The following is a 71,103-nucleotide window of genomic DNA, read 5'->3' as shown; positions in this document are numbered from 1 at the left end:
ACCAAAATGTGTGGTTTAGAGTTTCCTTTCCAGCAGTAAATGTAACTTCCAATACTCCAAAGCAGGATTAATGCAATGTATTCCAGCTGATTGCCCAGGTAATTGACCTTGACCTGTGTGGGAACACAATTAGACCACAAGTCTACACACCACTGAGAGTGTAAGAAGACAGGGAAGTGATCTACACCACTCACAGCTTCTAAGTGGACAGAAAAATAATCTTGGCCAGTGAACCCTCCACTAATTCACTATATGAACATACATTAATCAATTTCTTATATGACATTAAGGCACCATTATTTTAGCCATATATCCTAACTAGAGTGTCATATTGTAGACATGCAAATATACTTGAATACTTCATCCATATTCCCCTTCCTTATCTATTATCTAACCCTCTTTGTAAATCCCTCTGATTTTTATTTATTTTTTGCTCTGTTCCAACCAGTGTTCTCCTTTTAAAATAGAGCAGTAGCTGATCAGAAATGCTGCATGGTGCTCAAAGATGACATGTTTTATTAGCAGGATGGAAAATAACCATCAGCCTCCAGACAGAATGCTGGTAAAATGTTACAGAAGGTCTGTGCATCAATCAGCCGCTTTGGCAGGCAGCTGATTTTTGGTTCTGAAAATCGAAACAGTGAAAATGGGCAGTCAGCTTTACAATACAGTCGTGGCCAACAGTTTAAAGAAGTAATCTGCCTCTTACTCATGATCTATTTGTCACAATGTGGTGATGACCAAAGTGCACGCCACAAACCTGCAGCTAATACCAAACCCAGCAGGGTCTTTCCCTTTAGTGGCTGCAGCATGTAAGTATGTGATCCTTGCCAGAGTCGGACAGATGTGAACACCGCTGGCTGAGCTGACCAGAGTTGAATCACAGGTCAGCTGCATCAGACAACAACAAATAAAGGATACTGTAAACTACCCAAGCATGGTAGATCTGCTTGGAATTATTTCACAGATTCCCTGCTGAGATCTATCCGGTCCCTAAAGTGTCACAGCAGTGCCAGTGACGAGTGTTGGTTAAATGCCTGGAAGCATACAGTAGCTCTGCTGGATCCCTTCCCTCTGATTCTTTTCTGCTGAAGCTGCCATACACTGTGTTTTCATGTTCTTTCCTCCTGCCTCATGATGAAGAAAATATTCAGGGAAATAAGGAAAGAATGAATGCTCTTGTTTTGAAAAGAAAAAGTTGTTCAAGCCCTTCCATCTGATGAGGCATAATTGCAAAACAACAAAAGCGAAAGCATCAACAGTGCTGTGCCGCAGCAAACTGAAGGCAGGAAAAATCTGTTTAAATGTGCTCTCAGAAAAAATCTACTTTCAAGTTTTCAAATTAGCCCTGTAACCATTTCTTTCTGTGCGAGCAGTGAATGTGCTTGTATTTGATGGCATCGTCAAATGTGCTGGAAAGTAAGCTGTCAAATTCCTAAAAACTCAAAAATTGGAACCATCATTATCGCAATTTCTGCTAATTTCATTCACTTAACAGCCAACATCACTCATTTGCAAGTTGGGGATTCAATTTGTTCTACATATTTAGCAGAATCAAACATCGTGCAGTCGCATGGCAGATTTTTTTTAACCTTTCCTCAACACGTGCTTCATCTTCCTGCTGCGTAAAATGTCTGGTGAGTCCTGTGCAAAATAAATCCTTCTACTGCTAGGCCAGACCATGATGAATCCCTGTTAAATTTTATTCAGTATGCTATTTTTCCATGCTGCAGTTTTTTTATGTAGTCTCTATTGGGTGCATGGCATTCCTACTGAGAATCCATTTCAAAAGGGCACAAGTTCATGTCGAGTAATCTCACTTTTTAATAATACGATAATTATTGGGATGATTCCACTTGTGTATCTAAACCCAGACAAACACCCTGGATGAATGATATTTATGCTGGAACTGACCCCGGCACAGTGATTCTTATCTCTTTATTTAAGATATCTTTCATGACATCAGCAGATCATTCAAACTAATTTCTCCCTAGTTATTAAGTGCAATGCAACTGCAATTTACTTAAGCAGTTGTTAATACTGCGTTTAAGAGCCCATTCATTTCTGTTTATTTTCACTGTCAGGGCTCAATTTATGAGCCTTCCAATAGCTTATGACTGGGACTGATAGGTGTACACCTCTCAGTGGTGCTCAGTAATTTCCCATTAAATCAAACAGGCTCTTTATTTATGCTATCATATGCATGATCATGCCTAACCACTCAAGCTGTCTTACACTGCAATGCTGTAAATTGCAGTAATATACCACCAGAGGCTTGTCAATTATTTATATATAAGTGTATGCTTTCTCCGTGCCCCACTATAGGAAGAAAACAGTGGCAGAAAGCTGTCATGAGCAGAAATCCAGTGAGTCACAACTCAGAGAATTCATTTTTCTTTTTCTTTTTTTTGAGGTTAAGAACAAGTTGACACCACACATCAAATACTACAAACTTGGAATATCCTCCACTTCACCTCTGCAATATGGAGTTGTACACATTCCCTCTGAAGCCCTGCTTCTGGTTTGAAGTGCTGACACCTGAAGTAGGCTGACGTGTCCTCACCACTCACTGCTCTTATCGGGGACACACAGGCAGCTTCCTCACAGAGCAGACTGGACCAGCGCTGCCACTTTTAACCTGCTTCCTCAGACTAGCGCTGAGGTGTTTTCATATGCCTCACAGTGATTCAAAATGAATTAGTCCTCTCTGTGTACTACATGACCGTACCGGTACTGTGAGTTGCAGTGACAGGAGAGGATTCTGCGATTAGGGAGAAGAAGCTACCTGCAACCCATTTGCCCACTGGCAAGCATTAAGTTTATAACAAGCATGTTGACAGCACATTTTCGTCTTTGGTTAGATTGTTTGGCAGGTGGTGGTATCAAATCTCTTCACCATGATGCCTCAGTTTGCTCTCTAGCAAAGTGCAGTGTGGCTTGTTAGGAGTCAGAATGTGATGCAAACTAAGTGCAAGAAACAATCACACAAGATTTTATGGCTTTAAGGTGAGGAATATTGGCACCAGAAAGCGAGGAGTCACCCATGCTTGGAAAGCAGAGTATAACAAAATGAAATGACAGAAAAGCACAGTCTGCACTGATGCTCAATTTCAATAGCTCTTAACTAGAATGAACACCAGAGAAAGTAGGAGTACAATCTATCATGCTTGGCTTAAACATCAGGGACTGGAAATCAAAATGTGAAAATCTCTAACCTGGTGGGATGAAAAATTACAAAAACCAGAACACCTTTCCACAAAGGCTCAGACAAGAGAAAACAAACTGCGGTGATGGCCTCCGTTGAATGCAACTGGAGCTCTGAACAATGGCTGGTTTCCTGCCAAAGTGCATAGTGAGTTGACAAACCCACCACCACCTACTGGTTCATAGCTGGTGGTAATTTCTAGCCCAGTTAATGATATAAGAGGAAGTGTTCTGATCATAAAACTCTTGCATCAGCAGCAGCAGATCTGCATTATTTAGCTTTTGAGGATACATATTCTGGTCCACCAAGTTCAAGTTACTGTTCATTTGATGAATGTAAAACTCGAAGGAATTCACAATCTAGATGTTTCATAAAACCTTTAAAAAAAGACTGTGAATACACATCATTAAAAACATATTTTTCCTAAAGTAGCAAATCCGTATTTAAGGGGATATTCAGAGTTGCCGGTGCTGAATTCTGTCATTTAGCACTGGCATTATGACAAACTTGTTGACGATGCCAAGTAGGTCATTGTTAAAGCCAATCTGTGTCAAATAGCATTTGCTATTTATTTTTAGCACATGTTTAATGTGACTACCAGATGGTTCCTGCACACAGCAGCGTACAATGACTTAGAGGTGTAACCGAGTTACTCACAGGGAAGTGGAAAAAACTGAAAATCTGTATTGTCCTAAATCATTAAACCAGATCTATCTGGTACTCAAAACAAACACTAATTGACATTTGCAAATATCACCTTGACCCAGGTCAGCTTCAGCACAATATTACAGGTTATTATTTCTATTAGCTATTTGCCAAGTGAGATTTTCCCTCGTCTTTCCAGGCTCTGCATTATTCATAGTGGTTCTTCTGAAATCAGAGAGATTAAACAGATTAAAATAAATCTATTATCACTATAATTTGATGTTTGCTCACAGGCATTGATGACCATGTTGTTGTTGACAAGAGGATTCACTGGCACAGTGCTGCTGAGTCATACATTCACAGGTGGCAGCACACTGCCATCATCTGGCCGGTGGAAAATACATCCAAACACTGCCAGCAATCGAGTACAACCACTCAGTTTGTTGGAAGAAACATTTCTATTCTGGATTTAAATTAAGCAGAGATGTTTCAAAATGTTTTAAAATGTATGTTAAAATGTAATAACTAAAAAGCCAATTTCAATAACAAATAATTGTTTTATATATATTTGAAACAAGGGTCTAGTCAGAAGGGTTAGGGTTAGGGATAGTTTTAGTGAGTTGTTTTTAATTTTGCACTAAGTAGTTGTTCAGCTTATTATTTAAACAAGTGTGCATAGTCAAACTGCCCTGAGCAAATTCTAACTCAAATAATATTGGTTAAGAAGTGTCATGTTCCTGAGACAGTCACTATTTTAGTTGAGATGAGTGATTCATGTGAGGAACAATACACTGCTCTGCACATACATGGACAGTAAAGACACAACAAACACAGACAAGAACAAAAAAAGGGAAAAAATGAAATGGCAACAATAATACATTGCTAAAAATGTTTCATGGATGTCTCCCAAAACTGTGTCTGGCTGTTTTCCATTCTTTATCAAACCTCCTGCTATCTAGTTTTCAGTATTCTGAGATGCAGGTTTCAGTGATATACCTCTGTTGTTGGTAGCTTAATGGATTAATGTGGTAAATTCTAGCTGATTAACAGAGACAGTGGTGGTTGTGGCAAAACTTGCTCTCACCAGGAACTTCTTTGACATGTTTCTGTCAGCTGACGAGATTTTCCTGGAAGTTTCCAAAAGCTGGCTGTGATGCCTTGCAGTCTGAGACATGGCTAATTTTGGACCTCTATACTGTTTTAACAGGATACTGAATATCTTGGCATACTGTCCAGAATGTTTTTTCTTGTTTGTGATGCTTTTAAAATCCTTGTTGCTTTGTTAAATGAATTCATTAACAAGTTGAATTGAGATGAACTGCTAAATTATTTCATGACAAAAGTAAATATTTTCATCTCTGTAGTAAATCCATACTTTCTGTTTTTAAGTCATTAGTGATTTTATATGTATACTCTTACAGTATTATGTTCCGAAATGGTTAAAGCATGTCTATATTCAACAGCACCATTTGTTTATCTTAGCATCAGGATACCATGCGAGGTCGGCTGATACGATTTTTCAGTCAACAAACAAAAACACAAGCATGTAATAACAGTTAAAATATTCTTAATCTCTTTTCCAGTTTCTTGTTTTTTTTATTGAAAATGATCTCAGTTACGGCTGAATGTTTTCACAGCAGGCACGTCTGTACAACATTCCTGTCTGCATCAGTGAGCCTGTGATACAGCAGAGCGCATTTACATTTTGCATGAAAAAAACATGCTAAACTCCCAAACAGTATATAGAGTATTAGCCTCACTATGACCAGCTACAATATCGACATGCTGTTTGAGTGAGAATGCATCAGTAATAATAACCCAAACTGGGTTACTGACATGCTTAAGAACAACTCAGAGGTATGAAAATATGTCAAATTTCCCTCACCATCTTGGCTACAATAGGTAGCATAATGCTGTATAAATGATAATCCATCAGCAATAACAAACTCATAATAGAACGTGATGCTATAAACTTATTTAGTAATATAATACTCTGCCTATCAAGTCGGCTACTTTTACTTTTGGTACTTTTAGTGGGCTACAGTTTATGTACTTTTTAATGTTTAATGTTTGGACTTTTACTTGTGAATGGATTTACTATTTGTAACTTATAATTAACTAAGTAAAAGATCAGAGTACTGGTGTTTCTATCACAGTGGATTTATACTGGTTTTATTTAGTTTTCTAGCTGAGTTTGAGTCACCAGTGATCCTCTGTTGCTGCTGAGGATCTGAGCGTGTTACCGTGATGAAACAGCCGCCTGTGTTGTTGTGGTCAGCGTGAGTCTGTCCAATGAGGAGAGGAGGGGGCGTTCCCGTCAGCTTCAGTCTTCACTGGTGTGCAAACCACAACTAACAGCGACGTGCCACAAATGGCAAACGTGTCAGAATAGAGCACACACCAGGTAAGACGTTAGCCAACAGAAACATAATGTGTAGCTTAGTTTAGCTTCGGTAGTGTTTAATGGTCCTGGGGACGGTCGGATTATTTTACAGATCGACTGTTGATTGGTGCGATGTGTTAATTCAATGTCAGAATTACGTGACGACGTGAAATAATGTTTTGCTCGTTGTGTTTGAATAATAATTTAGAGCCCAAACATCGCTTTTCGGCGGATTTGAACGCGTTAGAAGCGTGTTCCTCCGGCCGGTACGTTTTGTTCTTGGCTGAGGCTCTTCACCGCAGTATGGCGGCCTGGTTTGTGTGCACAGTGCAACGTTATGTAGACGCACCGCACATCGTGGACGCGATCTGTCTGTGGCACCTCGTTATCTTCATGCTGTGGTCTCCTGGTTCCGTGCGAACACAATGTACCGTTAGCATTAATGAACAACAGCAGCTGTGGCCTAAGGACCAGCGGTTGACACGGTTATTCTCACCGACATTCACTGTGGTACATTTTGGGACAGACCTACTTTACAACAGAGGTGGAAAGTAACGCAGTAAAAGTACTGTACTTAAGTACTATTTTGAGTTAATGGTATGTCGCTACTTTATACTTCTATTCCACTACATGTATCTGACAGCACTGGTTACTAATTACATTGCAGATTAAAATTTTACATACAAAACATGCTTGTTGAACTAATAAAACGTAACAATGCAGCATTTTGTTTTATAAATTCATCATGTTGTGCATAAAATATGTTTAACAACCCAACAGCACATAAAATAGTTCAAGTGATATCTGCTTTGACCACTGCCACAGTAAAATGCTAATTCCACATCATTACTAATAATCCAATATATATGAATATAATAGTTATGCATTGTGAGTTCTTCCAATTTTGATACTTTCAGTAAATTTTGATGATAATAGGTGCATTCTTGTGCTTCAGTAATATGTAATAGCAATGCAGGACTTTTACTTGAAATGAAGTATTTTCTCAGAGTGGTATTGCAACTTTTACAGAAATAAAGGGTCTGAATACTTCCTGCACCACTGATGAACTCTGAGTGTGTTTATATGCATACTGGTAACCTGGTTATGATCTGGTTCTTAGAAACCTGGATAAAAACTTGGCCTGGTTTTGAGAAACCTGGATATACTATCTGTAGTACTCCGATAGAAACCAGGATACTGCAGCATGTCAGCATCTTATCCAGGTTTCTGAACCATCTCATAGTGGCTGAGATGGTGATGAGTCAAGACACACCTGCAGGCAGACGATCTGAAACCTGGATACTGGATATGAATAACCAGGTTTTTCATGTTGCTCATAAACGCTATATCCTGAACATAGGCACATGTAAACATACTCTATGATAAATTTTCGGATACACCAACTTTACAGTTCACAGTGATGCAGTACATTATAAGGTGGAAGATTTCAGACCAGTAATTTACAGTAAGTAAAAGTAGCAATACCACACTAAAACTACTGCCTCTGAAATGTACTGTATTAGAGGTATAAAGTAGCATAATATGGAAATACTCAAGTCAGTTACATAACTTAGTACCTCAAAGCTTATACCTGTGTGGAAGTGGTTGGTTACTTTCTTTACTATAAGTGATTTAATTACCACAAATCAGGAGGCTGCTAAAAGCTGACTTTTAAGATGTATGTCACCACAGAAAATATCTGTTTGCCGTCTTGTAGGCTAACACAAATTGTAAAAAAAAAACACACTAAGATGATTGTCCTACAACAATTGTTTCAAATAGGCATGGCTGGCTCTCTTTTTCTCATCTTCTTTTTACCCAATATTGCTGTTACTCCCCAGATGAATATAGACATACAGAAGGGTCCCTTAGACCCTTGTACTTAGTAAAGACTTCAGAAGATTTATGAGTATTATAGTGATGCCAGAAATGTGGTCATCAACTTCCAGTATTCACTAATGACTTACAGCTCATTCTTCAGAAAACGACAATCAGTTTCTTAATTAGTTAAGGCCTTAATGACCAAGAAGTTGCCTAACTGACAAGGCAGCAGCCCTAGAGAACATGCTGAATAATATAAAGTGATGGTGTACAGTCCTTAAAGGAACTACAGTCATACTATGATCATTGTGGAGGGGTGCTAAACAAGTATTAGGACAAGGCTGCAAACTACTACAGCTTGGAGAATGTTTAAAATTAGATATTGGTGATAGTATAGAGAACGGAAAAAAACACATTAATCATATGTCACAGTCTAGTCTTACTTTAAGTCCCAGCAGAATTATGTGTGCAGTATTACAAGAGATTTTTCATCACGGACAGAGGACCAGTGGAAGTTTGCTGTCCTGGGAAATGTTTGCTGGAGTCCGTCCAGGTCCAATTTCACATTCAAGCGGCTCTGTGGCATGTGGTTAGTCAGCACATGCTGCTGCACCTACGTATGGCAGTTCCCTCTCCTCATGCTATCTTTTGTGTTGTGTACAGACGGCTACAGCTATGGGCAAGTCCCAGTCACACTTGGCCAAGCACAAAGACGAGAGTCAGGATGCGCTGACGGCTGATGGCGAATACAGAGACAGTCAGACAGAGGAGGATGGGAAGAATGGAGACGTATCTCAGTTCCCCTACGTGGAGTTCACTGGACGGGACAGCGTCACGTGTCCCACGTGTCAGGGCACCGGCAGAATCCCACGAGGTAAAATTTTCTAGATAAAGGCAGTCATTACTCAATAACTGTTATCATTACAAATTGTACGTCTGCATGAAGAGCACTGCACTTAAAGGTGGGGTGAGCCATTCTGGAGAACCACTGTTGATATCTGAAAGGTACCCCTCCCTTCAGTGCTCCGTCAGAAGCTACACCTTTCGTACACTCTTCTGACCTTCCCTTCTTTGGCTGTTTCTCAGCCATGTCTCCTTTTTCAGGATGCCAGCCCTCTTGTTTGTTTCCCATGTACAATGTCAGACACAAAGACTGGACAGCTATCAGACTGTGAGATATTCGCTTCAACAAAGTCTGTTGGATTTGAATGGCTGACCCCACCTTTAAAGCCCTTTAAGACATAGTTTCAAATCAAACTATTTCTCAATGGCATTATATATCCATGACTAAATAAGCAACAGTCAGTCCAAGTTCAGTAAAACATCCTTAGGTATTATTAATCAAGAGTTGACAGTCAGCCCTACTTGAAGTTAAGTTGTAGATTAAGAATTCATGCATATTGCAATGAAGATGACTGAAGGTTTCTACAGGTTCAAGCATTCAAATACGTCTGGCTCACATATACCCCGAAGGAACCTGAAGCTTATATAAATCAGATCCAGAATGCCATAGCATACATTTCCAAATAAATACTACTTCAGTCTGAATATAAATACAAGTTCAAGGTATGTCTACAACAAAGTTCATAGATCACAGATGTTGCAAATATATCATACAAGAAAAATCAAGAGAAAGACGAAATAAATAAATTATGTTGCCTTCTTTCCAAGCCTTAGAGACTGAGTTAGCCAATTTAAATACAACACAATTAAAAATCAATTTTCAGTGATCTCTACACCAGAATATTTCAGGGCTCTGTCAAGATGTTTAATGAAACACTGATGCTTGTAAATGCTTGCAGTTTGTATAATATAGAATGGGCCACACTTGTCACTTTTTACAGATCACACTGCTCAGACAAACTATTTTCTTCCTGCTGCTGTACCAGTGTTACAAACCAGAAATCTGTTAAACTTGTGAACTAATTAAGCAATGCATAACATTATACACCATTACTTATTGAGTTGTTTGACGGTTAAGAAAAAGCGAACTATTTTGAGTGGGAAAAAGTCAACTGAGATACTCTTTTCAGGAGTTGTACCACAGTGCTGCTTAGCGTAAATCTTCCTGCATAGTCCTTACTCAATCCTCAACAGTAAAATGACACATCTTTACTTTCTCTTTGAATTATTCAACAGGCCAAGAGAATCAGCTTGTGGCTCTGATTCCATACAGCGACCAAAGGCTCAGGCCAAGCAGGACGTAAGTCTGCCATGAGTCAGTGCCCTTTTTAAAGATTAACTGCCTGATGATAAGCTGTCTGCATGATGAAACTCAACCAACACGCACTAGCATGATAGACTTTAAAGTCATCAGCTGGTTTCAGGGTCTCACTTCTCTTTTATTTCTCCTCCAGAAAGCTGTATGTCACGATATCAGTGGCACTGTGCCTGCTGCTGTCTGGCCTCGCTGTTTTCTTCCTGTTCCCTCGCTCTATCGATGTCTCCTATGTAGGAGTGAAGTCTGCCTACGTCTCCTATGACCTGGACAAACGAATCGTCTATCTCAACATTACAGTAAGATCACTGCTGTTTTTGGCTGCAGTAAAAAGTCTCAAAAAAAGCTCTGTACAATACAGGTAAAATAACAAACACCAAAGATACAAATTCAGCAACTAGCTGGTGAATGCTGCTGAGCATTTAGCAGCTGAACACCACATATTTCAATCAGGGGTGGATGGAGACCTGACTGAATATTAGACTTACCTCTGCCAGGTTTCCACTGCCCCAAAGTTGCCAAAAAAACTGCAGGTAGTGATTAAATGTTTCTTTCTTTTATCAGAATCTCACACCTTTTATCCTCCTCCATCCAGAGCACTCTGAACATCACAAATAATAACTACTATGCCATATCCGTGACCAACATCACAGCCCAAGTACAGTTCTCCAAGACGGTGATAGGCAAGACCAAGTTCAACAACAGCTCAGTGATCATACCACTGGATGAACGGCAGGTAGGGTGAATACACTTTACTGTACACGCACAAAGAAAAGCAACAATCAAAGAACTCCAAATAGTTACGTATTCATAAGACAAGAATGAAAAGAAAGAAGAAAATCACTGAAATTCTGATGCACTTCAGTTATGACTGCAACTTGCACATCCTGCACAACAGCATGGTCACACCTGTAGTCACATTACCGAGGAACCTTGTCTAACTCATAGTCTTATAATATTACAAAACCTTCTACCACTGCTCACTATTGGACACTTATCAAACAGATTTAGGACAAAGCTGTATATTATTTTTTCTTGTAATTAGTATAAATGTGTCTAATAGTTTTTCTCCTCAAATGCTTTATTGCAGATTGACTACACAGTTCCCACCACCATCGCTGATGAGATGAGTTATATGTTGTAAGTATCAGCTAGTAGTCAGACATATGTTCTGTTTATTGGATAATTTTAAATCACTCCTTTTTTTTTTTTTACAGTGACTACTGCACCTTGCCAACCATTAAAGTTCACAATATAGTGGTCATGATGCAGTAAGTATGTCTTCATGTACAATATTTTAAACACATTTCTTGATTTACATCCCAACATTATAATTTTCTTGATATATAAATATACTGCATGTGATATACTGTCATTATTTATTGTGATTTTTATCCTTTCATGCATCAACATAAATCTCAATTACTCTCTCCTCCACACTCACAGTTTCACCCAGACTTACTTAGAAGCTGCCCAGAAACAACACAGCCTTCTGCTGTTGGGTAGTGCTCAGAGCATTCAGGGATACATGGGCCTTTGGGTGCCTTGCTCCTTACACATGAACACAGGCCTTCACACAGAATGTAAATTCAGCAAAGCAAATATTTTTTGAGACAGTATACTTAATCCTCTGTGGTCAAAGCCAAATAGCAGCTTTCTAGTCAAGTAGCATTAAAGTGAATCCGAGTGAAAATGGGTAAGAAAAGAAGCAGCTAATGACATAAAGCCTATTCTTGCAAGTCACTGGTTTAATATCTAGAATATAAGGCTCTGAAGGCTGATTGTGAGTGTCTGTTGCAGGCTTCAGTTTGATGCACTTAACAATAGCTGAATGCATCAAAAGGGTGCAAAAAGGTCTGAGTCTGTGTCTAGACATTTTGGAAGGATGAGGCGAGAAAATGGAAAACAGGACAATTATAAATAGAATTGAAAAATGGCATAAACAAAAGTATTTTTGTTGAATGATTAATCATTGGTCAGTGAAAATGCATTCTTGTCATAAATGTTCTTGGGATCTACTCATTTAGATTTAAGTCAGCCAAAATGTTCTGCCCCAGGCAAATATTATAATCTACTGAAACTGAAATCTAAACATATTCAAGACAGGGTAGTTTCTCATCTGCTGTCCCAACCAGACTTTCCACACCATTGTAGAATTCAGGACGGACAGCTGTGGGTGTCTTACTTTGTCTGACGCGGTGGTTGACTCTGTGGCTATTTTTCAGGGTGACGGTGACAACGTCATACTTCGGCCACACGGAGCAGGTCTCCCAGGAGATGTACCAGTATGTGGACTGTGGGGGTAACACCACCTCCCTGCATGGGCATATGCAGGTTTACCAATAAGGCAACCACAAGAGCCCAGGCAGCACATATTGTTCTCATAGAGATAACTGGGCTGGCTGTAGGAAATCTTTCCCTCAGTCACAAGGGAATAATGGACAGGGACATAACTTCTCTTAATTAGTCATATGGCTCATCCATTCTTACAATTCCCAAGCACTTTCTTCCTTTAGCAGGTCAAATGTACTGTTTAGAAGAGTTATTTTGGCTGGTTACTTGTCAAACAGGCTGGTAAAAGCAGACAATCTTACCTGCCACAGCCAGAATTTTGCAAGACTTGCCTCCAGGTTTGTAGTCATTTTTCACCCTGGTGCCAACAAAGTATACAGATATATTTTAATATCCACATCATTGATATGCATTCCAATCATGTTTACAATTAACAACAACAATTAAATTACTGGAAGCAGCAGTTTCAGGTTTGATTCATTTTACCCCACTCCTGATCTACCGATATGAATAAGAATATTGTATGAGTGCAACAGGAATGATGCGACTACTACTTCCCCCTAACATTATATACCACTTTTAATGGAAAATACTACAACTAAAAGTGCGAGAATAGTTTGACACAATGAAAACCACTGTGCCGTTCCTTACCACTTCTTTCTGTCCTCTTTTCATTCCTTCCTGCAACAGCCTCTTTATTTTTATTTCATAAAAATATGATTCTTGATATTGTATGGTGGTGATGTTTTAGCTCATGTCGTTTTTTTCTTTTGGCTTTTGGCTTATTTTCAGCTTGAGTAGAAGTCTTCTCTTATGTTTATCTACGATTAAACTGAGTGATTTAAAAGCAAATGTGACTACTATGAAGACTGTTACAGTGTATAGCAAGTTACAAAATAACTTTGTAAAAGGGATATTTTTAGTTTCATAGCAAATGCGGGAGAATTACAGTGGGCTATAAAATATAGAAAAGTGTAAAATATGTACTTTCCTTCTGGCTTGCTTTAAAACATGTTATATCAAGAATAATTGCTGGTGTGGGAGCAGCTTTCTTAACTTTAATGAGGTTGTCCTATTTTTGTGGGCTGTGGTGTCATTTGCATTAATGTGTTTGCTATTTTAATCCACTTTGCATCTATAACTTGTGTCATGAGTTGACTGTTATTCTTGAGTTTTGAAATTATGACTTCCTATTGTCACTTTTTATTGTTTGGTATCATTTCAACCCTTCTTGATACCTGATGACAGTGTTGATGTGAATATTCTCTGTTACTGACTCTAGCAGTGTTGTGTTTTTCATGCATGAAGCTGAAAATAAAATCATGACTCATTTTGAAATTCTTTTTCCCAATTTCTTGGGTGTCTCTGTACACGCTGGGCGGTGCTGAGTGTTCTGCTTCACAACAGTATCACACACCTCTGCTGAAGATCCTCAAACTGTAACTTCACTGCTTTTAATTACAGAATTTATTATTTATAAGATGCAACCATATATCTGAACACCATCGCTACTACAGTGTTTTTTATTGTGATAAAAAACATGACATCTATCAGTTTTCACCAGTTGGTGCCAAATGATCCAGAACTGAAATAATAGTTCAGTCTCAATCACAACAAATCTTTAAACTTTTGTTTACATTACTAATCATTATTTATGTAGGGTAGTAAAATGTGAGCACCAGTTCTGATAGTTCTGTAGGACTGCAACTAACAGTTATTTCCATTATCAATTAAATTAGACAGCCACAGTTTCCCAAATCCTTCTTAACCCCTTATAAACGTTAATTCCTAAGACCAACAGTCCAAAACGCAGATATTCAATTGATGATGACAGAAGACCAAAGTATTCATATTTGAGATGTCGACTTCACAGCATTTTTGTTTAAAAAATATAACAGTTAATCAATCGTCAAAAAAGTTACCAATTAATTTTCTGATCCATTGATCGAATGATAGTTTGGGTCTAGTTTATTGTCTCGACATGCCACAACATATATTCATACATTGTATACACCCATCATATGTAATAGGGAAGCCAGTAGAATAGCAGAAGAAACTGAAAACACATGTAAGGCAGACTGAACCAACAAGATACTGACAATCCTGCCATCCTGCCAACCTCACCAGTAGTGGGGCTAAACTGTAACTTTGTCCCGAAGGTCTCTCAAGAGGAATCACAAAACCAAAATCAGTTTACATCTTTTGGAAGTGTAAATGTGATTACCAAATTTCATGCCAATCTGATTAGACTAGAACTAACTACTTTTCGAAATGTATTGTGTACAAATTTTCTATTTTTATAGTCAAATCACTTAAATCATACCGACAGAGTGCCATCACCTTGAACGCTGCCCAGGGGGACGTTTTCACTGAACAGTGGTAAAGACAAAAGGGACATGGAAACAATGACAATGTCGCCAATTATTGTCCAGATAGGCTGCTCTGTACGAACCTGTTGAATGAAAGGACGGACCAACTGAGAGGTCCCACCACTAGAGGGCATAAAAGTTTGTTAAAGCAACAATCCACTTCTGTGGTAGAAGTGAGTACAGCACTACCTGAGGCTATGTAGGGTACTGCAAATACCCATAAAGGAACAAATAACTAGTAAATAAACCTTAATCACTAAATCTCTTTGATCTGACTTTAATATTTTCCATATAAAAAGTATCCAGATTAAACTTTAATATTTTAATTGCATCCCAAATTCGTTTCTTTCTTTTTTTTGCCCAATGCTTTCAATAATAGACCTTTCTGGTTGTATTGTATGTCAATGTGTTACTCAGTACAGACTCTCATATACTCCTTGCTGGAGCTACAGTAGAAGCAGAAGTTGTCTCCAGTGTATAATGGTATGTTCACATCTGTTGCACTCATTTAAACACCAGTTCACTTCCTCTTTGAGATCCATGTCAGTGGTTTGGACCAGAGCTTCACTGGAACACGTGGCAAAAATAAATAAATTACACACGTACACAACGAGAAAGTATCATCAGTTTTCCCTTTGTCTAAGCATGCACTGCGAGCTGACAGTGTATTCATTTTCTGTATGAAGGACAGGTTTTAAATTGAATTTCAGACAGTATATTAGTAAGAAAAGTATATCCTTGTTTCATCAAGGATATACTTTTAGCAGCATATGTATTTGTAGATATTTTCAGTTAAGTATATTTTTTAACTTTATCTTTTACTGAGCTGCTGTCTTATAGATTCATGTTCAACTGCAAAATAAATATTCTGCCTCGGTACATATCTGTCACAGCTCCAAGTTTAAGAGATTCTGGCACAACGTGTTTGCTTATTCTATAAAACTGAATATTGGCTGATGTAAAATTAACACATTTCTCTTACTCTGAAATATCAGCATTTGCCTTGAAAATGTAAGCATTTTCATTTATATACATATTTATGTTTTTATATCATTTATATTATCTTGTGTCTTCTGTTTTTTCCACTACATAACAGGAATTAAGCCAGCCTACTGTTAACCATTGCCAACAATAAGAGGATCAAGTACAGTATATTAATGAATATATCACAATGTGTTATTACTGCACAAAGTAAACAGTCAAATTACTCTGTGACTAGATATTGTACTACTTCAGCTTCACCACCCAGTCTAAAGTCCACCATTTGTTTAGATCTAAACTGAAGTCACATAGACAATCTCAGGAGGCCAAACTGTCTGAAAAATGAGACTCACCAAGACTTTCAAAGCTTGTCTCTCAGCCAAGGCTGCACAATGTTCAACAAGCTAGCTGTTGAATCGGTGTTTGCTGTTTAGGTCAGTCCACAAATGAAGTGTTTGATTTTGCAGCTGCTTATCCAGAGTGACTTACAATGAACAAGCAGCAGGGATGATTGAATCTCTTGCTTATGGACCAGTGACTTTATAATCAAACTGTTATTCTGACTACTATGCAAACCAGTAGGCAGCATACAGGACTTTGTGTCATTGTCAGTTCTTACATGCGAAGAAGGCCACTGGCTTTTTATGGAAAAACAGCAAAAGTCACATTTTTTTTGTAGCAAAAACAATTTGAATCATATGGAAAGGTACTTATCTGTTAGGTTTCACTGTACAGAGGCCCAGACAGCCACATTTGATTTGGTTGTGTTGTTGCCATTACAGCAGACCTTCCCCTCATCCTGCAGTTCATATAGGCCAAGCACTTCCTCTCACCAGGTATAAAAGGAAATGGCTTTTCCACATGTGCTCTACATGAACCCATTTTAGAAAAGGTCTTGCTTTCTGAAAATGAGCTAGTCGACTCTACACCAAATGTTTTCTTTCTGCCTCTGACACTCAGCTGGATGAAGTCTCCCTACAGATGTCCACTGGAGCTGAACAACATGATGACTGTTCATATTTACACAATGAAGATTAAAATCTTTTGTCAATCAGACAGGAAATCAATTTGGTGCTTATCGGAGGTTACTCAGTGAGCTTTACTGAAAGCTTGTATGTTTAACTCTGTAACAAACTGTCCAGTTTTACCATTGAATATCTTCAAGGCTGTTAAAACCCTCTTATTCCATTGTCTCAACAGAATCATATAAATATCCTGTTCCATCTCTTCTTTGAGGCTACTCTATGTTAGAGCTGTGGCGATTAATCTATTCATTGACAGCTATTAAATTGAATGCTAACAATTCTGATTAGTGAGTAAATGGTTTGAGTATTTTCTTAATAAAAAGTCAAAATTCTCTCATTCAGGTTTTTAAGATGTTTTTTCTGGTTTTACATGACAGTAAACTGAATATCTTTGGGTTCAAGGATGTAATTTTGGGCATTGGGAAACAGCGATGGACATTTTTAACCACTTTCTGACATTCTGTACACCAAACAACATTAAGGGTGAAAATAATCATTAGCTGCAGCTGCTGTACATGACGGAAATAATAAACAGGATCATTCATGGTTCTTACTGTTGGGAGATATTGGGATCTCCAGCAGAGTTTAAAATAAAGTTCTGTAACTTTTAACAGTGTTTGTCTGCACAGTATGTTTGTAGTGAATGACCCAATGAGGCTAGCAGGTTTTAACAGGACAACCTGCTTGTTGTCGTCACAGGGTCAAAAATGCTAGTTTAGCTAACATTGCTTCATGTTTTGAAGCGATGGCATATTAGCAAGAGCTCGTCATTTACACTAGCTAACATTACTCAAATGCTGTTTAACACTCATTTAAGTACCGTTTCGTTTTGAAGTATATTTTAAATAGTTTGCTAGTTAGCTAGTCAACGCTCCTAGTCTGTACTAAGAGAAAAAAACGGTAGTAGCGTATTAACGTTAAGTTAACGTAACGCTAGCTAGCTAGCTAGCTAGCTAAAAGCTAAAGTTACCGTTGAGCTTCGACAAAACTCCTCAGAGAAAAGTTTTTGACCAATATGTTTTATGTCGAATTTACCTCCAACAAGTGTTGTGCATATGTGGCCACGTCCAAAACTTACGACACGACCAGATGCTCCAAATGAGCCAGCCCCCACAGCAGGACACTCTGCCCGCCCCGCCCCGCCTGCCTCTCCCCGCCACTAACCTGGTTGTAGTTTCACGCGGGGACGACGTGGAGAAGTCTCGGTGCTCGTAAGGGGCTTTCAGCTCCATCTCCGTCCACCGGCTGTCTGTTGCATCCTCTCCCCAGTTGAGAGACAGAACAACACGGAACATGAGTTTTGCGGGTCTCGGTTCGACGGTGCTTTTCGCCTCCTTGGCGGTTCTTGTCAGCGTTAGCGCCGCGCGCTCGGACGCGCCCCGGGGAGTCGCGGTCGGGTTCGTTTTTGACCCCAAAGCGAAGTGCGAACCTCCGTGCGAACACGCAGGAATCTGCATCCGCAACAACACATGCTTCTGCTCCAAGGGCTATGAAGGAGAGACCTGCCAGTATGGTGATGTTACAAACCTTTTATTTTTTCCTTTTTAAATGCCTTCAATGTGTAGAGCTGAGTTATATTCTCTGTTTGAATAGTAGAACATTCAATAGAACAGTTTAATACAGTACATATGTATTCCTCCTACTGTAGAAGAACCACTGCTTATAGAGATTTTTAGACAAACTTACATCAGTTCAATGCAGAATTATGAAGTAGAAAGATTTCTGTAAGTATAAACAGAGCATCTTGATTTTAAGATATAAAAAGGTCATTTCCCAAACACTAGAAATGAGCACAGCATATTTCTCACCAGCTATGAACTTTTTGCAATATCTAAGAGGAAAGATGAGCAAAACTTTGCATCAGAGTAAAGTCAAAACCTGTGTGTGTCTTGTGTGAATGCAGCCAACTGTTATCCCAAATGTAAGAATGGAGGAGCGTGTCTTCGCCCTGGAAAATGCAGATGTCCACCTGGATTTGGAGGAAGATATTGTCACAAAGGTAGGCGGGTTTTACTGCAGTGACTCGAAAATGACTTAACCTGGTTGGTCCAGCAGTTGTTGATGGAGGTGTGTGGTTTGGGACCCTGGAAGACTCTAAGAGCTGTCCACTTTTTATGAATGGAAACCAGTCTTCCATGCATTTAATCTGAATCTGTCCCATAGTAACTGTATACATCCCGTATTTTCCTTCTTCCATGTCATACAGTAGAAGTTGTATTCATACACTCCAACACACAGCTGTCCCTCTTTTACCAGACATGCACCAGATTCCTTCTGGGCTCCAGTCTGAGAGCAGCTCGATTTTAGCCAGGAACAAAACTGTAGAAGTAAGCATGCAGTAAAAATGTCTCCAGTGGCTCAGCCTTTATGTGCTGTCATGAGCCTCAAGGTTAGATTATCCGTAACAGGGCTGTAGCTACCATTTAGGAAACTAAATTCATGTCCTTCCTGTGAATTTGGGGATTTTATGTTAACAGTCAAATCGAGGTCTCCTTGAGTAGGAATCATGACAGAGTTTCTAGTTGTAAAACCAGTGCAGCTGAAAACGCTTGAGGACAGAACAGAACAGGTAAAACTATCAGCGCCGACAGCTGTGTGATCTGTGTCTGTCTTTTGGCAGTGACGTGCGATGGGGGATGTTGGAACGGAGGGGAATGCACCGCCGTCAACGGAGTGGCCAAGTGTATCTGCCCCTCCAGCTGGACCGGCTCGAAATGCCAAGAGGGTCTGTTTATGGCCGTATCTAATTACTCTATTAACACCACAGGTCAAAGTCACCAAATGGAGCCGGTGTCTCAGCTGGAGCTCTTCATCAGCAGTAACCCACTACGACACTCAAAGTGCTGTTTCCGGTCCACATTGCTGGCATGGTGGGAAGGAGCATCCAGCAGACCCCCGCAGCACTTCATCTAACTTAGTGGCTCTGAGTCACATTTAAATATACAGCTTGTGAATGATGATTGAGAAATTCTTGGCAGTAAATTGCATTTTAAGTTGAGCTTAGCAAAGCAACCCTCTCCTTTTCATCCTCTGAAGAATCAAGGCCGTACAGAGGCGGTTGTGTTTTGTGAAGTTTAGCCTTGCTAATATAAATATCAACGCTGTACGTAGCGTTGTTTAGCTATATGGCTCATTCGCTGGCTTGTTGACCTCTCAAGATCACAGAAAGCACTTTGATTTACCTAATAAAAATAGAAAGAAATGGTTGGACAAGAAGATCGTAACCAATTATGTCTGTAATTTATGCTAAAATAAAGCTGCTGCTAGCAGCTGGTTAGCATAGCTTAGCAGAAAGACTGGAAACAAGGAACGACTACCTGCTCTGTCCAGTGGTAACAAACTCTGCCCACCAGCTCCTCGAAAGCATAAAAGCAAAAATTTGGGGTTTGTTTATTCACTTTCTTGCCAAGTTAACTTTCTGATGTCTGTACACTAAATATGAAGCTACAGCTGGTTAGCTTAGCATAAAAATTGGAAGCACAACCCATTTGTCAAACCATAACTTGCGATCTTTGCGCTTGCTTTTTCTACAAATTAAACAAGATACATAACCTGTTAAAAAGTGAGCTTTAGAGGTGATGGTAGGTGGTTTTTGTTAACCTTAAGAAAGAGCCTGGCTGTTTCCTCTCATTTCCAGTCTTAAGGCTAAGATAAGCTAATCTGCTGCTGACTGTAGCTTCACATGTAGTGTACAGGTATAAGAGGGGTATTGATCTTCTTACCTATCTCACTGCAATTAAGTAAATAAGATTTTTTGTTATAATTATTATTTATGAAAATGATTCACCTGCAGCTAAAGCTCATATCTGCATCCTGTTTGTTCTCCGTGCAGCGATCTGTCCGCAAGGCTGCAGGAACGGGGGCGTCTGCGTGGCTCCAGGAATCTGCAGCTGTCCGGAGGGATGGCTGGGTGGCGCCTGCCATACTGGTGAGTGAAGACCAAGCACTCTCATATGCATCAATGCACTTTACAAGCACGGCTTCTTTTGTCTCTCTTCTTCCTCTCCCGATCCTTCAAATTCTGTTCAGTTTTGGTTGAGCGTTCGCTGGATCCGTGTTAACTGACACCTCTCTGAGGTTTCAGTCTGTCAAACAGCAGAATGACATAAATCACATGCGTGCGTCTGCCAGGGGAAGGTTTTCAGCTCAGCATTTTTCCAGATGTGATAAAACTCAGACATGGAAACACTTTCTGGGGGATTTACAGTCATTGACTTCTTTCTCAGGTTTTAAACACAATTAACTGCTTTTGTTGTTGTTTCTTTTGTCTGTTTTTTTCTCGGCTGTAGCTGTGTGCACTCAGCCCTGCTTGAATGGAGGGAAGTGTATTTCTCCCAACAAATGCCGCTGTCGCCCCCCTTTCTCTGGCCCTCGCTGCGAGGAGAGGAAAAACCCCCACTAGCGTGACCCTGCGGGGGTCAGAGGTCAATGAGGCCCAATAGCGGGCTTGATGCTGATGAAGACCATTTTTTAGCTTTGGTTATTGGTAGTTTTTACATTTTTACCATGTGAAATGTAGTTTTTTTTTAAAGAAACATTGCACCTGTTGAATGTTCTCATTTGATTGTATAAACATGCGATGTACTGTACTGTAATTTGTGTCATTAAATGAATAAAAGAGTGAAATGTGTGATTATGAAAGCTCCTTTAACAAATCAGAAGCATATAAATAGTACATTTTCTTTATTTTGTCACATGTAACTTGTACCACAGTGTTATCTGGTCTTGACAGAGATTTTGTGTAGAAACAAACCCTATATGAACTCCAACAGGTGGTCATTACTTTAAGACAAATGTTGAGAATCAGGGCCAATAAAACAGTTGAAAGCAATAAAGAAAAACAAACAAATGCAATTTCTGTAAAATCACAACATATTCATATGACTGTCTTCAAGTTACTGATGCATACCATCTAAATTACGCATAAGTAATAAAGTATACTTGTATTTATTTTTCTCATAATGAAGAAACAAACAGTGCACATCAGTGTGAAGTTTAATCAGGCTATAATTCGGCTAAATTATGAAAGGCCTAAAACTAAAAGCTTGCTGCAGCTGATGAACGAATCATCATTCAAACCGATTCGTCCTTTCCTACTCCTCATCCTTACATTCACATATCTGAATAAAGTCTCTGTCTGCGCTGCTGATGCATTTAACAGGTGTGTGTCACTCGGAGCCTTGAGGTAGTAATACGCAGGGACGCAGAGACAAGTGCAACACATCACGTCCTGCTGTTAGCCTTCAAATGTGCACAGAGCCACATATTCAAGCACATATCCACCAACACACACACACGCACACACACACGCACACACACAATAACTCAGGCTGCTCTCTTCTTGCTTTGTGCATTTTGTAGCTTCTTTCATCCTCATTTCCATCATGCTTGTGATGCCTGTAAAGGTGCAAACATAAATTCAGTATGTCACATATTGCTTTTTTCATGATATAGGTGCTGGATACTTTTTGTACATATCACAGTCATCATGTGTGCAATTTGTAGCATGGAGAGCCAAATTAGTACCTCACGTATTAGCGTTCAAATTGAGTTACTAATACATGAGAGGTACAAACAGCGGGAATACAGCTTTAACCCCGCAGTCATTAGAGCTGCTTAGTACTTTTCCCGCTGAGCTACAAAGAGACACGTACTGTGTATGAAGTGTAACTCTAATGCTGACCTTTATTGCGCAGGTGAGGCCCTTGTAGCCTTTCCGACAGTAACAATAGTCAGGAAGGACACACCTTCCTCCGTTCAAGCACCGCTGCCTACAGACCGCTGAGGAGGGAATCAACATTCTTTAACATAGTACAGCCTGATAAAATACATTAATCCTGATGACAAACTATGAAATATACTCTACAGAATATATTACTGCATTGTTTTATCTCGGATAAACTCACGTGTTTGACACTGGAGACCTTCCCAGCCCGTGGGACAGTGGCAGGTGTTTGGTCCCAAACACTCGCCGCCATTTTTACACTTTTGCAGACAGACAGCTACAGCGAGAACAGAGAAGGAGGCGTGAACACAGTCTACAGCAGCTCGCAGTAAAATCTGTCACACTGCAACCACAGGTCTTTATAACATAAAGTTATAGAAGTATAGATGCTTGTTGGGAAAAACAAAAAATAAAATACTGCATAAATTATTGTTTTAAAAATTGAAACACGGGACACACTGATTTTGTTTGCAAATGAATGTGTAGAAATGATGAACACCACTTTGGAAATAAGAGAGGAGAAAGAAGAAAAAAAAAAAACGTGTCTATTTCCAGTCTAACATGGTGAGAAAATTCAAGCTTGACTTGACAGCTTTTAAAGTGTTGGAGCCTGAAGTGCTTCATTTCTCAGAAACACTGCAGTGATACCAGTGAGGATTGAATCTTCTTAGTTTCTTCCTGGGATGATGAAAGTAAAAATATCTTCACTGCAGTTCTCACCTGCTGTGGTGCAGAACAAAGTCCTGTGTTTTACCCATAATGTCAAGTTGAAACAGCGTTTGTAGAGTGACCACAGGACTAACTTTGCCCTAAACTGAGGCTCTCAGACAACACTTGTTTCCATGCTGGGCATGACCAGTGTCCTGGCTACCACTCAAATGCATTACTTTATAGTGGTAGGGGCTTTGGGAATTGATCGGCAGTGGTCCAATTAAAAAAAAAAAACATGTGGGAGCTGTGGGAAACTGTAATAAGCATTTCATTTTTCTCTATTTTTTTACATTTCATAGACAAATTGATTAATAAATTGTCTTATATTCTTAGTCTTATAACCATACTGTGGGATTTCTAAGCAGCGGGAAAGAAAGGAAGATCTGCCTGGAAAGCTGAATTTATGGCAAAGAAAAGTGATGCATTTCCTGTTGAAACAGGATGTTCGGGTGTGATGCACCACTCAAAAGTACTTTTCCTTGTTTTGCATGAATTAAAAGTAACGTGACTTTGATGTAAAACTACAAGGAAATGAACTAGAAGTTGCACCTTCAGGTTGTACATTCATATCTGTCCAAACTCATGTAATATATGTAGTAAAGATTTTGAAGGGATTTAATAAAAAAAGTATTCAGTGCATCGTTTGCGTGAAATCGAAGTTATCACTATATTGACATATATTATTCACAAAGATTAACAATCAGCACAGTTTCAAGGTGGACACACAAGATTAGTGTCACGTTGCGTCGTGTGTGGTCACAGTGACCTTTGACTACCAAAGTTATCAGTTCTTCCTTGAGTCCTAGCGAATATTTAAGCCAAATGTGAAGAAACATCCTCCATCCTGAGAGATCTTGTTCATGTGATGGTACATACAGATGGACGGAAACCCCAAAAAACATCATGCCAGTAATAAAATACAGAAGGAAAAACTGGAAGTTTTGCCAGGTATTGATACTTTGATAAATATGTGTGTGTTATGGCAACAGCAGCAAACAGGGCGGAAATGTCATTTTTCCACTTCTTGTCATTTAAGAGGATTTCTTACAGCAACCATATTCAGTGTTAAACTGTTAATTGGATATTTGTTGTGAATTAGCTGCAGACCTTCAATGTTTCGTGATCATAAAGTATGTTTCCGCTAACCTTCCTGAGCTAACCCTAAGAGAGGAGAAGACTGCAGGTTAAACACGTGATTCCAAAGCCCACTCACTGTAAGCATTTATATCTGTATTTATTGTGAATGATTAAAACATGGGGCCACTCACGTATGCTGCACCTCTTCCCTCTCCATCCTGATGCACAGGAGCATGTGTTGGGTCCCACACACTTGCCTTTGTTCATGCAGGTTGGCTCACATACACCTGGAGCACATTTGTTCAATTAACACATTTGTTCCACCATATTTTGAACAGTCAGTGGCAAACATGCAGTCAGTGCTTTTACTTACTCTTTTGACACCTTTTTCCTGTGTAGCCTTCAGGGCAGGAGCACACGTTGTTCCTCATACACTGACCTCCATTCTTACAAGGAGGACTGCATACGGCTGAAAGTCACATTAATATTAAGCACTGTGCACATTGCTAACAGACATGTGAATCCGATTTGTGAACACTAGATTGACATAACCTCCAGCCTCTTGTGCATTATTACGTTTGCACAGAAAGGTGAAAAAGCATCTCCTCTCCTCCTTCTCCTACACTGTAAACTGTTGTATTCAATAGTGAGAAAGCACCTTAGCGAGTTATATGCTTCTGACCCTGAACTGTTTGCACAGAGGAGAAGAGATGTATGTAGGAATCAGTGAATAATAAACATATTATTACTGAAAATAAATCTTCAGCACTGCAGCTGCCACTCAAATCGTTTTAAAAGACAAGTCCGCTGATATCTTTGTATTAAAAGACAGTTTTCATTTTTTAAATCTGGGATTTTCATACCAGTATGAGACACTCACCATAAAACTCTTAATTGAAACCTGGACTATAGAAATTGCAGTCTGGTGACCTACATTTAAAAACTGTTCAGTGAAGCTTTGGAAAATGTGATGCTCCTAAATGGGAAATGAATTAAACAGAGCCAGTATCAGGTCAGTATCAGCAAACCAGTACATCTTTAACCCTGATTGTGTCTGCACTGAAGAGCCTCATCGTGTAAGTGACCACCTCAAACATCCTTCTTTGCAGTCTCTCATAGCTGAAACAGAAACAGGATTGTGTACAATCCCTCTCGCGGTCGAACAGCAGCGCAGTCTTACCGATCTGACACTGAGAGCCGTAGAAGCCGCTGGGACAGGCACAGATGTTGGGCTTAATGCAGGTTCCTCCATTCAGACAGACTGGGTTACACAGAGCTGTGGAAGACACAAGGAGCCTCGTTTACATGAAATATCTGTGTTTCAAGCCTTCTCTTCGATCTACAGTATATGGCAGAGAAAGACCTCTATATGTTTTGCTGTGAACTGTGTTGTCATGCCAACAGCGCCAGCTTAAGTCCTGAGATCCAATCACGAGCATCTAGCAATGTACTGTATTTAGTACGAGATCTGTGTGACGTGTGAGGAAAGCATTTCAGCAGAAGCACTTTGCAGCTGCAGTGTGAATGCACGCTTAATTACAGGTGATGTGTTTTACCTGAGTTACATGTTGGTCCGTACCAGCCAGGCTTGCATTCACAGACATCAGGAGAAACACATTCTCCCCCATTTTCACAGTGCCTGTTACACACCACTGAAACGATAAATGCCAGAAACAGAAACTTGAACTTCACGAAGAGAAAAATCAAAGCAAACATCACAGCATCATGATCATGATCTCTGAAACTGTTTCCTCATATCAGACAACTTGTTACTCTCTGATTTCAGTTAACTGAACTTAGTGCGGATTCAGAAGTCTGAACCAGGGTAACTGAAACAGTGCAGCTGCTTTGTATACAAAATGAAACAGTGACTGAGGTTTAGCATGTTCTTGAGGTTGTTCACATCCATAGTGGGTTAACAGTGCAGGACGCACGAGGCATTTCAGCTGCGTTGTTGATTTTTAAGTACTTCAGCTCTATTTTATTCTGTCTTTTGCATGTAACTGCAGGGTCTGTGTGCTGGGCTCTGTTGGTTTAATCTCTAATAAAAGCTAAAGTTCACCTGTTGCATGGAAACACGTAGCACCTAACACACAGCCACAACACTTTGTGCAGATTAAACAAATAAAACGTAGCATGTTAATTAGTGAGTTTTAGAGGTCTTGGCTGGGTCTCAACCAGGCTAGCAGTTTCCCCCAGATTCCAGTCCTTATGCTAAGCTAAGATAATCAGCTGCTGGTTGTAGCTTCAGATTTTGTCATACAGACATGAGAGTGGTGTCGATCATCTACTTTAACTCTCAGCAGAAAGTGAATTAGCGTATTTCCAAAAATGTTGATACTCCTTTAAAATGAGCACCTTATTTTGTAGTCATTGTGAGTCCATACGACAACTATGTGTCACTGTCCTCCTATTTACAGGCAGACTGCCACTTTAACACAGATTGTAAACACATCACAACATGTTTCACCCGTGTGAAGTACTCTAGTAGAATCTCACTGATTTCACATCTGGGTCCCACGTAGCCGTAGGGGCAGGTACACAGGTTTCTGGCCAGGCAGGTGCCTCCATGTTGACAAGGCGGCTCGCAGCTCGCTACACACAGACAGGGTTGTAAAGAACACAAGCACACTCATCAGTATTCTGTGAGCAGCGTGTGTGTGTGTGTGTGAGCGTGTTCGACAGGTGTGAATATGAGCTCAGGTTACCTTCCTCACAGGTGGGCCCACTGTAGCCTGCAGGACATTCACACACATTGGGTTTCACACACTTCCCCTGGTTCTTGCAGTCAGGTCGACAAACAGCTGTGTGGGAAGAAAAATTCGACTCTGAGATAAATGAGCCGAATCCTCAGAGATGGTTTAACAGTAATGTGTCACGACAGCGTGCCGAGTGCTGCAAGGTTTCCTGTGTTCAAACCGTGTGAGCTGCAGAGGTTCAGGTTCAGTTCAAGAGTGACACTATTTAATGACGGGATAACTTGTTTCCAGCTCAAAAATAAACAAGTCACGCTGGATCAAAATGCTTTCTTTCTCACCGATGTGACAGCTGTACCCGGTGTAGCCTTCCTTACAGGTGCAGGTGTTTGGCAGCGTGCACTCCATGTTCCTCCCACACTGATACCTGCACACAGCTGAAATTAAATCACAAGTTTACATACAGAAATCCTCCTATTATGGGTAGACCTGCTACTCCAAAGCACACAGAAGTTAAAGCTGAAACAGTCAGTTACTTCTTTAAGTAATTTATCCTGCACTAAAAAAACTTTGGGTTTTTAACTGATGGTCAAACTAAAAGGAGCAGATAAAGAGAATAATTTTGGGCTTGAACTTGATGAATGGGTCTTCGTCACTATTCTCTCACATTTCAAAGCTACACTGAGTAACGTTTGCTCAACAAGAGCCAAAGTGACTACAGGTGAAAATTATGAGAAAATGGTAATCTACATTGCTGCTGTGGCTCAGGACTAAAGTTAGTGAACAGACTTAGTAATGGCATGATTTCACAGCATGGTGCAGTTCAGCTCGACTCAACACAACTGTTTTAGTTTTTCACTGTCAGAAGTTGAGGACAGCACCTGGTATTTTTTGCTATCACCTCTGTCGAGTTTCCAAGCGAGCTACTAAACAGTGGAGGAAAAGCACTGCAAACATCCTGAACACCAACCGCAAAAGATGACGTGGTCAACTGACAGAGTGCAGGCGTTCCTCTGGTTCTCAAAAGGAAAAAACACCTCTACTGTTCCTGTGTGTTTGTGTCGTGTTGTGTTCGCTATGATATCAAGAGAAATTCCCGGTACCAAAAGCTTGTTGAGTTGAGTCGAGCTGAGCCGAGCCGAGCCGAGCCAAGCCGTACTATGCAGTGGAAACACTGCGCACTTTGCACAGCAGTCTTTATCTAAAGGTAACATTAACATAAGCCACCATCAGCTATTGGTCATACCAGTAAAACCAATGTTTCAATCTTTCATTAATTGTTCATTAATAGTTGATGAATTGAGAAAAATAATAAATAAACTGAAAACAGTAGAGATGTCTGTGAGGTAAAACTGCCAACAATGCACTAAAGATCACCAAACACAGGAATGACCATCAGATGTGCCTGTTTGACTTATTTCAATGCTAAAGACACAATATCAATATTTATGATCCATTTTATTTTCTTAAAACTATGCTTTGAAAATTGAAACTGCCTATTATTATTGTTATTATCATCATCATCATTGTTATTATTATTATTATTATTATTATCATCATCATCAATACTTTCACAGAGTTGGTGGTTGGGAAGTTTTGGTGAATGTCTGCCAGTCAACAGTCGGCACATGTACCTTTACACGCGACTCCATCTCCAGTGTACCCGTACGGGCAGCGTCCACACCTGAACCCGGTGATGGTGGGCTCACAGGGAACACCGGCGAAGCAGGGAGAGTCAGCACAGGTCACATGGTGAGATGGTGACCCCCATTTGACCCTGGTGGTGAGGTCGGGTTGAAGCTCCACCCCGCTGGGTGGAGGTCTGTGGACAGCAGGAGCGAACACTCTGGTGGCGGTTTGATTCTGTGGCGCTGCTGTGGTCTTTCTGTCAGTGGAGGAAACTCTCCTGATACTGGAGATGGTGTCTTCTGGTCTCGTCCTCCTGTTAGGGGGTCGTCTGGGTGAGGTGGAAGACGATGAAGAGGAGGAGGTGGGCGTAATTTCCTTGCTGGAATTTGATTTGATGATGTTAATATGACCATCTGCTCCGCCGGCGACTGTCCCCTGACCTGTAAAACACTGAAAGTTAGAGGATATGACTTAAAAAACTAACACAAATATAGCCTTGCTTTGTCAGCATTAAAACACACAAACATAATAAAATCCTGAGTTAAACAATTTTTAATAATAATCATATGACACAGCATGTGTAAACAATGAACTAGAGCTTTGATTTAGTTTAAATTTCTCTTACTTTCATATAAAAAAGTAATAAAACTACTTAACAAAAAAGTACAATCAAACAAAGAAACATTGGAGACATCAGGGAGGCAAACATGGCCGCTCGTTTCAAACAAAACAATAACCAATAACCATACTCTGTTCTTCTCATATCATTTACATAAACTCATATAATCCCACTGTTGCATTTTTAATGCTAATTAGATTTAAATGTCATTAATCTAATCACATTTTATTACATTATTATCCTGTGTTGCACTTAGTTTATTTTTTTTCTTATTTGTTTTTTATTACTGAATTTTCACTCAGTTCATTGCATCAACTTGGCGATAAAGAAAATGATTATCTAATGATTCCTGCTGTTTAGCTCTGATGACAACATTCATCATAAAAACAGCAGATAATACATAAACAAAAAAGTAAAAAACACCAATAGTGATAATAAGAACTTTTAGAATTTAATTTATAATTTTTACTGTTGAAATACAGTTTTCATGAAATGTCACTGTGAATATAAAACTATTTTATGTAGGGGCACAGTCAGCTCTTTACAAACCAAATCTACAAAGCACACGTCATGGTCACCAGCGTCCTGTGGCCAGGATCAGAACTGAAAGACGTTTCGCTCGCACCTGTTGTTGTGCACGTTCGGCCGTTTCCATGAAGACCAGGAGGACAGGGTCCACAGACGAAGCCCACTGAGACGTGGATGCTCTCAAAGCACTGGACCCCCGGGTGACACGGCCGCCTGGAGCACGGCGACGGGCCTGAGGGTTTGGGCCTCAAGGAAACCTGCGGTACCCTCGCTGGTGTGGTCACTGCTTCTTGGACCGGAGAGTCGTCGTCACCTTGGAAACAAACAGCATGAAAACAACCTTCAACTGGATCCTAAACAGTTTCTTATTTACGTAAGAATGCTTGAATCCCAGAGAAACAACTAGACGGATGTAAAGCTTTAGAAATTAGAGGATAAGGCTGAAAGGTGAATGAAAGGTGCCTAAGAAGGATGAAAGTATTAGATTAGCATTATTTAAAGGATAAGTCTGTTGATATTATGTTTTTTTCTTATTATCAACAATTTACATGAAAAGTCTGAGTCCAAAATCTGATATGTCTTCTTCCTCAGTGCCACAGAGCTCCAAAAACCATTAAAAACACATCAGTAAGCCTCACTGTTACTCTGGGTCACATGTTCCTTCATTACCATGAACACACACTGAAGTTTATTTTAGCTTAATTTCATTTAACCTTTATTTAAAACAGGGAGCGACTGAGAGCAAGTTCTCTTTTACAATGAAACCCTGATAGCAACAGATTTAATATACACATAAAACAATCCAACCTGAGAGATAACATCAATTCAAATGAAACACCTACATTCACATCACTCTGTGTCTATCAAAAGAGATTTAAACTGACTACATGGGATCAGATCCTCTAGTTTAAAGAGTTTCTGCAGAGCTTCAGTGTTTGTGTGGTGCATTATATCTCAGAGACAGTTTGCCAGTCTCAGGACTGACGTGATGATCCTTGAGGAGTCTTGGGACCGAGCGCAGTGTGAACCTGATTTACAGGTAAGTACAAAGACATGAGAGATCCTTAGGTATTTTGCTAAGAAGTCCTTTATAGCTAAAGAGAAGTCAGTGGTGTCCTCTTCTGACTGCGAACAACTGCCACCCAACTTTCTCATACTGCTACCATCGATGGGTTCTAAAACCATCCCAAGTTATGAGCCGAAGGGCTGAATGACTGGCTGTAGGGGTTTAAGAGTGACAGTAGGAGGGCAAAAAGTTTGACTGAGCAATTTGTTTTCTGCAGTTTTATCTAATACAAGTCTTGTTTCAATAAAATCAAAATGTCTGTTTTCCTTTTAAGTTCATTAATATGTTTTTAAAGCACAGCTTGTCGTCCAGCCAGAAACCAGGGTATTTATAATAGGATACTCTGTCGGTTAGAGTCTAATTAAGAGAAGTTAAATTCATGTCAGTGTGACAACATGGTTTTTTTTTTTTCTGGGTTCAACAGTAATTTAAGATCAATAAAATTTGCTGTATGGTACAGAAATTAAAAATGCTAATTTTAATCTGCTGCATAGAGAATAGTGTCATCTGCATACAGATGAATTGTACCGTTTCTAATCTCATAAACAGTCCTGCTGCAAGAAATAACACATCAGTACATCAAATGTGTATAAAAATCTAAAATTAATCTGCAACAATTGCACCCTTTCCTCCTGTCCAGCTGTTTTAGGAAACTACTGAGCCTAAAAATTAAACAATATATTAATGACGTGTTTTTAAAGATTTATGTCTTCAGTAGGAAACAGTGGTTGGTTGGTTTGAGTCTGAGAGCCACAGACGGGCTGGTAGACTTTCATGGGATGTTAGTAATAACAAAAACAAAGAATATTTCCAACCGTACCCTTTAAGAAATTAAACTTTCCATTATCAAATAAAATTTGAGGTAGAAGACTTACGTGCACAGTTTTTCCCTTCACCGCTGTATCCTTGTGGACAAACTCCACAGATGAAGGAGCCCAGTGTGTTGTTACAGCCAACTCCAGGGAAACAAGGCTGAGAGACACACTCGTCTATATCTTCTCTACATGTTCGGCCTGAAAGCACACGAAACACCAGATGATGTGACGTGGAAATACTGCAAAATAGTTTACAGGTTGTTCACATTTTTGGCTCTCAGTTTCACAAATGAATAATATAAAATATGATAAGTCCTTTTAAAGGAAAGTGATTCTTTTCCTAAATCCTAATTTGGGTTTCTTTGTCATTATTCTACAGTAGGTGTTGATAACATCTGAGATCTGGGGATGCAGTGACACCTGTAGCCTCTGCTTTCAACAGGACAAGTGGTATTGTCTTGCATTAATGTGGAAGTAAAAGAAGTGTTGATTGTAATAAACTGCTCCAGAACAAAACTCAGACAACTACAATAAGTACAGCAGTCAAAGCTGAACCAGAAGATAATGTATGATATAGTGGATGTTTTCAGTGTTAAGTATTTACTTTCATTTGTCATTATTGCATTAGGCCTGTCCACCCGTATGTTCGGGGTGATCTGTGTTCATTCATTCAACACTTCTCTTTCCCATCAGTTCCTGTTATCTTCCTATTGTCGAACGGCACAAAATGGCACAAAAAAGCCAACAAAGCAAAAAAAAATGAAACTGTGTTCACCTCTACAGTAGCACTCCTCTGCAAAGCAGCATCTAGCAGGCCCACCTCTGCATTTCTAGCTTCTTCTTGATGACTAAAATGTTGTAAAACTACAAGAGGTGATGGCCACAACTTCAAAAATAAGACCCAGGAAGTAAAACAAAATTGTTTAAAGGGTGGCAGCCTGGCCAGTAGTGTGGTATGAACTTCTGGAGAAGAACAGTTTTGTAATTCCATCGATAAAAGTCAGTAAGGGTCAAAGATCACTTGATGCCCCTTCAACATTGAGCCCTGCAGAAAGGAATCCATTTCTAAATCAAAACACTTCAAAGCCTTTTGCTCTGTGTTCTTGACTTCTGAAGGAAACGTTCTGCAGGTTGATCCCTACCTGTCATTCCTGGTGGGCAGACACAGGAGAAGGAGTTGGGGCCGTCAATACAGCGGCCCAGTCTGCAGGGGTTCGGTTTACAGTCATCAATGTCCACCTCACACCTTTCACCTTTAAATCCCTCGAGGCACAGACACTGGTACTCGCCGCTGCCGGCAGGGAGGTTGACGTTGGTCACACAGGAAGCTCCATTCAGACACTCACAGGAGAGCACAGTCACCTGACAGGAAGGAAACAGAGGCTGTAGATGGTGGCAGATGGTGTTTGGCTTTAGGTGCTGTTTAGTCTTTTTTATTCCATCATGACCCCTTGAGGAGGTATGTGCATCACACATATGAAATCAAACAATGGATAAACACAATAAAGAAGAAAAATGCTAAATAAACAAATATAAAATAGCGCAAATAAGCACACGCTGGTACAGTAAATATTCGAAATGTACTTTAAAGATGTAGCCATTATTATATTTAACATACTGGTTGCCTCTTCCTGTACATGGTTTTGGAACATAAACATGAACATCAACTCGTCTTTCAAATCATCAAAATGACTGGTTTTGATCGATTAAAAAAAAAACTGTTGTATACAAAAAAAAATCAAAGTAATTGACTGCTGTATGGTAACAGGAAATGTGCACGATGATACAAGTCAAGCAAACTGCAACTTTAGAACCGCAGAGAAAGATTAAATCCTTAATTTCTGTCCCTGGAGCTGAATCTGAATCAGCTGTGAGTAGCTCTTATTTCACACAAAACTCACTGAATCAAGCAGATTAGTTGCAGATGTAGTTTTGATATCATTCTGACATCTTTGTGTATTCTTATGTCACCTTCTCAGTGTGAACACACATCGTGAACAAAACCTGCTCACAGCTACTCAGTAATATGGAGCTGTGACATAATAAGCAGAGACCTACAGATCATCAGCGCCCTCTAGTGGGACAAAGCAACAAATAATTACCAATGGAACATCAAAGGCTTTGTTTGCCTCTTTTGGACCCCCTCAGCAATCCCCTTACCTGTCCAAACTGACCGACACTCACCCCTCCCTTTATTAACACTGCTGCTGAACAAGTAATTAAGGTCTTTTTCAGCAGTAAAGCTGCTCGACCTGCTTAACCTCTCCTGAGTTCATTAAATAGACAAAAGGTGTTTTAGTCCTTGAGGTCCTTTAAGAGTTGCTATAAAAAATGCAAAATTAAATAATAAATGAAACCACAAACAAACTGAAAGGAAAAAGTTTAAAAGGCACATTTAAAAGGGAAAATTATATTAGAAAATGCAGAAAAACAGCATCCACAGATTTTAATGATTCATTTATCCACAAAAACAGAACATAAAGTATCAACAGAAATAATTAAACGGAATTATATATAAATGATGTACAACTTTTGATACAATCATCCATCCCTGACATCATCAGATGAAAATGTAAAATAACCCTGTATACTGCATCATTTCACCTAATTTGCACTTAGTGGGTATGAAACTGATATTTAAGGACTATGAAGGTTCCGACATGACACACAAAAGAAGAAGAAACCCAGGATTACCTGTGTGGAGGCTCTGGTCTCAGCGTTACAGTCGTCAGCCACAGTAAAACGGAAAGTGTGTGTGTCTGTAGTTTCAGCCGTGGCCTTCCACATCAGCAGGCCGGCCGGAGACAGAGATGCACCTTCAGGACCTGATTCCAGGGTGAAGACCACCGGCGAGCCCTCAGGGTCCCGAGCTTGTAGCTGGTAGATGAAATTCTCTCCCTGGAAGGACCGCATATGATACGGCATCGACTGGAGCACCGGAGGCTGATTCTCTGATGGGAAACACAAAGGGGGGAATAACTAAGAGACTTAAAAACTATATTTAAAAAAATGCAGAAACAGCATCATATATCCATATATCATGACTAATTTAGGCCCAGAAACAGAATATTAACAGACATAATTAAACAGAGAATTACAACTTCTGTTAAAATCATCCACCTGACATCCAGGCTACAACTTCTCACTTCAACCAGAACTGTGCACTGCACCACCGTGACTTAAAGCCTGTTCAGGTCCTTAAATCACAAGAACAAGAAACCCCGGATCACCTGTGTGGAGCCTCTGGTATCCTCACAGTAGGTGAGTCATTAGGCGGTGAGTGATGGATGAAAAGGTGAGAATCAGAGCAGTCTTAAAGGTCTGAAACTGTACTTGGAAATTTCACACCATTTTCACACAGATGAAAAAGTGAAAAAATGTTGATATAGATCTGCTGATTTTTGTGGAAATTGTTTGTAGAAGGACTTGATAATCCAAAAAACATGCAACATTAAGTCAGACAGTCAAAAAAGGTGCATTTTTACATACGAATTTTGCCTAATATACAACATCTTTTGAGCCTGAGCACTACATTAGCCAGGCTATATTATTATTATTACCTTCTGATTGTTATTAACTATAAAAAAAATCATTTAATGTTCACATTACAACCTTGGCTACACCACACAGTGCTTAATTTACTGTTTATCACAGATCACTACTTCTATAATAGCACTGTTGTTTTAGCTGCACTATATTTTTCTCATCTTGTGTATTTTATAGTTTTTTTGTTGTTGCTTATTGTTGTTATTGATGCTCTTTCGGGGGCATTTCTGCCTTTATTCAAAGCCTCCATTAGAGAGCTTACAGGAAATGGTATGAGTGTATGTGTGTGTGTGAGTGCTGCCTCCACAGCAGCCTGGTTACTGATATGATGATAAGATATGATCTCATTTCCACTGATGTTGAGTTTTTGTAATTTACTATATTTGCTGTAGTGTTTTGTTTTTGACATTAATCTTTGAGCTATGAAATGTGAAACATTTAGAAAACATCTTGATTTAAACTCTTTAATAACCAAATATATAGAATGAAAGATGTTCTGATCTTCTACCTTTCTATGTAGCAAGTGAATAGCCAATTAAATTCAAAGATGAACAAATGAGCTTGCCTCATGAGTGGATGGAATCAGCCTAGTCAATAATCCACACCGTGTGCTGCCATCGTTATCGTTCAGATCATCAGATTTAACTTCAGTAAGGTCAAAGCTACACATTTCTTCTAACCGGAGCAGAGCACCGTCTGACCTACTTTAAGTTGAAGAAGCAAAGTTGGTCAGAAAGTGTAACAATGAGGTAAGCTGTCCTGATATCAGCGCCGCGGGACTGAAGCAACTTCAATAGCTCCAATCTGCACAGAGCTGCTGACAAATTATCAAAACAGCCCTGAGCCGCTGCCACAGAACTCAGTGATGGCTATCCAACATCAGCTCGAGCGAGGAAGTGACGCATTAGAAACTTCTTATATCAGTCTCACATCGTGTTCAGTGCACGCTACTCTCCCTTTACGATAACATGAAGGAGCTGTGAGACAAAGCAGACGACAAACAATGACGCGTCAATGTGCATACTCTCTGCTATGGACCACGTGTGTTTGGACGAGTCCGGGCGACACGTCAGGCAAGGGCTGCTGGGATTGGACTCCCCCTCGCTGTAACATGAGCCTTCAATGTTGCAGGTTTTCTCCTGGGAAGCAAAGACAATAAATATCAAAAAGTACGTCCAGTGTTTATTTTTCATTGAAACAAACTGCGTTTCATAACGCAACCCCGACCTACATCAGTGAGCGACACAAGTTTATGTAACGTGTAACAAGGCCAGTTTTGTTGAAACAACAAGCACAACTGTTTCCTGTGTTTGAGGATACTCACACAACACTAAATTTCAAGCAGAAATACAAATTTACATGATGAGCGTTCACTCTCCTGCAGAAAACATGGTTGGAATTTAAAAATATATGTCAAAAACAACACTTTATTATACAGAATAATAAAAACCGAAATAATTCAGTCATTAATACATAGTTGATATGAGCTGAATTTAGAAATATTAAACACTAACCACATAACAAATATTCAGTTACAGTCAGTTTTAACAACCTTTCACATCTGTTGCTAAATCTTTTTTTTTTTTTTTTTTTTTTTTCGAAAAACCAGTAACAGAAAATTGAATACAATAACTGATCCTGAGTTCTTTGGTCATATTTAATCATTTGAATCATGCATCTGATTTGCATGACACGCAACAAAATATCTGCTTTCTGTCAGATGTTATTTCTCCAAACGGCCGACAACACTGACAGCGTCAGAGAAGATTCCTTTAAAACTCAGTCAAACCAGTGTTTCTTCAGGGCGTGTTTGCTCTTTATCAGCATCTTTCTGCTTGAAACTAATAGTCACATAAAGCGCGAGCTCTGAACGCGAGTGTTAGCACAGTGAAGCTCCGATTCATGAGCAGCAGGGCCTGAATTAAACAGTGCAGTTACAGGTGCAGACTGCAGAGGCCAATGCAGCCTCTATGTTATCAGTAGAGGAGCTTCAACCTGTTCAGACCAGACCAGCCAGCACAAACCTGTCGTGCACTTTCATACAGTGTTGACACGATTGGCCGATTGACCTGCCAAAAAAGTTAATTGTCAACCAATTTGTTCATTAACTGTTCAATTCGTTTATGACGAAAACAAATCTGCTGTTTCCTGCCTCTCAAAATATGATGATTTGCTGCTTTTCTCTGTTTTATCACTGAAAAATAGACAAAGAGGGTCCAAAAGAGAGCATTTTTTGGGGTTTTGGACTGTCGGATAAAAAACTGTATTTGAAGACATCACCTCGGACTGTGGGAAACGTTTAACTATTTTAAAAGTATAAAATAATCATTAGACTAATTGATAATGAAAGTAATTGTTAGTTGCAGCACTACTTCAATATATGTTCACTGCATTCAGGTGGAGACTTAATTATACGTTTTGATGCCTTTAAGACTGAGATTAGCGGTTGATTCTTACCGACATCATAAGTGCTGTTTAATATGCAGTACAAAGCTTTTTATTTTCAGTAGATTAAGTATCTGTAGAACAGCAGATGTGTTTCATCTACAGTCGCTCATTTGAAGTTATGCATGACTGGCACAGATGTGTCCCAGGGTGCCACCTGGGCTGGAACTGGCACTGGTTCTGAGCTGCACTAAAGCATGTCAATTCTACATCTCCATGTTTTAAACTTTGTTTCACCCAGCACAGATGGAAGAAGAGCTTTAAAACCAAACGCAGAGGTTTTGGGCAGAGAGTGTGGGTGGAGATGAGACGGCTAAAGGATGAAGGAAAGCAGGGCGAGGCAAATTTATCTTTGGAGATATTCCTACCTTTTGATCCATGTAGTAAATTAATATCACGATCAAGAAAGATGTCTCACCCTCAGGGTACAGAGGACTTCAGTGTTGAGGCTGCAGATCTGGCAGGCTCCATCATACAGAGTCAGTATCTTGGCGTTGCTGTAGCTGTAGCCATCATTGGATACCTGCCATCAGCAGAAGCTTGATTACTGTGGATCACTGGGAAAAGGCATTCAAACAAATGAACTGAACTGTAGCAGCTCACTTTGGATCATCTTCAATTGCCAAATATTTCAATACAATACATGCAGAATAATGTAGTTTCACCTTGAGGCAGACGATAGAAACGACCTGAACTGCAGGTACTGTGATGCTGGGAAGGTCAATGTTAAATGTATAAATTTTTTTAAAATGCTGTGAAAAGTATTCCTACACTTTGCTTTGTTTCATGCACAGCTGAGTAAAACAATCACTGTCCACTGTTTCACACTGCCACTCTCCTCCTAAACCATGCTGAAGCTGATGAAAACCTCCAACTGAAATCTGTAGACAATCTTCCACAACTGCAGCCAACAAATAAAGACAAACACCCTCACATCTGTGTGCTCTCCATTACTTCAATGCAGATTTACTGTGTAATATCACATCTGGAGCTTCTGAGATAATGAAATATCTTGCAAAATATGAAGTTTAATGTAAATCCCTGAGAGGCTCTTTCCTCCTTCCTGAGAGAAAAGGGGAATAAAAACTGACGGAGAGAAACCTGGGAGGAGACCAGTATCAACAAAGAAAGATGGAGTCAGTGGATTAATTTTTTACAGTAGTTTTACAAGTGTGCATTGCAGAAATGGTTGGAGACATGACTAACTTTGATCTGCCAGCGGGCCAGCGGTCTGTTTGTCACACTTTCCAGGCCTGCAGGAGCCCAGCTGTCCTCCAGGGGGAGCTGGCACTCCAGAGCCGTCACATCCAGAAAGATGGCCAGGACAAACTGGGGCTCGTCCAGAACCCAGTCCCCTTCCACAAACTTGACAAGAGACACAGAGGGAGAGAGGGAGGAAGACACAGGAGACGCAGAGGGAGAAAGGGAGGAAGAGACAGGAGACGCAGAGGGAGAGAGGGAGGAGGCCATCAGTGGTAGGAGGTGTAAAAAAGAGAGAGACATTCACTGGAACAGCGAGCAGAGGGACTGCAGTGAAAAGTTGCTGAAAAGGAGAAGATTACTGAGCCTTAATGTTCCTTCAGCATCAACAACCCCCACCGTCATCACAAACAGAAGCTGACCAATCGCAGCTCTTGTGGTGTCTGCGTGGTTCCTCTGAGCCACTGTAGTCTCATGGCGGTGATGTTTTTGAAGGTGGGCACGTGAGCTGCAGCATATTACGCCACAAACCCTGAACTCACAATTATAAATCCACCTTAATTACCATTGAAACAGCAGCAAAGGTCGTGGAAAACAGCTTTGCCGTTTTGTCAATGTTGACTGCTTTGAAAGTAATGCATGAAAAATAAGACATTTATAAGAAATAAAGTTGCATAAATAATCTTAATTAATGTTGCTGCTGTGAGAAAGAACACAAACCCGGGAGTCGTACCAGAATACACAAGTTTCTTCGTTCTCCACTTTGCAACTAAACTGGCAGTTGAGTCATGAAAAACCTTTCTCACACAGGGAATATTTGAACAGGAGTTTAGATAAAATCATCCACTGAATCAGAACGTCAGTCACGATAATAATGAAAGTCTGACTTTCCACATTATCTACAATATCATAGTCTGTAGTTTGTGGTTCTGAACTGAAACTGAAGTAAAAATGGACAAATATGAGTTCTAAAGAGGCAGAAAAACAAAGTACCTTTTCTTTAACAAACTCACACTTGAGCTCGTAGGAGTCCTTGAAGCCTTGACCGTAGACCTGGATGGTGGAGCAGTCTCCCTGTCGCACGTCACACAGACCCTCCTTCTCCAGCTCAGTGATCTCTGGGATCTGGTCTTCACAACATCAACAACAGAAAGTGCACACGAGCATTGATTGTTAGACCAAAGAATATACTGCACGCACATCGCCATGTGTGTGCGATCTGAAGTCTGTCATCACAGACGTCCTGTGGACAGACAGAGACACCTTGTGGTGTGGGTGTACGTCAGTTTAATAACATTAAGCAGTTTTGGCTTGTGTGTATTTAAATGTACTATGAGCTATTGCTGTAGTCTGCTGGATGTTAGTTTTGTTATCAAGTAATTTAGCAAAGCAAGAAAAAACAAGTTAAGATGTGACTATAAAAGTGAATCCCAGACTTGCCCTGTCATGTCTTCCATGATTAATGCTGCTGATGGCCTGAACATCCTGTAAAGGGTTCATATATTTGAGTGTGAGCCTCCCTTCTACTTATTGCACTCGTATTTATCCTGTAGGGAGTCTGCAAGTTGCAGACCTATTTGATATATCCTCAATAAGCTAATATTGGCAGATATATCTGCTCTGCAGGACTACTGTGTCTGTGTCAGTGTATGTTCAGTATGTTACCAGACAGCAGACTGCAGTCATAGGACCCAAATCCTGGGAAGCAGACACAACCCCACTCTGAGCACTGGCCGTTCCAGTTGCAGAGACTGGGACACCTGAGAACAGCCAGAGCATCCTGGTACTCTTCTTCTCTCCTCCTCTCCTCCACCAGCCTCCTCTCACATTCATTTTCCAGCAGTGGTAATGTTGCATTCAGCCATGACAGTTCATCCTTCAGCTGTAGGTCGGTAACACACATAGCCACCACATGGCTAATAATTGACTCTTCTAACAGGCGCCCGCAACCTAATGCTATGCTGGAGTTAGCCACAGTCTGCTGGCACTGAGTCCTGGCCTGCAGCTCCGTCAGTCCAGAAGGTGTGGGCCATATTGGGGAAACATCTGGTTGAAGTGTTGCTTCATGGTCCTCTGGGAAAAAGTAGGTGAAGCCCTCCAGATCAGACTGGCTCAGGCTTTGGTGCAGAGGATTAGAAACGTAACGATGGGTCTGCTGCCTGCCTCTGTGTCTCTGGTGTTGAGATGAAGCTCCATCTCTGGAGGCTCTCGAGGGGAAGCCTCTTTCACCTCGATCCGGGGTGTTTTGGTTGGATCGGCCTGGAGGCAGCAGCTGTCTTTCATGTCCGTCACCTCTCAGTAGTTCCACTGAGCTGATGTACTCAGCTGTGACGTCCAGAGTGGGGATGACACCGAGGAGGCGCACGTTGCCATAATGAGAGCAGGTGGAGTCAGGAGAGGTGGCTGGCTGAGATCGGGCTCTGGGAGATGTGAGCTGGGGCTCTGCCTGACAGTTACAGTACTTGCGGGGGCTCAGTGTACTCAGATGAGATGGCACGGTGTCAAACAGGCTGCTGCCTGGAGGGAGTCTGAGAGAGGAAAGGAGAAGAAGTCAGCGAAGAGGCAACAGGGTTTGACAGGAGGGTCTTTGCATCAACCCGACAGGGGGCCCTGGGCTCCCCAAGTGAATATTGAGATCGGCAGTCTAAAGTCCTCAAGAAATTTGAAAATAATCATATTACAGTCATGTGATTGACACACAGTGAACGTTTGTGGTCCAAGTGAAGGAGCCAGGTTTGTACACTAGAACAAAGCTTTGGAGGAAATGCTGGACTCTTGAATGACTACTGAAAATGTCTAAAATGTGAAGATATCCTAAAGAGTTCATAGGCAAGGCCCTGTTTAGCTCAACAGCTAATGTACTGCTAGCAAGGTTACTGACATCTGAACACATCTCTAACAGGTCTGGCATTGTGCTCATTGACGGCTGTTTGCCCAGAGTGGTCCACAGTAGCAACAGAAAGTGGTGACAAGTGTGGGTGAGGCTGATGCAGCTTTAAAAGCTCCAATCAACATGTCTGCTATCAGCGTTGAAAATGTGAACCGCTCCGAGCAGCTGCGGCCAAACCTTTCATATCAACTGACAGATACGTCACTCTATAAAACTCTGACCTCCATTCAGAGATAAAAGCGTGCTGATCCTCCAGTGTGGCGCCCCCTGCTGAGTGGAAGTCGTTATCTGGCTGTCCGTCATAGGTCCCACACAGGCCCTCAGTGTGGCTCCGGTCTGAACTGGGAGCTCTCAGCGTCAGACTCATTCCCCAGTCAGACACATCTGCACGAACAAACGCCCCCGACGAGAAGGTCATCTGTGAAAGGTCAAAGATTCAGAACCACCACATGAAGACAGAGAGCACGTTGTACAAAAGTAGAGAGTGTTTTCAATAAATATTACTTTCATTGTCAAAATTAAGATATTTTATGAACTGAATGATATATTCATGTTGTTGTCTGGAGTTTTTGAAGTAGTCCGACTCGCTGTCGCTCACCGTGACTTTGCGTCCCTGGTAGGACTCTGTGATGCGAATGGCGCTCTTGCTCAAGTCTCTGTTCTTCACGGACAGGTGAGGCTTGGTTTCACCCATTTCTCCGCTGCACATGTCAAAAGCGATAACATCACCGCCGTCCCTCACCACAAAGCCGCACACACACGCGGCAGCCTGAACCACACTGCCGCACTCCCACTGACGAACATGGACCTCAAACGGCCAGAAACTGCTCCTATAGAGAACAAAGGTCCCTATTTGGTAGTTCTCATAGCTCCTGTAAATAAATAAAGAAAAATATACATCATTAGACATTTGCTATTATATTAAGAGTGCAAAAACAGAAAACTCCATAGTTCCACATATTAATTCAGCTGTTAAACTGCAATTTAATGCAGTTTAAGATGCATATAAAGTTTCCTGATTAACTGAATAAGAGACTGAAGTACCTGCCATCAAATGTGATAATATGAGGATCAGTGAAGGAGTAGCAGTAGGCTGAGGGCACATCCTTCACTGTTAACTGAAATGAGAGATCACGATCATAGACGATCACAGATACAGGTATGTGCAGTCGGTTTTCTGCATGTTTTAAAAAGTCACATCACAAAAGCAGTTGGAAAAAAGCAGAAGAAAGCGTAAAAAAAGAGGGTTAAATAGGAATAGCACAATATGCAAAGAGCTCAAGACATGCAGAAGTATTCGATAGATAAAAATCTCATGAATCAATAAATCATTATCAGTATATCAGTTTTTCAAACTCCCCCAGGACAGTTTCATCTGTTTACCTCAACAGGCTCTGGTGAGTATCCGTTCCAGAGAAAATTCTGTGTGACGATGGATTTAACAGAGATCTGAGTTGTCCTGTTGCCATCTTTCACAAAGTCGGTGACTGGACTGAAGTGGATCAGAGCTCGACTGCAGACTTCGTCCCTACAGGGGCCCCGGGACAGATGCACCACACAGGAGGACAGAGACAGATCTGCACCCAGAAAAGCCTCATCTGCAACACAAGCAACAAGGTTCATTTGCATGATGATAAAACAGAAAAACAGAAGGATTGTGCAGGCAAGATTAAAACCACCAGTGGACTTGACATCCATTGTAAGAAAATACCTACAATAAAGCATAAGTTTCACCTTTGCATCGTTTGCCTGAGCATGATATCCTGTATGTAGCCATGAAATCAAAATGTTTCAGATCCTTTAACAGGTGTCTAATTGTAATACAAGTTAACTGGAAACACTGAAAACAAAAGCAAACATTGATTTTACTGGCTAACGTTGAGAATCCTCCGTTTGTTTACTAAAGTCACGGTTTGTTTGAAACTTACAAAGGGATGTGAGAGGTAAATCTGCTACCACTTTCACTGTAAGCTGCATTCAAGCTTTGCTACATTGGAAAGCAGTGGGTTAGTTACTCTTGTCATTATCTTGCTGTAAGGCTTCACCTTTACTGCCTGTGCTGAGCTGCAGAGACAGAGCGCACTGGTCTGTCGAGGTGGAGGACTCTTCCAGACACGGGACAGGAACTGTGCTCTCAACCACCAACTCATACAGCCGCCCATCCTCAAATACGCTGCTCTCCTCCGGCCGAAGCTGCACAAGACAATTAAAAACAGTTACAAGGCTGGTCAGACTGTCCATTTGAGAGGCTGGCTTAAACAGTAAAGAAGAAACTTGTCAACATCTGCACTAAATACACCGTAGTTTGAGTTTCAAATGGTTTGTCTCCGTGACCAAGCAACGGATTCTGAACCAGTTATTATACATGACCACAAGGGGTCCAGAAATAACAATCCTGTAAGTTTTGGTGCTACACAACACTACTTATGTTTACTTTAGGTTCTTAAGTTCACTACTTCACTGAATAACTTAAGATAGCTTTTCCTCCCTGCTTTCAGTCTTTATGCTAAAATAATCTACAATAAGTAGCCAGTAGACACTGGCCCTAGCTCCATATGCATATTGGGCCAGACATGAGATTGGAATCAATCGTCTCACCTCATTCTTGGCAAGACAGAGAATGAGCATCATTCCCAAAATGCTAAACATTTACCCATACACAGTACGGTCACTTTTTCTTCTTACAGACAGAACCACGTATACATGCATGAAAAAACATACTGCACAAATAAATTACCTCTTTGCTTAAAAAAAAAGATGATATGTTAATAAAATTTAAGATTACTGTGACGTACCCTAATCCCTGCAAAGAACTCCTGACTCTCCACTGAAGCACCGCGGACGTCAGGCGAGTCCAAGAAGAAACTGGAGCTGGAGCAGTAAATCTGAGTGAGAGGGAATGAGAGATATGTCGTCTTTTTTTAGAAAATCTGAATTATTATGCCTGCATTGTAAAGCGAGAGAGAGAGAGAGAGCAGAAGGAACTGCTCAGCCAATAAAAGGGAAAAAATCCTGGATGTATAAAAGGCTTTATAGTTAAAGCCAGGTCACACACACGACCGGCTCACAGTAAAACAAAACGACATGTTGACAGGTTTCAGTAATTGTTTCAGTACTGTTGGCTGACAGCAAAATCTTTGATTTATACTAAGAAGATGATTGTTGTAGGAATCTGACAGAAAATACAAAAACACAGAACTGAAATTACACATCAATCTGTTTTCTGTCCAGACATTCATATTCTTGGCTGTAATTCGCTATTAGTTTTTGGACAATTTTCTTCCACCTGCCTAAAAACTTTCAATTATCAGAATATATCTTAATGATTCATTTGCATTTACTCCGGATGTGATGATGTCCCTCAGCTTTGAATGTCAGACTCTCCTGCTTTCACTTAAGTTTTGTATAAATTAAGTTTTATTTATTATTCATTTGAAAGCAACATTGCGCTGAGCAAGCTTATTTCCAACAGAGAAAGTGGGCATCCTCTTGAGAAACAGCAGCAAGCATTCCCTTATTTCCCAGTCGGCTTTAGGGCCAAGGGCCAAGTAGTAACGCTAGCTGTTCTGTGGTTGTTAGCCCAGGCTGTTGTTAGCTTAGGCTGAAATGACCGTAGCCTGAAACAACAAACAGGGCTAACTTAACTTTATTTGGTAAACACAAACCTATGAGGTTAAGCTGGATCTGACTGTTAGCTTTCATTAGCCTATGGTTATTATTAACCTAATATTAATAAAAATACAAGGCTAAATATAGCCATGAGCAAGGGCAAAGTTAACCTTCTGTCATGCAGAGATTGAATAGAGGTTAGTCAAGACTGCTAGCTTTCATTAGCTTTGAATTGTTCTTAGACACTAATAATAATCGGCTAAAGACAGCAGTGCTACTATTAGCCAATGTTAATAGCCAGTGTCAGGAAAAATCCTAGCCTACAGCTGAAGCTAAGTTAACCTAATTTCATCAATTCAAGCTAAAAATGACGTTAGCCCTGACTGTTAGCTTACATTAGCCAATGGTTATGATGAGCAAAGTGCTAATATGTAAAAGCCCTCAGCTAAAGATAGTAAACAGCCAGGTCTGAGTTTACCTTATTTCATAAAAACAAGCCTGAAACAAGGAATGGGAAGCCATCAACAGCAAATATATACTGTATAAATCTATATTGTTAGGGGACAGCAACCGTCACCTGCACATAGTCACCGCATCTAACTTTGTTGTCTCATCACACACAACAACTTGTCTTTTTTTTTTTTAAGACCTGTAACTTATTTTGAAACTGAACCGGACTCAACAGAGATCGTGTTGAACTACTGCAGTCCCTGCGTCAGACCTTGTCCCCCAGACGGAGGTTGAAGCCGTCCAGCTCGATAAAGGCGGAGGTCTGGATGGTGGTCTCCTGTTTGAGCTCCTCTTTCCTGCCCTCAGGTGAGAGGCGGGACCAGGCCACCACATAACCCAATGAGCTGTTGGAGCTGCTGCCAAAGCTGCACTTCAGGTAGACGCTGTTTCCCTTCACCTCTGAGACAATCACTGGTACAGATGGAGTGGGAGGCTGCTTTGCTGACAGGTGAGAAGCACAAAGAGATATTTTGCATGTGTAAGACCCAGGTTGATAAGATATCAAGGTTGCTATGTCATATAGTAACAGTTTCTTCAACTTCTTCACACAAGAGTGTGCTCACATCTGGAAAAGCCAAGTCCACCCACAGGCTCCTGTTCGGCCTCATCAATGGCTTCAGCATATTCAATCTATCATGGTTTAGGCTAGGACTCTTGCAATCCAATCCTTCCAATTAAGTAAAATTGTATTATTGCAGCAATAATGTTTTATTAATAATATTGTGCTTCCAACAGTTTGGGAAAGGCCCTTTCTTAGGCCCATGCACAAAGCCAGGTCCATAAAGAAATGGTTTTCCCAGGCTGGTGTGGAGGAGCTTGACTGGAGTCCTGACCTCATCCAACTCTCTACTCTATACTTTGTTCAGTCGTCCATGCATTTCCATCTATGTACTATCAAAAGCTACCTTAACCTGAGGAACATGAATTTATGAAAATATTTAGCATGGCCTGCTCTCTGTGTAGAAACAGGAGTTTAGGATTGACAGCAAGCTGGATTCTATTATTTAAAACAAGTGAATGAGCGTGTTCAGCGATATTTCATCTAACTCTAATTAAACCTCCCTCTCTCTTTTCTACCTCTGCCAGCTTCCTAAAACCTGCCTTGCCGTGATACACGACCTGGCTGAAGGCCGTCGCCATGGAGACAGGGCCCAGCGGACGACGGGACACATGCTCAGCTCATTAAGAGGAGCAATGAGGGGGCCGACGGCGCATTCCTGACCGCATGGCAACTCCCTGACCTCCTGATTGTTTTGGTGTTTGACCTAACACGAGGAGACAAGCGTAAGCCATAAACACAGCAGCGGGATCCTCACTTTTACATGTTCCATCGACGTTCACCTCGTCAGGGCCGCAGGTCAGTGACGGCGCGGGCGAAGTGTCCGACATCTCTGTTCGATAGTTAGGAGAGCAATATCGGCACTCAATTATAAATCAATGTTGATTAACATAATAGATTATACTACATGACAGAGAGGAGACACTGTGAGTTTGGTGCAAACACACGCTGTGTTGAACAGTGTTTGTGGAATGGTGTGTATCCTGGAAAGGAAGGAAAAGCTCAGTCTTTCCTCTGTTGTGGTCTTGTCCTAAACATCGACATTATGTTGTCTTATGTATGTTACATGAAGCAGATGTGAGCTGTCTCACAGATGTTGGCAAGCAACAGTGACGCTCTCTATTGTTTATAATTGATAAATGGAGGCCAAGGAAACATGTTCCATAACAAGACACCTCAAATATTGTTCCATCAACAGTTAAACATTATATGTTATATTAAACTATAGCAACAATACCTCCATCTCATGCTGCATTACTACTGAACTCACAGAGGTGAAACAAACCCTGGACTAAACTGGCAATAAACAAGCTTAAAAAATCAGATGACAATTTGAATACAGGTCTTTTTTTCTGTGGTATATGGCCACACTGATATGATACTCTGAAGAGCTCTAATATAGAAAATAATGGACCTGACAGACTTTGCTCCAGCTCATCTGTTTTATCACTTTCTGTGTAGAAACACTGTCAGAACTACTTACCTTTAAGCAAAATGCTTTGAACAATTCTCCCCCTACAATAACCGATAATGTCAAATAAATACAATCAAGCATACACTACCTTATGAAAGCTGTTCAAATTGCGATGCATTATTCATGTAACATGATGCCTTATGTAAAGCTTGTTAACTCAACTTGCTGAGCTGGCAGTTGAATTACCTTTTTTCAGAGATGCAAAAGCAAACAAATACTGAATATGCTGCAAGCAGCCTGGCTCTCTGGTGTGTGTATTTTGTTTCTGTTGAATTGAACAAAGTGTGTTTTATGATGAGTATGAACACTGAGTAATGGACCAACAGTGATTTTACTCTGCTCAAGGAGCTGGTTAGCAGCATGTCGATTTTTTGTTCTATTGTTCCATTTGTATGGTATAATTACATTTATTACAAATACAGATGTTTCTGTTCTGACATACCCTGTGCGCAGTATCCCATGCACCCCTGCGTAGGCTGGAGCAGGTACACATAGAAGTCTCCACAGTTGCGGACGGTGATCGGGATGCGGAACATGCAGCAGTCTTTGCTGCTGCTCGGGAAGAACTGCCAGGCAGCGCAGGCCGTCAGCTGCCTGACCTCCAGGGGCCCCGGCAGGGACTCGTCCTCACCCAGAGACAGCCACACGGGAGCCTGAGTCCCACAATGGTTCACCTGAATGTTTGGAAGAGGCAGAGGGGAAACCATTCATACATATGCATACTCATTTTGACTGTCTAATTAGTTTGAATTTGAATCACCAAAATACACAATCAAAATTTAATAAGCTAATAAGGCATACATTTAAATATGTGACAAATCTGGGAATGTATTTGACAAAGCAACCATTTAAAGCCACTAATTCCCCTTTGAAAAAAAACCTGAAATCTTGCCATTCATCTGCCATCATCATAAAGACTTTGCCTAGTTATATAACACATGTTCACAGCGATCCTCTCTTCCTTCCTCCGCCCACTACTGTCGATATCCATCACCCAGGGAGAGCAGCCATGCCCTGGGAAGGCAGAGGGAGGCTGACACTTCAGATGGATCCTGCAGGCTCCTCACAGCAGGCCGCCCGCAGGAAATGAGACACATTCCAGCTCTCCTTGCACCCTCCTTCATAAATATGTACACGAACACACACACACACAGATAAATGTGTGTCCATTAATGCAAATGTGTTCATGCTTGCGAACATGACACAAGAACAAACTCGTAGGTGAGGACAGAGAGGCCACCTGAGAGTGTCTCCACATGAGGTCAAAGAGGAATTAATATATCAACACTTCTACACAATGTTCCTGGACCTCACCGCAAGACAATATTAAACTGACTGACATGATAAATTTAAAATTCCCTCAATACTGAGGTCATGAGAATTTTACGAGCTTCAACTGAGGTCACAGTGGGCACATATTTAAGTAACACTGAAGTCTGACTTGAATGATGTGGAATTTTTGGGAAATAATTGCTAAATTTTGTGACTAAGGCTACTAAAATCAGATTTTGTTTAAACTGAACTGCAAATTAAAATTGTACAATTTTTCTGCCAAAGAAAATCCTCAAAAGACTAGTATAGAAAGTTTATTCAGATTTTCTTTCTTTGTGACTCAATAAAACTTCTCCAAACAAGTGGCAAGAAAATTGTTCACAGTGTCTTAGCCTAAAATTTGCCTTTTGTGTGCACAATGGCCACACTTTTAAATGTGTAGCAACATAAGCAATGACAGTCGGTTCACGATGCTGCAGCTGAGGAGCTGAAGTAGCTGCAGGAAAAGAGAGAAGTACTTGCAGAAAGTCTGGTAGCTTGACTAAGTATCTTTCAGCAACAGACTGATGAGGTCTGCAGCCTGCAGATGGAGAAGGGGTTTAATTTTCAGCAAACACTCACTGGATCTGTACATGCAGAGGAATAGTTTGACATTTTGGGAAATACACTTATTCACGTTTTTGTTGAGAGTTAAATGAGAAGATCAACACCACTCTCAATGCTAAATATGATGCTAGAGCAAAACATTGATTTGTGAAGCTCAAAGACTAAAAGCCGGGATAAACAGCTAGCCTGGCTCTGCTCATAATATAAAAATACACCTACCAACCCAAGAAACACAAACACAGATTTGCAAAAAAGCTAGCTGTGACATAAAGTAGATATAAGTTTCTGAAAACTGGCTAAAAAACACAAAAGAATGGTCCTTTCAAGCACAAAAGGACTGTATGATAGAGATATTACATTGATGTTATATATTATAGATATATATATTGAAGCATCCAGTCTTTGCAAGATGTTTTACAAGAAGAGATCATTTACCTCCACACACTGGGTGGGCATGCTCGCCGGCTTGTCAAAAATCTGAAACTGGTACCAGCCTGGAGTGAGGGAGTGGTCGCAGATGAAGTCCTGCAGGGACGACTGCTGCAGCCAGCTGGAGCTGAAGGTGGTGCTGCGGTAGGGGTTCTGGAGGATGGAGTGGCCACCCGGCGCACACTCTGGAGGGAGAACTGCAAGTGCGGCCAAAGAGACGACGTAAGCACTGGATGTACACCAAGACTGTCAATACTAATGATCAAATATATGGAAGGCTTTCTGCAGGCCAAACACTGAGCTGAGGACATCCACTGTCCAGCTGGTCTGGATTCAAGATTTCAAATTTAATTTCAAAGCCGATAAAAAGGAATGCTGCTGCTCAGCACTGAGGTTTGCACACAGACCACGAAATGCACTGACATGAGAGAGAGAGCTTGATTTTATCACTTAGACGATGAAAACATTTAGTGAATAAGCCAGAAACATGAGAAACTATTTGGCACAAAACTGATGTGGCAAAGAAAATATGATGTGAAGAATACAGCCTATGGATACAGCATATATAGAAATAAAAAGCAATGCATTATTCATAAATAAATTATTGACACACCAACTGATAAGAGTGTCTGATAGAAACCTACTGTATGCAGATGCAGCAGTTTTACTTATTACTTACTTACTTACTATACTGTTATGAGTAAAAGTCCTGCATTAAAACTCTTACTTAAATAAAAGTATACTGTTAGTACTGGCATCAAAAAGTAAAAGTATTTATGATGCAGAATGGCCCATTGATTTATATTGTATCACTGGATTATAATTAGTGATGCATTAATATGTAAGCATTGCTAATGTCGGAGCTGGTAAAGCAGGCGCTTAATTTTAAGCACTTCATATACTGGGTAGCACATCTATAGTAACACATGTCATCATTTAAAACATCATCAGGAGCAAGAAGATGAGTCAGGAAACAACAGATAATTCAGGTGAGCTCTCTTTCCCTGCCGTGTATTGATTAGACTGATGACGTCACAGGCTTAAACCGCATTAAAGATCAACACACATCACCAGTGCAGGAAAGATAGACTGATAGAATGTTTAATGAGTCCACCAGGTGACCCCAGACCAGAGCATTGACCGTCACTGTCCATTGTATTGATGTCCTGAGCCTGCCCAGGTACCCACTGTCCTTCCACACTGATGACAGTGAAGTAAACAAAAGAAGAAAGTGTGACAAAACTTGCTGCTAAAGTCCATCTGACACAGCTTCACCTTCTTCTAAGACACACAGAGAAGAGAAAAAATCAGAAGAGGTCAAAGAGCCTCATCCATGGTCTTCATCTGAGAGTTCTGACTTCTGGCGAACCAGAAGATGTCACTAATGTCATGAAAACCTTAATTATGTGTGAAATTTAAGAAAAATGAGAAGATGTTCCTCCACAAAAACAACTGCCATCATCTCCTGCCTTGGGCCTCCTTTTGACTCAGCCAGAAAATCGCTCAATACAGCAGTGTCACAGAGAAACGGGCAAATATCCACAACATTTTATATGCTGGAAAACCTGAAGCAGGTCCAGGAAAGGTCGGTCTAGGTCTCAGTACTGAGGATGGATGACAACAAGTCAGTTCCTCATAGAAAAGAGTGACAGCTGTTCTTTCATAACGACAAAATCAAATTGAAGAAGTCTAATCTTACTGCCATTAAGTACTTATAAGACTTGTTCTACATTCCCATTAGGTCACCAGCAGGGATGCAATATGCAGTTTACAGGTCTTAACTAGGACAAATAAATCACCTCCTCTCATTATTAAATAAACCAGACTCTTGCTAAGACCTTCAAACAGCAGCACGAGGAATTCAGTTTCAGAAATCAACCTCTGATAATGATGAAGACCTGAGCTGAAGCCAAACCTAACAGCATTATTATGAATGGATTTTCCCAGCAGGATTTTCCCTGCTGATGTCTATATGGTCCATTTTAAGATACAGTTTCACATGCGCAGTAACAAAAAGGGAGGAAGTGCTTAGTATTCATCAGCTTGTGTTAAAGAGCTGTTATCCTTTTTGTTTGATAAGCCAGTTACAAAACTTCAAAAGAATCTTGTGCTTTAAGGTCAACCTTATAGTTGGATCATTCCAAAGCAAATCCTGGATGTATTTAACAGAAGTAAAACCTAAATGAAAGACATCCTCTGTAAAATGTTGCTGAGTGGAAGGAAGTCCTGCTATAGACAAAGGAAAGGTCAGCAGGTTAAAGGTCGACTGCTTTGGGATCATTCGAACAACCAATAAATTAAAACATAAATCACTGTACATCTTGTGTACAAAACCTTTCCACAGGAAGATGCTAAGTGTGCCCAGAGCTTTAGATTGGATGGTGAAACATAATGAATGTAAACATGTAAAGCTCCCAGCACTGCAGCTTCAACTGAAAATGATGTGAGCATGACACATGTTACTCACTACTGATTGGTTATGAGCCGCTTCTCCCCAACAAGCAATCAGCTGAGATGTCAGGGTGAAGTTCCCCTGACAATGTCGAGATTTTTTTCTATGCTCCAGTAGTCTATCTAGTAATCCATCTTTGCTCATCAACATAATTTGTTCACTGGAGGATCAGAGATCCAATATCAGCGGCTGTCTAAACAAAATATCTTTATTGGCTACTAATAGATTAAGCCAAACGGGAATTAAATAGTGGTTTCTTATTATCCATGAGAGAGATAATGTGGATGCAAGACTTTTTAATTTAACATAAAAGAAAGAAATATTAAGGTCAAGGTCCACTTAGTAGCTTTTTGGGGTGCATTCAAACAGAACTCATGGTCTTCTGCTGCAGAAGGAGTTAGCTTAGCTTGCTAAGCATTTCAAGTTATTGCAAACAGCAACAGCAGTTTGTTTGCTTCAATAGAACTTTTACACAACAGAGAGTTTAACTTGTCACAGCAGGTAAAGCGCAGGTATGACCGATAACACTGATGATGGCACTGCTCCATTTAGATGTTTGCAAGGCATGATGTCAGAGTGTCTGCATGAACAATACCAGGCATCGGAACCAGTGAACTGAGATGGATGCAGCCATCATCGCTATTATAGGCTCGTGTGGTCCCAACAAACCACTGTAGTCATGTCTAGATGTTAACGGTGTTGTGAAGGTTTATACACAGATGTAGGATGTCTTTCTAATGATGCCAAAATGCTCAAGCTGTGTTTATGACTCCTTTAACCTGCTGATCTTTTAAGGACTTCCTTCCACTCATCAAAGTTTTACAGAGGAAATCTTTCATTCAGGTTTCATTTTACTGAAATTTACCTTGGAATGATCCAAATTAATGATTGCCTTCCTGCATTAAAGTCACATTTGATCTTAGGCCTCTTCAGAGTTGGCAGTGGCAGAAAGTGACACAGTAGCATGTTTCCAGATTTCTGAATCACTGCGACAGAGAATTGTCAGTTCCATCTATGACGTTAGTGGCACCGAAATTAGGAAAGCATGCAACTTTCAACTCAAGATCCGGAAGTAAAGACAGGTGACTACAGACTAAGAGAGGCTGGAGGTTTACAATGTGTGACCACAGACATGAAAATATGACCATAAAAGTATACGACCACAAAGGTGTGAAAAAGAAAAAGGTCCCGGCTGTAACCAAGAGGTACCGGCCTCTGCTTCTGTGCACCGCGGCAAAGTTTTCTGGCCCTGACCCGAGAGGTCAAGTGAAAGGTGATAGCATGACAGTCTGCCACAGCAGTGACAGGCAGACGAGCCGCCGAAGGAGACGAGAGGAGCTGTCAAACCTGCCGACAGACATCCTTCATGCTCAACACCTGGTGGCTTCAGTCCTCATCAGCTGGACAGGAACTGAGTCCAGTCTGCCTGTCAGAGAGCAGCCTGGGAGCCAAAGGCCCATATGGGAGACAGCGAATTACTTCGTCTGTTGTCCATGACAGCACAATACATTGCACTCTGGCCATGAGACTGGGAGGTATGTGGCTTTGAATGACAGCTACATGATGGATGAGGTTAGGGTTTCAGCTTCTTTTTGGAAGTGGGACAAAAAACTACGAGAGGAATCTGAGGACTTGGAGCTCTTCCAGTGATTAAATTTGATTTTCATCCTGTTTTTGATGAGTAAATCGTGATTGTTCTTACTGAAGAAAACGGCAGTCATCATCATGGTCATCATCATCATCATCACCAGGGAATAGCTTAACTACATGTTTGTCCATTAACTTAGCGATAACAGTGCGCACGCGACCCCGGCGGCGCGTTTAAACAGTCAAACTCCGAGCTTCGTCTTACCTGTTTGAGCGTGCATTGCGTTCCGAAGTAAAAACACGACGCACGGAAGAAGTTTCCAAACTGTTTCACGTCTCATCGTCCTGCAGCGGCCAGCGCGCGACTTCGCAACCAAACAGCGCGAGCACTGAGCGCGAGCACGGGCGCGGTTTCGCCGAAAGTCCTCTGGTGTGCCCGGAGCGACGGGAGCGCAGCCGTGCGTTCCGGTGTCCGACTGAGAGCGCGCGGAGCAGGAGGCGCTTCAGGTTTGGCGGCTGGGGGGCTGAAGAGGCTGTCGGCTGATCCGAGCCGCCGGACTGCAGCGGCTGACCACAGACTGCTGCAGGAGGGGCATCGGCCGTGCACCTTCTCCTGACCCAGACCTCCACACCTCTGCGCACATCTGCCCCTGAGCTGCAGGACTGTCACCACGAGAACAGACTTCAGCTCTTATTGTGAAAGGTCCAAATGTTTTATCAGAATACGACTCACATTTACATTATGATGAATCTGCAGATTCTCTCAATTAATCACCTAGAAAATAGCGAAAAATTACGTTCATATATTCCAGGAGCTAGTCGTACTCGTACTTGTACCATTGTATGCTACTTTATACTTTTACTGCACTGCTTTTCTGAGGAAACACTAAGAATCTTAATTTGATAAATATGGATAACAACTCATTTAGTGAAAATGTCACATTAATGATTTTGCTTTGCTTTACACAAACGCTATATGCACTGAACAACAGGGTTGCAAATAACATTAGTTCAGTTATTAATCAACCTATTTTCACGATTAAATGTTTTTTTTTTTTCCACAAAGTGTCACAAAAGAGAGAAATATGCACATTACAGTGCCTTCAAATAGTCCAACCAGAAGTCATATTCATTTACTGTCACATAAGACAACGAACAAGACGGTCTGAATTTTGCTTGAAAAATGATTTTCAACTGCTGAACAGTTTTTTGGCTGATTGATTCATTGAATAGTCAGCTATTATTTCAGCTCCATCCAACAGGCTACTAAACGCCAACGACTGAATTTGAATACCACAAGACCACAAAAGAGTCAACGTTTCAGTAAAGTCAAACAGACAACAAATACATAGATTCTAGCAATCCAGAATGTTCTGTGGATCTCCTGATCAAGCACGTTTTCTACAAGTCAAAATTCAATATCCACTATCAAGAATGAATCAGGATGAACCTGAAGGTCAAAATGCATCTAAAACAAGTATGAAGTATCCGATTTTACATTTACAATCTTCTGTATGCAGAAAGATGAATCAATGTGAAGCATTAGAAAACTGAAATACTTCATCCAGTTTGCTTCTGTTTTCTGTGCCACCTTTACTATCAAAACATGACAAACATCTAAAAAAACTGGATCAGTCTATTTACTCTGGCTGCTCTGTTATGCAGAGAAAAATAAATTAATAAAATTATCTGACTCGATTTCAGCCTGCGCACCAAAATTAGTGACTGATGGTCTAATCATGGAAGCTCACCACTGGCCAGCCAGTGATATTTCATTAGTCACCACTCCAAACCACTAAAACAGATGGCCCACATGCTGCATTTTTGAGGGAGCCAGCCTCAGCCAAAGAGTGGGATTCTGGATAAACCAGATATCACTTTCACGTCTTTTCCAAACTGCTCGTTTCCATTCTCACGCTTGACCTGGAGCCGTGCTCCTCAGATACAGAGTTTTACAGGCAGGAGCTGAGGAGCTGGGGCTGACTGTCCAGAAACCGATCTCCCCAGAAGAGGAAATAAGAAACTGAGGAAACAATTTTTACTGTAAAAAACATGATTCTGGAAGTATTTTGAAAAAATCTGAGCTTTACTTTGCAGTGGCCATCATTAAGGGATGAAGCAGGTAATAAAATGTGTGTTATTTTAGTCAGTTCTGTGCTAATATGGTAAAAGCTGGGAGGATGAGGATGAGATGCTGATATCACATTTTCCCGAGGACACTGCCGTGCTGCTGTTTCTCCCACGTCTGCAAAGCTGATTATAATGAGAGAAAACTGCACAAAATGAGCTCGTGTGTGGATATAAGTAATAAATGAGGCATTTATCTCCAATTGTTTACCACTTTTTTGTTCCCTTGATTTAACTCAAAAGCTACAAACTAACACACGTCATGTTCGTAAATGTTCACTTGACATGGAAATAGTAATAATTTGTAGCACTTTGAGATCCTGTCGATGAAAAGTGCACTAAAAAATTAAATGTGTTATTATTATTATTATTATGCTCCAGTCTCCTCATGCAGTCGTCAAAGTCTGTCAGTGTACAGTCAATTATAAACAGATTCAGATTTTATTTCTAATGAGTTTTTCAGTTTTGGGCTACAACTATCAATAATTCATCTGCAGATTATTTTCATTTTGTTTTTATAAAATGTGTACCCTGGTGTAGAAGAAGAGGCGAAACTGTCAAAGTCAGACTGATGACTTTGCAAAGTATCGACAGGGGGACTATTTTTGAAATAAAGTGGACAGTTCAAATAAGCTGTGACGTTTCAATAAAGTCAGTAAGACAGTCTTCTGTGATTAATACTGAATAAACCTTTGGACGATTATTGTACGGTCCAGAGAGGACCAATGGGAAGCTGACAGCTGTGCAGGTTGTAGTCTGCCGCCGTCTTCTCCCAGTGCAACATGGAGGTGCCTGACTGTCTTGTTGACATGCTCGTCTGTTTGACTCCCAGGCAGAGGAGGGATATAACCCCTCCCTCATAAATCTCCTGGACCATCAACCTGCTAAGAGCCTGGAATAGCAATCAGGTAAAACCCTTTCTTCCCGTCTGCTCATGCCTCGTCTTACACAACCGGCAATTAAATCTCAATCGGCCTTCTCCATGGAAAACATGAATCCATGTCAAGTGAACATTTACGAACATGACGTGTGTTAGTTTGTAGCTTTTGAGTTAAATCAAGGGAACAAAAAAGTGGTAAACAATTGGAGATAAAGGCCTCATTTAATACTTATATCCACACACGAGCTCATTTTGTGCAATTTTCTCTCATTATAATCAGCTTTGCAGACGTGGGAGAAACAGCAGCACCGCAGTGTCCTCGGGGAAATGTGATATCAGCTAAATGGTGCAGGGAAAGCAAAGTGTATATAATTACCTTAACCTGACAGGAAATCTGAAACTGATTGTACAACTGGAGAACACAAGCAGAGCACAGGAAAATGACTGCCGCACAGAAAAATAAGTCCTTAACACCAGTCCAAAACCATGTTCTGAAGATCTAAACAGGAGTTTTACCTCTTTGTCTTCCTCACTGTTGTTTCTCGCTCCATCACCTGCATGAAAATGAAAAAAAAAAACATCAGTTGAAATGAATAATTCAGCTCCTGCAAGACTAAATCAGTGCTGTGATTTACAGCCCACCTGAGGCTGCTCATATTCAGTAAAGGGTGAAAGTACTTATTTAGTAAACAAGCGCGTTGGGATGATGGTGCTTCCCTACTGGCTTTGTTGGGCCCCTGTGGAGAAGATTTGGGCAACACCATGTAATGATTCCTCAGCTTGTGTCTTGGCTAACACCTGCATGATGTTTTGGCAACAATAGTGGTGAAAGAAGTGCTCAAAATGCCAGCAAAGACTCATGTTAATCATTCATGGTATGATGGGGAAAGCTGAAATTAAATCACTGTGACTTGAGCTCAGTTTCAGTAAAAGTGGCCCCACACAGTGGAAAAGTAACAGTCCTGCATTTAACATTTCATTCAGCTAAAAGTACAGATATACTGTATTTGATGTCTTTATCAGATAGACAACAGCAGAGAGCTGGTAGGAAATGAATGGAAATGACATGCAGCAAGGGTCATTGGCCAGACTGAGCATGTTAAACCCAGAGGCCACCAGGATGCTCTGCATCCAGATCAGCTGAAGAAGGACAGACATTAGAAAAGAAGAAGGGGAAAAAGAAAAGAGGGACTCTGCGAGGCTGCACATTAAATTCTAACGTCAGCATAGGATCACACTGTCAGGCTGATGTTGAACAGGTATATTTACCATGTTTATCATCTCAATTTAGCATTGCATGCTAACATTTTGTTACTAACACTGACCACAAGTACAGCTGAAGTTGATGAATGTCATTAGTTGTGCAGGTATTTGGTTAGAAATCAAAGTACTGGACAAATTCAAATACATGAAAAGTTATTACAATTCATCCTGAGGGAAACATGACTGTCTGTACAGCAACACATTCAGAAAAAAACACATATGGGAACCTCATGGTGGCACTAAAGGAAGTCAGGTCAGTAGGATTTGTCCTCTCAGGATCATGAATGTCTAAACTAAAGTTCATCTATGCTGAAGTTGTTGAGATATTTCAGTCCAGACCAAAGTGAAGGAGTGAGTGACTGACAGACGGATTATTGCCATTGTTAAATTATTAAACAAAGATTATATTAGCTTTTTTTTTTTTTTTTTTTTTTTTTTGCAGAACTTATCTCAAGTTTTAAATGTAACATCTGACTGCATGGTATTTCAGATGTTCAGATAGAGTTGCTTCACGTTGCACATCTGGAGAACAACAGCCCATCAGACCTGCTGAGTGTGGGTTTGTTTTGTGATTGGTCCGCGCTGCAGAAGGAACTGCTTTGTGTTTAGTTACTGTAGAGGACAAATGTGACCTGAGAGCAGCTGGGTCATGACACGAGCTATTCCTGCTTCCACCCCCGACATCCATCCTCCCATCACATACCCCAACCCAGACTGACCACTCAACACTCTGCGCCAACAATGCAAACAATGTCTATACACTCTGTGATCCAGTAACAGAGTAAATCCTCTAATCCTATCAGAGTCAAACATAACTGAGGGCTGTAACAATAGTGACAAAGGAAGTTAGAGATGAGCTTAGCTGAAATTGTAGTCTTAAAAGTTACACAAACTCCCCTCTTTTAGACTGATAGTCAACAATTACACTGGCAGAAACACAAAGAGAGTATTTACACATTTATCTGTGGACCACATAGAGCTGCATCACAAAGATCTCAAAATGTGTTCCACCAGACATCCAGTGTCAAAGTTTTTAGTTTTTCTTGCTAAATCAAGTTTGTCTGTTAGGTTGGTGGTCAAAAGTTGTGTTTTCAACATATTGGACTATTTTTCGACTATAAACCAATATGGATTTTTTTGGGTTGTATTGTTGTTTCATAATGTTTCAATTGATGATTTTCTGTTTTTGGGACTATTTTCCTGTTCTGGGGTCTGTGATTTCCTACCCTCTGCAAATTGGGAATCACTTACAGAAGGTAAGATAGATGTGGGAATTAAGGGAGAAAGCACTCTGTTAAAAGTACAAAAAAAAACGGCACTTCAAAAGTATGAGTTTTTGATTTGTGATTCCTGATTTATCACACTTTGTTGATTCACAGCGTACCCCTCCTCTGTCTGAGCTCGAACAAAAGCAAAGAAAGAACAAAGGAGGAGGTTTTGATCTGAAAATCTGCTTTGCCTCAGTGACAGCGTTCAAACAACAGTAAAAACAGATGGAGGTCCTGACACACATTCAGATATTGGAAAAGACTATAAGAGAGTTGGAAATGAGAGCTGTAGCTTCCTCTGCTCAGTCTTTGATCGGCTGTTTCAGCTTGTTTCTATTTCCTTCAGCTGTTACGTAGCTATAACTTACAAGCTTCTGTGTGTTACAGCGTGATTTATCTGTGGTAGTTTTTCTCTTAGTGTTCAAACAACAATGCAATTAGGCTCCATCATGTTGTCAGAGTGACATGGAGATGTGGCGGGGGCCAATGAACAGCAGGGTCAACCTCAGCATCTCGGGCTGTCACGTCTGACAAAAGGCTCCCATAATTGTTTCAGCCAAGCCGCTGACTGCACGGTGGCTGTAAATGTCACTGATACAATGGTAGGAGTATTTCAGACACGGAGCTGAGGAGCCGGAGGTCGAGAGGAGCCTCTGAAGGTGGCAGCTCCTCGTTTAACAGGGGCAGCGAGGTCGGCTCCTTCACAGGCACTGTCTCAGCTCGGGTTTCCTGTTGCCTTTGCCCCCTTGTGTCAGCTGTCTGAGTCGGTACGAACAAAGCGACTGCTGCAACAACTGTCTGGAAAAACTCTGCTGCATTCAGATCAGTGTTTACATAAGAGGAGCTCCTCTGCTTACTGTCTGGATCTTGTAAATCACAGCTATGACCTCTGATCATGCTCTATTCCTCTGTAATGACTGAAAGTGACGATTCTGACTGTAGCTATGATAACTGATGCAACAGGTTTTGGCTTTAGTCAAAAAGAAAAAGAAAAAATATGAGCAGCTCATTATGAAATCAGATAAAAATTCAAACATCATCACTGGGCACGGTGTGGCGACTGACTCAGTGCTTCCTGTTTATAGCAACAGACAGATTTCTACCCCTTTTGATCTCAACTAACTCCTGATGGAAACGTCTTTTGTGACTAAATGCTCCACTATGTAAGCTAGTATGCTATCTTGTTTTGCGTTCGTACCATTAGCAACCAGGTCAGGGTTAGGGAAACTTCTCACGGTGGACATCTCTAGCTCGGAGATTGTTGTTACTTCCCGTAGCGACTGCGATGGTGGAAGGGGAGGAGATCAGCGCCTGAAACAGGCAGCCAATGGCAGACTTCTACCCACAGCCTACATCTGGTGAGTCAAACTCAGACAGTAACAAAAAACTGAACCTGCTGAAAGATGCTGAAACGCTCAAGAGTTGGGTGATAACTTGGGTTTGTCACCATTTCACATGACACATATTCGTTTAAGCTATTGGTGATGTAAGAATATTGATTTAGGGTAAACGCCTCCTTCTTGAGTGTGCTGAGCGAACACACGTAAGAATCGCAGTCCTCCTTCTTGCAACAAGCTCCCTTCCAGACTACTTCCCTGACTTTTCTTCTTTTCTTTCCCTGACTTAGTCAGTAAAAATCTCTTATGTAGCGATGGTACACATTAAACAGCTTTCTCTTCCAGGGCGATTGCAGCACGGATCTGGAAGAAGCATCATCTCTGCATACAAAGTCCTGGTCTGCCTCTGGAGACTCTGTACGTACTGGAAACATTCATTACGCTGGTAAAGTACGGCTGACAGTCTATCTAATAAAGTACTTTTACTTGTTCCTCTCGGTCTACATGGAAGCCCGTTCACCTCTTACTGTGGACTGAATCCTTCTTTCTTTGCATAATTCTACCAAAATATAGAAAAGGAAATCACTGTGGGGTGAACTGTCTTCTGTTAAAAGAATTAAGAAGTATCAGTATATGAGCTGTTCTCTGACGGCCACTACCTGAATTACATGCTGCCATCTAATGGAATTTTCTTGACATTACAAGTTCATATCTGTTACTTGAGAGGGCATTATACAAATTTGCAGTGGTTTAAAATAACTGTACATTTACACAAGTACTGTCCTTATGTACAGGTTTGAGGTACTTGTAATTAACTTGAGTACTTCAATTATATGCTACTTTACACTTCTATGCAATGACATTTCAGAGGGAGATTTCTGACTCCTTACAAAAAGGTTGTTTGTGAGTTCCATCAAAAGAACGATTTTCTCTCTAAACTTCTCAGATGATTTCATTTAAACATTGAATTTATATAAAACAAGTAATCTGTTATTATACAAAACAGGATGATATTAAAGAAAAGGAAAAAAGAATACAGATGGGGTATCAGAATTTATAGTAGCGTTTTCTTCTTTCCCGAATCCTTGATTTTAAATACATTTAAATAAATGCTCCCTCCTCCTGGAAAGACTGAAATGTGACATGTTTGATGAATTTCAGTCAGTTGTAAAGGTTCTGGAAAATATCAGTCCTGGTCAAAGCATTGCTTCTGAAATTATTGTTTTTACTTTATTACCGCCACCAAAGGAGGTTATTTTTTCTGTTTGGTTTGGTTCTTTGTTGGTTTGTTTGTCAGCATGATTACTTGGTAGAAGGGTACAGTATGGGCCAAGGAAGGACCCACTAAATTCTGGAGAGGATCAGACTATAAATGCACATAATCTCCTGTATTTGTAAATGAATATTCTACCTGCAACAGTATGTTATTAAATGGATTAGTACAGTAGAAAAGATTTCAGGATGCCATGATTTCTTCCACTCAGAGGGCACTTTGTTTGCACTGTTGCTAAGTACCTGTTTTGTTGAATGTCCTACTGAGCTCAGCCCACATAATTCTTTTTGTTAAGAAGAGAAAAGATGCTTGTTACCAAGCAGCACATTGTATGAGTTGTGTTGTGTCTGTAATCAAACCTTGAACCACTGTCTGCTACTTTCTCCTGGGGCTACCATTGTGTTCCTGACATAAGAACAAACAGTACAACAAGTTCAACCTCTGTGGATTTAAACATGTCGCCCTATAGAAGACAGGTCGGGAGATGTCTCTAGGAAATTCAAGGTAAGCAGATACCTTACTTGTACATCAGCAAATGAAAATGGCTCCACATAGTTTGTTGCCTCCACTGTCCTCAGTTTGCTTTGAAGACAAACTCAAATTCTCTGCAAGTCAGAAACTTTCTGTTGCAAGAAGCAAATGGTTCACACTCTCTGAGGCTGAGAGTCAAAGCGACGTGTGGAGCATCAAGCCACCGGACTTCTCTCTTAAACTGTACACATCTCTGTCAGTGCCTCAAAAGACAGAAAGAAAGACACATTCAGGTCTAGCTGTACCTCCACCTGATGAAACAAAGAGGAGAACTGGAATATTTCGAGCAAAGCTTTTACATGAGAGTTACCAAAGAGAGGATCCCCCAAAGTTCATCACATCATACAGGCCTCCTGATGCTCTGGAATCTGAGCTGATGTTTGTCAAGACAGGAAAGTACCATTCTGGGCCGTACAAGAACCCCAAACCACATAACTTCAGACCGGTAAGTGCAAACACAGAACATGCTTCACACCTTCTTCTGTATGTTTGTCATGTGTATCCTGAAAACAAAATGGTGATAAACGCACAGACTGCATACAAGAAAGACAAGCAGGATCATCTCCTGTTACCTTTGAGTGCAGCACACTTCTCTGTAGTTTGTAATGTTTACTTGAACCACTAGATGGCAATAAACACTACAGTAAAAATAATAATAAAATTGAACTTTTGGCTTTTTGGAACTGACTTCAGCTTGATGAGGACCTTCCAGGCATCGTTACTACATATGAGAGAGATCCTGGTAACCTCAATTTAAAATTAAAGCACTTGGACATCAGTAAGTGGATTATCTTTTGACATTTCTTAATTCTCTGAGTTAATGTTGTCTGAAATTTTGTTCTGAATGTTTCCATTTAGTATCTAAACTGTTCCATTATTATTGATTGAAATGAATAAAGGCCTTCACTTAACAAGAGCTTTAAGGAGGGCAGAACATCATAGAAAAGCCTGTTTCAATACATTTTTAAAAATCTTTGTAGGCAGAAATGACTGGATAAATCAACATATTTTCTTTTCCAGTTGGGACCACCAGATCTGAGTCAGACTTTCGATCAAGGGACGTCAAGACAAGAATGGACACCCATAAATCTGCACAGCCCAAATGGGATGCAAGGCTCATACTCCCTCAGCCACCCTGGCCTCCGAAATCAGCCTCCTATTCTGTCAGTAGAACCACATCCACATAAGTTGCTGAACCTGAGTACTTCCATTTGTGCCACTTTTCACTCCTACATTCCAGAAGGAGATACAGTAGTTTTTACTCCACAACATTAAGATTTTACATACAAAACATAATGAGTTTGTAAAATATGATGCATTGTTATACATTAAACTATGTACCAGTATATGAAGCAGCTAAAACGCGCTTCACCTCTGCCAACTACGTATACATCAATAAAAATGATCCTATTAAAAAAAAGTGTTTTTACTTAAATAAAATTTAAAATGCAGGACTTTACTTGCATTACAGTACTTTTATAGTTGCTGCTTTTACTTCCTAAACTGTACAGGAGTAATGACTGAAAAAAGTCAATCAATATATTACACATAAATATTTATATACTAAGAAAACAATTTGAATTTACATAGTTAGACTGAAGCTACTTGTTATCTTTTACAATAGTCATCCTACCAGCAAGGCTGGTATTTGGAACAGTTTAGACAGCTTCGACTTAAACTTAATACCTACAATGTCTGTTTCACAGAGACATCGACGAAGAAGAGGAGCGTACAGCGCTTTCTTGGACCGTGTGGAGGACAAACTCTCAAGATCATGGAAAAAAAGATCCTGACTCTCTCTTTTTTAAATTCATTTTATATTTTTACATGTGTACTGTATATTTAGCTTTCTTTAAAGCTTGCAATGTGGAAAACTAAGCCATTGGAATAAGTTGAACAAGCATAAAATTTCAACTAGCAAAATTATGTAAAACAAAACAAACTTGATGAGATGTAGTTACGATCATAGAACAAGGCAAAAAAGAAAATAAAAATAAAAAAGAAATGATGAAGCTTTAGGAAAGGAAGAAGTCAACTACATGTCAGTGATAATGCATGTTTTAGTCATAGTTAGTTTACTATGATTCACATCTACTTAATATTGAATAACTTGGCATATTTTGGATTTTTTGGATTTTTTTTTACTATCCTCCATGTGACTACAGGATTTGCATTAGTTTTAATACAGTTTAAATGAAATACCTATGAACATCATGTCCACTGTAAACGTTTCAGTATTGGTATTGTTGGGTTGTAACTCAGCCAGTGATGGAAAGTAAGTACATTTATGCAAGTACAATTTTGTGGCACTTGTAATTCTGCTTGAGTATTGCTACTTTATACTTTTACTCTACTACAATTCAGAGGGATATATTGTACTTTTTACTTGAATACATTTACTTGACAGCTATATTTACAAGTAACTTTTTAGATTTGTATTTTGGGAAGCATTGACTAAACTAGCTAACTGTAAAACTACTAAAACTAGCTCCAAATTGACCTGCTACAAAAAATGCTGCTTACACTTGATACATCAGTATTATATCTATTATATAATTGGGCATTTGTTTGCAGAATGAAAACTTTTACCTCTGACACTTTGACTACATCCAGTCAATGATACTTCTGAAATTGTACTGAAGTGAGATTTTAAATGCAGGAGTTTAACTTTGAGTATTTCACATGTTTTTGTTTCACATTTTCATGTTGTATTGGTAATAAAGTAAAGGGTTTGAAAACTTCTACCACCACTAAACACTAACTTATTAACTGAGAGCACAAAATGAACTGAAAAGGACTGAGCACATCTGACATATTCAGAGATTCGTATAGCTTTGAGCTTATGGCAGAAGGCATGCAGAGACTATGGTGTCATGACACCACATTATGAAGCCCACTGGTCCACTGACAGCTGCTCATTCAGTACTCCAAGAATTATAAACATGTGGAGCCTGCACATGTTCAGAGCATATCTGAAATAGCTGCACATATGTGCTTAAAGAGTCATCTGTGCATAACTTGCAGACTAAATATAAAATGAAAAGAATATCAGTCACTGTATTAAGCCACATGACCTACAGGCTGCCATGTGTTTTTCTGAGCTTATTGCAGCGTGGCTAGTACATATTCTATTTGTATTTAGTTGTTTTTTTGTTACTTTTCATTATATTGTTCCTGTAGTTTTTAGGGAAACTTTCAGAGATATTAAGAGTGACCAACATGACTTAAAATGGACCACATGTAACTTGTTTTATTAGCTATGAAGCAATGAATCAGGTGGCTGTAAATGGGTCAAGAATCAGATTTTAAGCTCAAACTGAAAATGATCTGATGATTATCATTGACTTTTATGGTAATTTTATTGTATCATTGTTTGTGTTTTGTATAAAAGGCCTTAAATTACTTTTAAGACTAAAAATACTGATAAAATAGATGTTAAATAACTGTGTTGTTATTGTATTAGTATTTTTATGTAAGCCTATTGACCTAAACAAAATAAGTAAAACCACACAAACGACTGTGACCTGAAACAGTAGGGAAAGACACATCTTATATAAGCCATTGGCTGGAGGGCTGGTTACTAGTTATGTGTGTGTTGTTCGTGAACGAGTCAGCTTTTTGAGCCAGCTCCTTTAAGTGAAGATTCAAGAATCAAGATTTCTTTATTGTCATTGAGCATGACATGTCAATGAAACTTGAATTGCAACCCCCATGTTAGAAACAAGGTAATAAGATAAGAAAGAACATATAGCATCACCATGTTTGGGTCTTAAAAAAAGAGATACTGACTTTCAGACCAGAGCCTTGGTCTGAAAGTCAACATCTCTTTTAGTATAAATTAATAATAAAAATTAGGATGATCTTATAACACTCTTGATAAAATGTTAAAAACATTAAGACCCAAACATGGTGATGCTTTATATGTTGCGCAGATTGCCCAAATACAAAATATAGTTTGACATAAATAAAATGTTCAATACACATCTGTAGGAGTTTTTGGTGATTTTACAATACTTAAGGTTTTTATACCAAGCACAATGCTAAATTATGGTGCTCTGGAAATTTTAAGGGTTATGAGGTATATGAGCATATGAGCATACACACCAGTCATAGGTCAAAACATTGTTTTTTGGGCAATTGGGCAGAAGTAGCCAGGAGTGGTACTAAATAAAGAGCCGCATGGGAGCCAAAAGAGCCGGCTCTTACAACTGATCTGAGCCAACTGATCTGGATCACTAAAAAGAGCCTGAATTCCCTTCACTACCAGTTACTGTTTGTTATCCTTCACGCATGATGGAGCGGTCAGCGTGGTGCTTTTCCTGCCCCCCCGACCAATCATTTCAAAGAAAAACACACGGATGAATGGGGCGGCGCTGTTTCTACGCACACACAGACACACACACACACTCGCCCCACAAACACACCACCGGACAGAAAGGAGAAAACACGCTGACTCACCGAACTGAATCAACGGTAAGTTAAAAGGTTAGCTTACTTTTACGGGTTACAAATGTTTGCTAACGGCTACTAGCTTATCCGCGTGTCTACACTATGTGAATGTCCGTTTATGGTTTAATGTGTGCTACAAAACACCGCGGTTGGTAGACTAGCTGGCCTGAATTGTATTAGAAGAGGCTGTAGGTATATTTTGGGCTCTTTCTCTCTACATTTGCTGTCATAATCCTGTATCTGCAATTTGGTAGTCCGCTACTTTTCTGAGAAGCCATCACATGTTAAAAGCACATTTTAAAACGTATAAATATAGAACTTTTAAATGAAAAGTACCTTTGTTGCTTCCCCGGTCCTTTTTAATAAAGAAAACTAGCTTCAAACACATGGGCTACAACCTGTTTGCGGCTCAATAACGTTAACATATTAATATCAAAAGTAAGCTGGTGTGATAGGCAGAGCAACAGGTGATCCTGGTTCCCGGGCAGACGCGCGATTGACAGTCGTATAAGCCAATCCGCTGGCAGAGAACTGACTACACGCACCAATCGCGTGCGCCCACAGTGTTGGTGTGGGCGTTGATCCGGGCTGACAGCAGTGTCATCAGCGGTGGATCCACACTGGGACACCGCGGACAGACGGGGAGGGTGCTCCTGTTTCTGGGGAAGGATTTTCCGTCGTCGTTGCCGACATACGAGGCGGAAATACACCGTGAGTTGAATTTCAGGTAGTGTAGAGGCTCGAGAGGACCGCGGCTCTGTTCCGAGAGGATTTACATTTTATGTTTTCTCCACAGATGGCTCAGACTGGTAGGTAACCAAATGTGGACTGGACATAAAAACGCATGTGTTCACCTGCCCTGTAAATCCTGTCGGTCTATGGTACATTTAATGTAATCTCATATCCGGATAAAATATACAGTCACTGGAAACTAAACTGTGTTTTTAATTCAATTAAAGATCAAATGTCATACCAAAATTACAGTAAAACATAGCAAAACTAGGCCTCTATGGGAATGTTACAGAGATACCATAGAAGATTAAATTAAAGTTACCACAGTAAGGTGGCTGTAAACTCCATGTTGTGTGACTTTCAGTATGGAGTAAATGAAAGTAATTTTCTGTCACTGGACTTTGCATAATGCTTTGGCTCCATTACAGCCAGGTAATATATCAGTATAATGACACTGGGATATCAGGCTAGATAGAGTATATTGTTCAAAAGTCTGTTCATGGTCATAAACGATAAAGGATTTTATAGATAGTGACACATGATTGTGGACTTTGAGTGAAATGAAACCTGAATTATACCCTCATCTGTTTGGTCATCATCCACATTAAAAACCATTCCTCAGAAAATTGTTGCATGTGAAACTCCTCTAACAGAGCCGAAAAATTAACCTTAAACTGTCGCCAACATAATTAGTCAAGAATATTAGATTTGTTTTTTTTACATGCTGGGTGTGTTATGTAAGAAGTGTTTTTTCACTGATATAGCTACCTAGCACGTTACCCATAGTGATCTCATCCACTGTTATTAAAGAATGCAGCTTTAAAGTGAGACTGTAACTTGTGAAAGAGAAGATCGCACCATCTTCCTCTTACAAATGAAAAGTTGGAAATTCATAAGTGATAAAATGCACCCTTGCTCAAATTGATCTGACTTACTTGGTCTGGTAACAGCAATGGCTTATGGTGGCTTATGTTAGCAGACTATAGTTTGTTGACTTTATGACTCTGCTCTACTTGTGCTACTGCTTTACTACATTTTAGCTCACACAGATCACCAAAATGATAATTTCTTTAAAGCAACAGACTCGAGAGAATCTTGGGAAATACTAATGTGCCATTATCCTGTAATTACCACTTGTGACCACAGTTGGTGTATTAAGCCACATGACTTTAAGTGTATCTGCCTCTGTAAGCCTGTGTTTCCCCTGCAGTAATATATGTAGTATGCTTTCAGGTAATTGCTGCAGTCATTTTGGAATATCAGCGGCTCTGAGGATTATTGCTGGACCATTGGATCAAATCTCCCAAATCGCCAGTCCTTCCTCATGAGGAAAGATGGGGAACGGATTGTCAGAGCAACCTAGCTTCATCTCAAGCATCCCCTTCTTCCAGTCTTTCCACATCGCCATCCTCGGGTTGGACTCAGCAGGGAAGACCACCGTTCTGTACAGACTGCAGTTCAATGAGTTTGTGAACACAGTGCCCACTAAAGGGTTCAATGCGGAGAAGGTCAAACTATCTCTGGGCGGCCACAGGACTGGGACCTTCCACTTCTGGGATGTAGGCGGTCAGGAGAAGCTTCGGCCCCTGTGGAAGTCATATACACGATGCACGGATGGCATCATTTTTGTGGTGGACTCTGTGGATGCAGAGCGCATGGAGGAGGCCAAGACGGAGCTCCATAAAATTGCCAAAACCTCTGAAAACCAGGGTGTGCCGCTGCTGGTGGTAGCCAACAAACAGGACTTGAGGCACTCTTTGGGACTTGCTGAAATTGAGAAATTGCTGGCGCTGAAAGAACTGGGCCCTGCAACTCCCTGGCACCTGCAGCCAGCCTGCGCCATCATAGGAGACGGACTCAGGGAGGGCCTGGAGAGACTCCATGACATGATCCTTAAAAGGAGGAAGGTGCTCCGGCAGCAGAGGAAAAAGAGATAAACTGGTCATGAGAAGGACTTGTCTGCTGTTATTTGTGAAGGAAACAAAGGATATTCTACTGGGTGGACACAGGCATCCACTGCAGGTCCAGATTCAACATACTGAGTTTTATCAGTCCACAATTGAGATTTAGGATTCCCGGTCTTGTGATGATGCTGTTGATCAGGAAGTGACACATAAAGGAATACAGTATGAAGATGAGAAAGGTTCAGATATGTGTGGATATGCTATAAAGAGTTTAAATGGATTATAAAGCATTGAGGGTTTGGGGTCTGGAAGGGTGATGGAAGTTAAGGATGCTGTATGTTTCATGAATGGCTCATTGCTGTTCCAAACAATGTTACCAAAAATAATTTAAGCAAAGGCTTTGACTAGTTGAAGAGTTATTTGGTAAATGATTGATCATTATTACACCAGATGGGCAATGAAATATACATTGATTTAATTTACTGTTTTATATGTTGTTATAACTTGTTGATTTTTTTACACTGGACTTCCTTTGTCAAAGAAAAGTATTATCATGCATTATCGCATTATTATCGATTTGTTTGCTGGCTTATATTGCTAATTTTTTTAAAGCACTTTAGATTATCACTTCGTATGAAGTTTACAGTTTTTAAATAGAGCATACTGTGTTGGATTATACAGAATGTTTGAGCAAAATACAACAGATGCTACTGTAGTTGGTCCACATTGGCCACATTGTCATTAGACAGGTTCTGCATTATGTTTTGCTTAATAAAACATATTTAGAGCAATGTTGACAGTGGTATGGAGGGTATTATTATGTCCACTTTGATATTCAAGAGCTTGGGTTTAAAAAGCAGGTACTCAAAGATGCTCAGGATTGAAACCTTCAATTGGTTTGGGTGATGGCAGGTTGAGCTTTGGAGCTTGTTTGAATTCACAGAGGGGGATGATT

At 40.4% G+C, this 71,103-nt stretch overlaps 5 protein-coding genes across 8 annotated transcripts; 4 read left to right on the top strand and 1 right to left on the bottom strand.

Moving 5' to 3' along the window:
* The first annotated feature begins 6,171 nt into the window (after nt 1–6,171).
* Nucleotides 6,172–13,896, top strand: tmem106ba (transmembrane protein 106Ba). Its single transcript, XM_041942222.1, has 8 exons — nt 6,172–6,254; nt 8,718–8,928; nt 10,194–10,257; nt 10,412–10,571; nt 10,868–11,008; nt 11,363–11,412; nt 11,490–11,543; nt 12,498–13,896. The coding sequence occupies exons 2-8, from the start codon at nt 8,730–8,732 to the stop codon at nt 12,616–12,618; spliced, it is 789 nt and encodes a 262-aa protein (XP_041798156.1). The 5' UTR covers nt 6,172–6,254; nt 8,718–8,729; the 3' UTR covers nt 12,619–13,896.
* A 4,336-nt stretch (nt 13,897–18,232) lies between these two features.
* On the top strand, nt 18,233–21,341 carry vwde (von Willebrand factor D and EGF domains). Its single transcript, XM_041942268.1, has 5 exons — nt 18,233–18,452; nt 18,843–18,938; nt 19,560–19,664; nt 20,772–20,867; nt 21,229–21,341. The coding sequence occupies exons 1-5, from the start codon at nt 18,233–18,235 to the stop codon at nt 21,339–21,341; spliced, it is 630 nt and encodes a 209-aa protein (XP_041798202.1).
* A 310-nt stretch (nt 21,342–21,651) lies between these two features.
* Nucleotides 21,652–57,947, bottom strand: vwdel (von Willebrand factor D and EGF domains-like). The gene is made up of 31 exons (XM_041942724.1): nt 57,908–57,947; nt 50,352–50,542; nt 48,481–48,712; nt 47,322–47,396; nt 46,217–46,446; nt 44,682–44,771; nt 43,932–44,079; nt 43,270–43,484; nt 42,931–43,004; nt 42,485–42,758; nt 42,108–42,304; nt 40,662–41,524; nt 39,990–40,126; nt 39,003–39,161; nt 38,215–38,319; nt 36,376–36,490; nt 34,500–34,756; nt 32,948–33,167; nt 31,866–32,003; nt 30,022–30,237; nt 28,783–29,217; nt 27,490–27,585; nt 27,161–27,256; nt 26,952–27,047; nt 26,009–26,104; nt 25,633–25,728; nt 24,826–24,921; nt 24,644–24,739; nt 22,846–22,941; nt 22,623–22,720; nt 21,652–22,336 (listed from the first exon to the last, which is right to left on the bottom strand). The coding sequence occupies exons 2-31, from the start codon at nt 50,370–50,372 to the stop codon at nt 22,322–22,324; spliced, it is 5,082 nt and encodes a 1,693-aa protein (XP_041798658.1). The 5' UTR covers nt 50,373–50,542; nt 57,908–57,947; the 3' UTR covers nt 21,652–22,321.
* Nucleotides 57,948–63,073: 5,126 nt separating this feature from the next.
* Nucleotides 63,074–64,856, top strand: si:dkey-30e9.6 (uncharacterized protein LOC564083 homolog). Its single transcript, XM_041942266.1, has 4 exons — nt 63,074–63,508; nt 63,757–63,841; nt 64,084–64,226; nt 64,770–64,856. The coding sequence occupies exons 1-4, from the start codon at nt 63,074–63,076 to the stop codon at nt 64,854–64,856; spliced, it is 750 nt and encodes a 249-aa protein (XP_041798200.1).
* A 2,589-nt stretch (nt 64,857–67,445) lies between these two features.
* On the top strand, nt 67,446–70,943 carry arl4aa (ADP-ribosylation factor-like 4aa). 4 transcript variants are annotated; one of them, XM_041941746.1, is made up of 2 exons: nt 67,446–67,536; nt 69,478–70,943. In XM_041941746.1, exon 2 carries the CDS (start codon nt 69,579–69,581, stop codon nt 70,179–70,181), a length of 603 nt encoding a protein of 200 aa, XP_041797680.1. In that variant the 5' UTR covers nt 67,446–67,536; nt 69,478–69,578; the 3' UTR covers nt 70,182–70,943. The 4 variants fall into 4 exon arrangements, with proteins under 4 accessions (XP_041797680.1, XP_041797681.1, XP_041797679.1 ...); XM_041941747.1 differs by lacking the exon at nt 67,446–67,536 and adding an exon at nt 68,109–68,223; XM_041941745.1 differs by lacking the exon at nt 67,446–67,536 and adding an exon at nt 68,114–68,321.
* Nucleotides 70,944–71,103: the final 160 nt, after the last annotated feature.

The sequence above is a fragment of the Chelmon rostratus genome, chromosome 8 (assembly GCF_017976325.1).
Source record: "Chelmon rostratus isolate fCheRos1 chromosome 8, fCheRos1.pri, whole genome shotgun sequence".
Taxonomy (NCBI): Eukaryota; Metazoa; Chordata; class Actinopteri; order Chaetodontiformes; family Chaetodontidae; genus Chelmon; species Chelmon rostratus.
Note: the sequence above shows the minus strand (reverse complement) of the source record. Positions and strands in the feature narration are given on the sequence as shown.

What these genes read in the sequence shown, in the direction of transcription:
- tmem106ba (XM_041942222.1), top strand. Translation starts at nt 8,730, where the DNA reads ATGGGCAAGTCCCAGTCACACTTGGCCAAGCACAAAGACGAGAGTCAG. An exon ending in AGGCTCAGGCCAAGCAGGAC is followed by an intron (nt 10,258 to 10,411) that starts GTAAGTCTGCCA and finishes TTTCTCCTCCAG; the next exon opens with AAAGCTGTATGTCACGATAT. An exon ending in TCGTCTATCTCAACATTACA is followed by an intron (nt 10,572 to 10,867) that starts GTAAGATCACTG and finishes TCCTCCATCCAG; the next exon opens with AGCACTCTGAACATCACAAA.
- vwde (XM_041942268.1), top strand. Translation starts at nt 18,233, where the DNA reads ATGAGTTTTGCGGGTCTCGGTTCGACGGTGCTTTTCGCCTCCTTGGCG. An exon ending in AGGAAGATATTGTCACAAAG is followed by an intron (nt 18,939 to 19,559) that starts GTAGGCGGGTTT and finishes GTCTTTTGGCAG; the next exon opens with TGACGTGCGATGGGGGATGT. An exon ending in CGGCTCGAAATGCCAAGAGG is followed by an intron (nt 19,665 to 20,771) that starts GTCTGTTTATGG and finishes TTCTCCGTGCAG; the next exon opens with CGATCTGTCCGCAAGGCTGC.
- vwdel (XM_041942724.1), bottom strand. Translation starts at nt 50,372, where the DNA reads ATGCCCACCCAGTGTGTGGAG. An exon ending in CGGCTCTCAGTGTCAGATCG is followed by an intron (nt 24,922 to 25,632) that starts GTAAGACTGCGC and finishes TGTGACTTTCAG; the next exon opens with CCGTATGCAGTCCTCCTTGT. An exon ending in AGGTCTCCAGTGTCAAACAC is followed by an intron (nt 22,721 to 22,845) that starts GTGAGTTTATCC and finishes TTCCCTCCTCAG; the next exon opens with CGGTCTGTAGGCAGCGGTGC.
- si:dkey-30e9.6 (XM_041942266.1), top strand. Translation starts at nt 63,074, where the DNA reads ATGGCTCCACATAGTTTGTTGCCTCCACTGTCCTCAGTTTGCTTTGAA. An exon ending in ATTAAAGCACTTGGACATCA is followed by an intron (nt 63,842 to 64,083) that starts GTAAGTGGATTA and finishes TTTCTTTTCCAG; the next exon opens with TTGGGACCACCAGATCTGAG. An exon ending in CGAAATCAGCCTCCTATTCT is followed by an intron (nt 64,227 to 64,769) that starts GTCAGTAGAACC and finishes TCTGTTTCACAG; the next exon opens with AGACATCGACGAAGAAGAGG.
- arl4aa (XM_041941746.1), top strand. Translation starts at nt 69,579, where the DNA reads ATGGGGAACGGATTGTCAGAGCAACCTAGCTTCATCTCAAGCATCCCC.